The 72,089-nt window shown below is 38.6% G+C and overlaps 1 protein-coding gene across 2 annotated transcripts; it reads right to left on the reverse strand.

The window, feature by feature from the left end:
* Positions 1–16,958: 16,958 nt before the first annotated feature.
* Positions 16,959–42,890, reverse strand: TANK (TRAF family member associated NFKB activator). 2 transcript variants are annotated; one of them, XM_088519485.1, is made up of 9 exons: positions 42,812–42,890; positions 38,722–38,868; positions 35,381–35,489; positions 34,412–34,524; positions 27,540–27,719; positions 26,177–26,253; positions 23,835–23,953; positions 21,602–22,185; positions 16,959–17,242 (listed from the first exon to the last, which is right to left on the reverse strand). In XM_088519485.1, exons 2-9 carry the CDS (start codon positions 38,818–38,820, stop codon positions 17,078–17,080), a joined length of 1,446 nt encoding a protein of 481 aa, XP_088375611.1. In that variant the 5' UTR covers positions 38,821–38,868; positions 42,812–42,890; the 3' UTR covers positions 16,959–17,077. The 2 variants fall into 2 exon arrangements, with proteins under 2 accessions (XP_088375611.1, XP_088375612.1); XM_088519486.1 differs by lacking the exon at positions 42,812–42,890 and adding an exon at positions 42,271–42,288.
* Between the last annotated feature and the right edge of the window lie 29,199 nt (positions 42,891–72,089).

Raw genomic sequence — 72,089 nt, forward strand, 5'->3', positions numbered from 1 at the left:
AAGATGAGTCTCAGTAAAATTCATCACTTGAAACAAAAAGGAACTGTAAGAGGAAAAAAAGCAAACACATTAGTGAGATATTTTTAATAAAATTGCGGAATTTAGTACAGTGTGGAATGCTTAGTGAACTAAAACTGTGGCAAATAATGCATTTCACACTCGTCAAAACAAATGCATGATAAACTTTTATTCTAGCAAGCTATTTTCTGCTGTTTTTTTAAATTTAGATTTCCTTTCTTTTCCATTCTGTTAGACATGCCCCATTTTAGAGGTAATTTCACATTTTATTCACCAAGATTCACTACTTGTTTCTATGGACCTTTCAGCTCTTTCCGATCTCGCTATTCATGTTCAAGGAACCCATCAGGCAGCAGGAAAGTTCTCACCGTTGAAGTATTTTCCTAGCCCTAAGATCAGTGTAGCAGGGCAGAGCCACCGAGAGCCCTGCAGCAGCCCGCGGTGCCACGCGTTGTGAGAGAGGCCGTAAGAGGGGGTATGAGGTGCACGTTCTCACCTGCTCGGTGCTTCCCCCAGGCCTAAACAGAAAAATATCATGTGAATGAACATGACACTCAACAAGAAAAATAGAACAGCTGTAGTAGCAGTTATAGTAATATAGCCATTAATATTATAAAACTATAGGCCTTTTTTTTTTTTTGTAGTATAAACTATGTCTTTACTAAAGAGCAGAACAAAATAAAACTGAGATGATTGTATTTCTGAATGTCACAACTGAGTGGACTGGCAAGGATCAGTCGCTCTTCAGCACCAGTTAGAAATGCACCGGTGTCCAGTATAGAAAAAAAACATTGTTCAAAAGAGGAAAATTCCTAACAACAGTACACAAAGGAATTTTGGTATGAATAGGAACCATGCAGCCAAATCACCCTTATGCACACTTTTACCTCTGCCAAACACACTGCTGTAACAATTTATTTTTGTATATTAATAAACATAATTTGCACGATGCCTTTACCTTTTAAAAACTTAGTGAACTATCTTTTTCTTATTTCCATGTATACATTGCGTAAGGTTGCAAGCTATGTGAAAAAAGAGTGTTTTGAAATTTAAATTCCTTTTCTTTCCCATTCTGTTAATCAACAACATGTGCCTCATTAGCAGTGATTTCAGCACCTATATATTCGTCTAGGCACAAGACCCTATGGAGCATTAATTTCATAATAACTTAAATGCAACATATCTTTCAAAGGACATATTCTTTTAAAGGGATTTTCCTGACATTTCAGAAGTAATGTGATATATATTTGCATACAGTAAACAGCAGAACACCTGTAAAAATGCGTTTTACTACATTTACAATTAAATGCTATTAAAATATTATTTTCAAAGGCCAGGTTAAATCTTACATAAGTAAAACTCAGTTCAGTGTCCAATATAGTCAACAAGTAGACTCACATATGGTGTCAAGTGAAAATATATTAGATGAAGGAAGTTATTATTACTATTCCTGTAATTGATTTGTTTGTTTTTTCTTGGGGGAGAAGTCTAGCATGACTTGCCTTATGCTTGTTTTGAGGAAGTTCCTGCAGAATTAGATCTTATTTACAGTAAATCTAAGGCTGTGGTTCCACTGAAGCTGAAGCCAATCTAAATGTTGATTGGTATAAACCCTACTTTTGGCCATATGTTACCACTGCTTTCCCTTGAGCTCTCTTTGCCATGTTCTTCTCAAGCATTTCTATTGGCACCTTCATTTATCTGGCTTTAAACTGAATCTCTTGTAACCCATTGGCCTGCTATTGACCCAGAAAATTATATTTTATGAGGCTTGTTTTCTGTCTCTTTGGCTTGCCTATGCCAGGGAGGCACACAATTAGATTTGGAAAAAAAAAAAAAAGGCAGGACCATTTCTTTTGATAGTAGCTTATTTTTATACCAGCCTAGTTGTATTGTAAGGCTGCACCCTGAATAGTTTTTGCCATGAAACAGCTCACCTTGGTGGGGGGGGGGAAGGTGTCATCCAAACACTACGGCTGATGCAAAGGAGTAGGCAGAAACATTTGGCAGGAGGCAGCATGGCACAGTAGCAGCTCTGATGTAGAACAGTTTAAAGTGACATGGATCGCAAGCTGTAGCTATCAAAACTGGGTAGCTGGATACTTGTGAATTATGAGGATATGTTAGCTTTTAATTTAAAATAATGAAATATTTATGTTTAAGTATCAATACTGCAGTAACAGATTAAATGGCTGCTTCCCGTGTTGTTTTAGGACAGTACTCTGTAACAGTTACAATAGTCTTGTGACATTATCAGTTATTCCATTTTGTACAATAATTAGTGTATAATTACTGTCTTATTAATCAAACGACTCTATTACTGTGTTAATATCTTTGTATTATTATATATTTTGTAATTATTTTAGAGTGGGACCTTGAATCTCATTTATTTCACATCCATGAGAGTTCTATTTGTTACAGCAGGATTAGACGTACTCTCAAATTCCTTCAAATTCACAAGTGACACCATCTTACTGCAAAGCTGATCGCTCGGCTACGTATAATAGCAGTAGACTTTGTAGATTTTCAATATTTAGAACTGTCTGCCATCAAGCCTTACTGCTCTTGTAAGAATGTCCTATTACTGCATTAATTGTTCCAAGATTTCCAGTAGCACATAGAGCCTGTTTAAAATAAAATGGCTAGAGCTGTATTTCATAAGTGCTTAGAAAAAGAACCTCAATATCTTAAATTATGTCATATTAGATGTGCAGTGATGCTTCATCTTAATTATCCTAAGGCATTATATCCAAATAGTATGAACTGACGTTAATATCCGTAAGAAGACAGATTTAGAATCTCATTGCTAAAACTGGTCAAATAATTCATGATGAATTATTCACCTTGTTTTTTCATGAACTCTTGGTGAACAGATTGTGATTTTCTCAGAATAATTAATTATTCAAAGTTATTCACCAAAAAAACTTAATAATTCTTGGGCTCAGCTTCTTGATGAGCAGTATATTGTGAATATTTGGCCCCAGTATTACAGATCATACAAAAATGTACTGTTTTTTCCTATTGTGACCTTTCCTGGTAAGTTTAGTTCTCTCGGAGATTATATAAGATTTTTTTTTTCTCATATCATCTAGGAAACTCTTCCTTTAAACCTAACAAAGGCACATAGTATTTTTTTTTAAATAATATGATATTATCTCTGCCTTTCAGTTACTAAATATTTTATGTTGTATTATACTTTTCCTTACTTTTCTATTTTTTATTCTTTGAGGGATGATGCATTGCCAATGACATATAGATTGTTTTTATATATTGAATTATGCAGTTTTTGTTAAAATAAATGCTGAAAATGTTTTGTGCATGTGAATAGTATTTCAAGATCCTTACTTCAAATGACATGAATTCATATCTATCTATCTATCTATATTATTTAATTTGTATAATATTCAGAATAAGATTTTTTTACTGCAGTAGTTTCCGTAAACACCATGCTTTCTCCAGCTGTCAAGTATGGAAGCTGTGATCTCTTCACTTTCTGCAACAATCTCACCAGGGGAGAAGCTACAGTTGCTGGAATAGCTGTAGATTAGCCTGGCTTATTGTGGCTTTGAAAACATTATATGCAGAAGCTGGTTCAGCCCCGGATTGTGCTCCTTGCCTATATAGCTCCTTGTTTCTTTCCCCAGAAAAATCCAGTCTGGACGTTGCTTCCTTTCCCTGAGGAGCAACACTCTTTTCCAAGAAGGCAATACTCTAGAGAAACTTCTTGTAGCTCTTCTTTTCCAGAGGTATGCATTATTGTTGTTGTTGTTGTTTATCATAAGCAATTTGGTCTACAATATTAAAAGCATGTCCTTCCGACACAACCGTATGGATCCACCCTTTAGTATTGGAATGCTCCGTACCATCAAAATGCTTAAATACTGTAAGGAAAATAAAAGAAAGAAAATAAAGCCTTTTGATTTTATTCTCATCATCAATAATAATAATAAAAAAAATCTGCTTAGGTAGCTTGGTGGCTCTGTGATCTTTCTGTCATCATCATATTTAGCTGCCTTCTTCCTTTTCTTTCAAGACAAAGCTTGTCTTTGGTGACAACTTAGGAGAACATACTTGTTAAAAGTACCTGTATTTATCTTCTGTCCCAACATGTAAGTGGAAAAGTTGAGGAATTTCTTTCTAGAATGTCCAAAATAATGTCCTGGTTGGGGGATAAAGTTCTGAGTTTTGATTTGGCATTTTTATCTGTTGTGCCAAAACCGCGTCGAAAAAAGTCCTCTAATGAAAAATTAAAATACTTGGAGTGTAAAGTTAATAACAAATAGTTCATTGGAGAATAAAACTGATTAAGAAATCTTAAAATCTCATAGTGCTTTACATCACTCCCTCTCTCCTTTATTTGTTCCCTCTCCCATGGCCTCAGAATCTTTGCATGTGTATCTCTTAAAATCTCCAGAGCATCTTCTGTTCCTTTAGTGGGCCTTCCCCAGAATATTGCTGGCTTCCCCCATAGCCTGTAGTTTGGGGGGTTATCCTGCCCTAGGGTCCAGGAAAACATGTGTTAGTTTTGTGTGGGTTTTGTTTTGTTTTGTGGTGTTCTTTTTTCATCACCAAATAGGGCAAATAATGGTTGAAATCTCTGTACCTTTTCCTTAGTGCTTATTCTTATATCTATCAGTTTCCACAAAACCTGTAGGATCTTAATATCATGGCAGTCTTTATTCCACAGTCACATTTGGCTAAAATTTGCTAACAGATCTAAAAATAATTAGGAGTCAGGCCATAAACTGAAACCCTTTTCTCCTTGTTCTCTTTGGGAACCACACTTATATACATATATATATATATACATATATATATTCCTAAATCGGGTGTAGAAACTTATGCTTGACAAGCACATGACATGGCAAGTGCAAAAATATTTAGTGTTTGCACAGTTGTATGTAAACCTGTGTCTGATGCAAAGGTTCCTAGATAACTATCACTTAAAATCATACCCAAACCTGAGAGAAACTTGTTCTCAAGCTCGAGGTTTTTTAGAACTCTGCAAGTAGTGAGTGCAGTTATAGACCACCATATGTTTTGCAATTCATAGTGGTAATTAAAGATAGAGGCCCAAACCCTGTTCTCCTTATTCATTAAAACAGTCTTAGTATTTTTTTTTTCTGAAATTTCGGGATACCCTTAACTTACATGTTCAATTGTGGCATATCATTTTTGAAATTATAAAAGCAATATTATTTAAGACTGCTCTTTCAACTTCGCTGATTAAAGAGGTCCGGGCATTACAACAGAAGAAGCTAAGTGCAAATGCAAAATATATTATTATTTATAATATATACACACATATTCATTGACTTGATGGCCAATCTCTGTCCAGATTAAGAAGTTGAAAAGCAAACTCTTTAATTGGAAAAATGATCAGATGCTGTGATGATTTTATTGTGAAATTGATGTGGATAAAAGCAGAAAACTTTAAAACACCCCTTGTACGACTGTGTTTTGTGGCTTTATGAGTCTCTAGATTAAAATACAAGGGTAGCTCAGCAAAGGTATTGAGAAGGGATCACATGCTTGAGGAAAGCACATTCCAAGAAGACAAGAACAGATGTAAATGTTGTTTTTGAATACTTTACAAATAGCTTTTCCTTTGTGTACCTGGTCAAAATAATACTTTAAGTCAAGATAATCTTCCTTTTCTTTTTCTTTTTGCACTCTACTCTACCCCCCTTTTTTTAAAAAAAAAAATCTCCCTTTAGGACCCCAGCATTTCCAGAAGAATCTTTCCTCCCAAAGACTTGACTTCCCTATGGTCTGTAAAAATAGAGGATATATATTGCACTTCCAGGTGAAAATCGGAATGAATGGAGTGGTGCATATCCCAGCTTCCAAACTGCGTGTGATATTGGTAACAGGGTAGCGAATATTTGTATTGTAAATCTAAATACATTTTCTTTGTTTGACTATATCACAGGGTGCTATTTAAGGAGCTGCCGCTGGACTTGGATAGGGAACTATTTCTCGCATAGAGGCGGGGGGCAGTGGGATGTGGGGCTGTTTCGTGCCTGGGGTGGGTAGTTCAACACAAAAGCGCTGGCTGGGGTCGCAGCAGATGCGGTGCCGAGCGGCGGGGCTGCCTCCTCCGCGCTCCTCCGCGCCGCTCCGCGCTCCTTCGCGGGTCCCTTTGGCCGCGGAGGCACCGCGCTCCCGAGCAGCCTCTGTAACCGCAGGGCGCTTCGCGTTGCTTCAGCTCTGTGTTTCAGCTAAAAACACAATTACCGAATAACCCGGGAAATGCTTTTCGGGGGGAGCAAGGCGCAGGGGGAAAAGGAGACAGGGGAGGAAGTGTCGGCCTCTCCGCGCAGCTCCGCGCACCGGCGCCCGGGAGCCGCGCACTGGCCGGGAAGGGCCTCTCTGTCTCGCGTTTCCCTGGCGGTGACAAGCACCCTGAGATCCTTAAACTACTGGGGATTCGCAGATCATGGGAAACATTAGCAAACCACCCCGTGCCCATCCTGGAAGAGACAGACCCCGGGGAAAGCGCTGCCCACGGGCTGCTGTGGAGCGCAGTAGCCCTTGCAGAGCCTGCCCGGCCCCAGCCTGCGAGGACAAGAAAAGGATCATGCGAGGATCCTTTGAAAGGAAATATTCCGTCTAAAGCAAGCAACTGCATTAATTGGGAGCCTTGTATTCATACACGCTGGGCTAAATAAAGCAAGCTGGTTCGCTGCGGCAGGCTGGGGGAAAATTATAAAACTAATCCTTGCAATTATTTTGTCGTTGATTGGTACAGAACAAATGCACAGGACCGAGCACGGAGCATTTTTCAATGGGCAGGATAAGCAGCCAAAAACAAACAAACAATAGCAGCAACAAAACTCAAGGAAATAAATCGAGGGAAAAAAAAAAAAAAAGGCAGCTCGAATGGCCGCGATTCTCTGCGCTTGAGAGCCGAAGCTACAAGATATCCTTTTTTATCACATAGTTAACTTTCATGATGTAGACAAACTCGGCAGGACAACACAGGTTTGATCTTTGTGTGAAGGAGGAAAGTAATAGGGTGAAAGTCTCTTCAGAGGGTAATTATTCTCTGGCCGTTCGGGCAGGAAGTTCCCTGTCACTGTTAAGGTTAATACTAAGGTAGCTCCGCTATACTTTCCCATATTAAAAAAAAAAAATCTCCCCAGAATGTTATACTATTAATTGCCAATTTGCATATGTGTGCAGCTGCTGTTTTGGCTCTGATCTTCCATCCGATAAGCTTGCTGGAGGTATCACAGAGCACTTGGCAGCTTTCCTATTTGAAAAGAAAGCCTTCCTAACTACAGAACAGCTGATAGTCTATCAGTGATAGACCCTGATGGCGTGAATTACAATTACACTACTTTTCACACTAAATCTGGGTGATAGCTACTTGGAAAGAAGTTTCATCATTTTTTACCACAAACTGGAAAAAGAATTACATGGTCATGCTGTGCTTTTAAAGGCAGTTTGGTTCACTTTTGTCTATTTAACACCTAATTCCGAGGAGTCCATAGGCATCTGGAGATCTGAACGTCGCGTAATGAATTCACTGTTTAGATGGGAGATTTTTTAAATCTACTTCAAATTACATTTATTAACAAGGCGAGCAGGAAGTGTTAGAGTTGTTAGACGCTTCATTTATTAAATAATTTGTGGGTATTTTCAGTTGTCATATCCAGAGTCATGGGGGTTTACTTATTTTTTAATTAGCAATTCCAAAACAATGCTGCTGCAATTTAACAATTCATCACGTAATCTGAGGCTGTTCACTTCAGCCACTAATGCTAGATAATTCAGATTGTTGTTTTGATCTGTTTATAACTCATTTTATTGTGATAAGGGAACTGCTGCCTTGAAATTAAGAGGCACGATTTTCCGTGGAACTTGTTGCGACCTGAGAACTGTCTGTCTTGTCTTTGTCTACCTACTTATTGAGATTAAACCAGGTATAGTGAAAGAATAGTTAAAAAAAAAAAAAAGTATTTGTTCTCTCACTTCATGATTGGTCCCTGTTTTCCCTCAGTGTGTTCCAGTGCACGAATGTGGAGAAGGAGATGGGGGAAACGCAAGCGTTAAAGGAAATTTAATTGTACGACTAAGTCACCCACATTGCTGCCGAGGCCACGACGTCTAAACTTTTTCTTTTATATGCCAGCAAGCTAATGTAACGAGGTGCTGCCCTGATGGCTAAATGTGGCTGTTTAAATATATTATAAAGGCATGATGGAAAGCCTGACTCCTGACGTAGCGAACCTCTCAGAAAATAGACTTTGTTTTCCTTTTTTAGTTGCTTGCTTTATTAGATTTCTCACTCTCGCAGATTATCCAAAAACTACCCATTGATTGATCGCCCGTAGAGCTGCATTTGGTGTAAAGAAAAAACTTCACAGCTTTATTGGCTCCCAGGAGACAAAACAAACATAACAAGATATTCGTATTAATACAAACAATGCAACAAATGAGAAAATCATCACATTTAAATAAGACGGTGAAGCCAGTCCAGTGTGCATCCCAGCCGCTGCTATAGCAGACATGGCAGCTCTGCTAATCACCAGCTCTCAGGCACGAGTCCCCACGGGAGCCGCGTTATTGCTCACAGCGTCTCCTCGCCGCGAACGCTCCTCACCTAAGGCAATGAGGAAACGCCGCCGAATCAAACTTTAAGGTAGTCAGCCACCCCGGCTTTCTCACCCACTCTAATGCAGCTCAGCGACTATAAATATGAACATATGAACGTTGAGGTTAGTCTTTTTTTTTTTTTTTCTCCAAACTCTCTTGAATGGCAAAGGCTTGGACCTGGGTGCTGTTTTTTTTTTTTTTTTTTTTTTTTTTTTTTTTTTTTTTTTAGGTACGAATAATCGTAACACGGCACTTATTTGGTGAAGATAAAGGAGTAGGATTCCAACTTTCCGCCATTTCTTCTTTTCCGCTGAAGGCAAATAAGAGAGGAACATATCTCTTCGTGATATTAGTAGCAGTGTCTAAGTCACAGGTTTTAATTTTAAAGAAATAAACCTCGTTTTCCAACACAACCAAACACGCACCACTAACTTCTGATTTAAAGCGAAGCTAATGACTTCTTAGCTTCGTCTGGGGAAATTCTTACTTGATTTTATACTTAGAAGAAAACGTCAGAAGAGAGAGGGAACCGTTTTCAAGGACAACGAGCCAGTAAGTCAACCCTCTGCGTTATATCAGCAAGCTCTTTATCAAAACATATGACCAGTCTCATATAGTACTACTTTCTTCAGCGGCATTTTCTTATAATAGCCTTTTCTTCACTCTATAATGGAAAAGCCAGTTAGGCCCAGCGGGAAATACGGACCTTCTGAAATGCTATGGGAGTTTTATCAACTTCGTGGTCCTGTTACCCTCACTCAAAGAGCCGGGTAACTGCTCTTCTGCCATTCTAGTAATCACTTTTTGATAGACTGGCTAAAATCAAAGAGAAGCTGGATTTGTTGGCCATATGATTCCCTTGAAGCCCATAAAAGGTTTGACAGTTGTGAGAATCACATCATGTTCCAGGTCCTGCATCCATTTTCTGCCGTATGGTCGGGTCGAAAAAAAAAAAAAAAAAAAGGAAGGGACGGTCTTTATTTCTGTGTTTGTGGCGTGTTTGGGCCGAGTGGGTTCCTCTAGGAATTCCTGGGATGCTATTCGAAATAGAAACAGTGAGGCTAATTTACAAACGCCCACTGCACTTACGCCTGTATCTTGTGAGCGGGACCTCGTGACTGCAGCGACTACATCTGTCCCGGTGCTCTCCCCACCTGCTGTGGGTCCCCGCGACACCCTGGCCCGACTGGGCTGCACTCTGGGTGCACCAGGAACACGGCGTCAGCTCCCGTGGGCAACTGTCCCTTAGGTGCCCTCTTCTGTGCACAGGTCAGCAAGAATTCAGTAAGGGAGCAACGTCTTCAAATAAAAATTATGTTTTTAAAAGCGTGTCAAGGCAACACAACTTCAAAAGAATTTGTCAGCTATACTGCATTTGTCCTCTTAGAAGAGACGCTCAGAGATTACTACATGCATGTCATCAAGCAGTTTCAACTGCAATCATGACCCATAATGTCAAGTTACCATTCCACAAAATGATTTTTAAATGACGATCCTGAAAACCTTGCTAAGCTGTAGGAAGCTATTCCATGACTAACTGGTATAATATTTCATAATACTTTTCAGCTATATATTCTCCTCAGCTAAATGTTGCCCGAAATATATGTGTATATATAGAGACACATAAAAAGTAAAAACCTTCAGGAAACAAAATGCAAGGAGTATTATGCTGAGCGAGATTTCAGAAATAATACATGAGAATGAAAGGAAGTTTTATTGGAAGAAGAAAACCTGCTGTTCCTATTCCCCGGGCAAAGGGATGGCTAGACCTGGCAGGCTGATACTGGAAGAGTTTTAACATTCTTTGCATACTTAAGGGCACTATACTCCCTGAATAAGAAAATCAGATGAATCCATTTTAATTAGGGCTATTCCTGTTGTTACCGCCTTGTATCACTTGAGACAACTGGGAGTCTATAGGTAACAAGCTTATTTGATCTGTATCACTGCAGTTAAATGGACACATGGATGAGAACTCTATTAAAAAATCAGTGTATGAGATTTTGGCTGCTGAATCTCTGTGGGCTTTCGCATCTCACATGGCATGGAGCCCGAGGTTTCTCTCCAGTGCTCCTATTGAGCTTGGACGTGGCTTTTTTACGCCCCCACCCTTATGTCCAGAGTTATGTACATGTTTCCACATATCAAAATTGCAGTCTACACTGCTCGGATTGACAACAGCACCAGAGCCTCTCCAGACGTATCCATCACCAGGTCTACGTGCGCTTAAATGTCTCGCTGTAGGCAGCGCGTCCCATTGATCTGGTTCTGCACTGGGAGGTAACTTGCCTAAGTCTGGAGCGATATTTTTTCTCCTGCTCACTCCACATTCGGTGCCTGCTCCACAACTACTGCAGTTCCTTTAGCCCAACAAAAATCTCCAGCGCTCTGCTGTGGATAAAGGCCAGGTGGCCTTTCACTTGGTTGTCACCTCTGGAAAAAGTGCTAATGGACATTTGTGGGTAGGATTGCCGCCCAACCGGCGGCTTGGTTTCTGCGGTGCAGGCGCGGACTTGTCGCACGGGGCTCCCTTCGCACCCGTGGGCCCCGTGGCTCGCGTGGAGCTGGCCCTGCAGGGAGCTCTTGGCTCTTCAGGGCACCTGTTGTACGCGGATGCTCTGGCAGCCTCGCGGTCTGCGCTCTGTTTCATTCCGTTACCCCGCGGACGCGAGTCACTCCTGCACAGGAGCCGTGTGCTGGCGAGGAGGGCACTTAATCGATACAAAAATAAATAGAACATTATTTGTCACTCCTTTGCTGACGGTCAATTATGAGGAAGGTGCTTCCCATGGCAGTGTCAGGAGGGCTAGCAAGGCAGCTGTACCTCTGCCTCGCTTCATCCATCATTACCTAGCAAACGAGCCGACCAGCTTGTGGGCAGGTACAGAAGCCCTGGCAGGCAAGTAAGAAAAGAGATTATTTGTGCATATCTTCAGTGAATCTCCTGGGAATTCAGCGGTGTTCTTGATCTCAAATGCTTGTAATTAAGAGGATGGCATCTTTAGGCTGGAGAATTCCGGATAAAATCATTTTCACAGCACCTAGAGGGCTTGATGTCGCGCTTGATGACAGATGGAGAACCTTTATGAAGGCTCCGTAACCTATTGCCCTGAGAGACTATACTTTTTGGCACTGCAGGATTGGTAGGATATAGATGTTTCTACTCTGGTGGTAGTGTGGCGATTTTTTGAAACAATGAGTCATTGATTAAAGTATTTTAATGAACTATGCAAACAGCGAAAACCTGACAAAGCTTGTGTCACTGCTGAGAGCGAAAACATAACTATTAGCCACAGAGTGTTTTGCTTACGGAGACTTTTACATTGCACAGAACTAAGATGCGGGAAAAGACCAGCAGATAGCATTTCGCGTCTCATCTTTTCAGATCATGACCTCAGGAATGCCATGCCACTTCCCTTCCTTCGCTCCTTCTCTTGAGTTAAAGGTCTTGAAGAAGCTCTTTTTATTTTTTTTCTTCTCTTTCCCCTCTCCCCCTTTTTTACAGATAGAAAGAAAGAGAGAAAGAAAAAACAAGACTCATTCACATTCCGAATCTGCTTTCTGTCTCACACGTATTGCATTTCACAAAACAGATAGAAACAATAGAGCTTATTAAGAAAAACTTGTTTGAATGGCAAATTAAGCATAATGAAAATACACACGTTTTTACAAGTAGTTATTTTTTTCACCAATTGAATATTTTTAACCTTTTTGAGAGTATATACTTGTCTCTGCAAAATGTTTTTCTTTTAGCTCATTTTCACCATATCACCCTGCTATATATAGCTATTTAAAATTGCTAATTCGGTCAGCTCAGAAACCTTAATAAATCTTAGCACCTTGAGTCTTTATTCTCTAGCCAAACATTAGCCAAGAGGGGGGCCCTGCCTCAACAATTATGAGTAAAATCGGGTTGGTTTCCAGGCAAGAGAGGCTGGTGTTCAGACCACTCCACGCTATGCCTCCTTAGGCAGGAGAAACTTGACTATGAAAATCAAGAAAATATCTCAGCCTTCTCCCTCAGTGCCAATACACGTCTTTCCTTGGCGGCATAGATAATCGTAGTAGATTAATAATTTCTCAACAATTGGGAAAATTACGCGAAATGAATAAATAGCTTTCCCCCCCCCCACCCACCCAGAAAAGAAACAGTCAACTTCATCATTGTGTAGACAATTTTAGCAAAAGCTTTGTAGGTAATAGCAAAAAAAGTGCAAGATTTCATCTCCATTCCCCATATCGCTACATTAGGAAGCACAAACACACACACGCGTGCAAAAGCTTAGAAAAGGGCACAGAGGCTATCTTATTTCTTCCTGTATATTGTATATCCATTAAATCAGTATTTTCTGTTCACTCTAACTTGTGTATCCAGTATTACAATGTCTCTTAAACGTGAAGTAACACGATGTTGAGCAGTAAGGTGGACGGGATTTTTCTACTTCCTAGGTATTATAGCGATCTGGGAATTTATTTTTACAGCCTGAGATGTCAGTATGCCACAGAAGCACGAAAATCTCACCATCTGTATGCTCACGGACAATCTCATCAAGTACACTCCACGACAGACTTAGAATAACAAAATGTAGACGCTATTACTACCCTCCACCCATACACGCACCCCGGAGATCTATTTTAAATAGCGCCCAGGCTGAGCTGTGCTGCTAGCTCGGGCCTAGGGAGGGTTGAGCCCGCTCTTTGTTCGCTTGCCCCGCGGTTCTGCCGCAAAGCAGGTTCACGCTATTCGAGGTGGCACTTGTTAAATCCGACGGGAGGTCGCGCCCAGGCGCGGGTCAGCGCGTGGTGCTGCTGCCGAGCCCGGGGCGGGCTCGGGCTTTCCCTGACTCGGGCAGGGCCTTGTGGACGCGCGTTCCCAGCCAGGGCCGGGGAGCTGGAGCAGGCATCGCGCGGCCTCGATGCGCTGCTATTCCCTTCACACGAGACACGCAGACTGCGGGAATCTGCAGTAACGCCGTTTGGAGCGTCCAGCTACCCGGGCCCTTCCGGGGCCGCGCATCAAGGCGGCCGCGTCGCTTCCCGCGGGGGCGCAGCGACCCCCCCTCTCCCTGGTGCCCCGGGCGCCCTTCCCGGGGCACCCTCTGAGCCCTCCCGGCTGGGGGCCCCTCGCTGGGCGCGGGCCGGGAGGCGGCGGTGACGGTGCCGCCCGTGGGGCTCGCCCGAGGCCTGTGGAGTGCGGGGATCCCCGGGCAAGCGGCGGCTCCGCGCGCCCCGCTGCTCTCCGTGAGTCAGCGGGGGTCCCCGGGGCCGAGCCCGCCTCGCCGGGGCCCGCCTGGCGCCCCTGTGGCCGTGCGGGCCGGAGAGGAGGGCCCGCGGCAGGCAGGGGGAGGCAGGAAGGAGGCCGGGCTGATTAGCATGCAGCAGCGCTCGCGAGCCCGGCTCCATTGTTTTAACACCTCCCCTCTCCTCCGCGCCAATCTGTCACCGTTCAGCAGGCGAACGCTGCTGCCTCGAATGCTGCTCTTCTCAAATGAGACGGATAATTAGCTGCCCCGCACGAATGGCGCACTCTTCTCACCCCTGATTGCTATCACCTTCTTGCTCCTGGCAGTTTTGACACCTCGTAATCAGCCTGCTGCTTTTTCTCTTTTCTTTCCCTATTTCTGATTTTTTCCTCCCCCTTCCTTCATTTTTTTTTAATGTAATCCCAGTTGCCATTTAGATTGAGACTCCCCTGTTGAGTTAACCTTGTATGATTGCGGGGGAAAGGGGAATGTACGGGAGTGAGGAAAGAAATCGCCTCCTCTGAGTCTCATCTGCCGAGTGAACCATGGGCGGGGGTAGGAGCATCTCTGCCTGATCCCAGAGCGCTTTTGTTCGTGAGGAGGAACAGCCTCTCCGAGTGTCCTCCGAATCAACCTGCCCTCGGATGGGCGTCGGGAGCGGAGGCTCCTGCACTCTTTAGACTGCGCTTCCACTGCGTTTTCTTTCTAGTTACATCCGGCGCTATGGGGAGGGGATTAAGAAACTTAGCTCACATGGCCGGAAAGATCTGTCTTCCTCCTGGGTAGCCGTGGAGGGAAGGTAACTTTCGCTGAGCCTCTTAGAGGAAATTGGCCGTGTTTCCTGGCAGTCAGAAGGGAGCTCTCATTGGGTGCGGGAATAAACGAGGTGGTAGAGGGATCTTCTCCTGTTTGCAGGAAAATAAGAGATCTCAATTAATGCTCTGGCGATTTCTGAGAGATGCTAAAAAAAAAAAAAAAGACTCGTGGAATCTGTCATAGGAGCGTTTCCCTCTCCTCTAACGAGCTCTGACAGTCTAATTACGAGAGGTACGAGCAGCTGTCGAGGTAGCCGGAGAGCCCGAGGAGCTGCACGTGCTGCAGCGGCCGGGCCCTGCGCCGGGGCTGCCCGGGCAGCCCGGGGTCACCCCCCGAGGACGGACCGCGAGAGCGAGGGACGCCGTGGGGACCCTCGGCTGGACCCCGCTGCTCCTTCTTTCCTCTCCAGCTCCGCTTCCTCCCTCCGGATTATGATTTTTTTTTCCTTTAATGAAATTCCACTTCCCATTTGGACTCAGCTTCCTCCGCTGAGCTGAGCTCGCGCGGAAGGGGGAGAGGAGGGAAGAAGGCTGAGCCTCCTCTGGTGAGTGTAATAAAGCAGATGTCCCTGCTGGCAGCAGCAGCCTCCTCCAGGAAAGCTGTATGAGAGCGGGGCCCACTCAGGGACCGCACTCACCTCCCACGTCAGCTGCTCACAACTGCTGAGCACGAGATCTTTATTTTTATTTTCCCTGCCCCAGCTCCGGGCTGACCGGAAGCCGTCCCGAGCGCCCTCGGGCAGGGAGATCGTTCAACACACGGAGTTAAAGCGCTTCCTAAACCGCGCCCGGGGCGCTGCGGCTCTCGGCAGGGCGCGGAGCCCCCTCGGGCTGGCGCGGGACGAGAGGACACTATTTTTCCTACGGTGATTTGCTGTTTGTTCGGCTCTTGATATAGTGACCTGGGATTGTAGAACCGGGAAAACCAGCCGCTTTAGCGCGGGGCTGGCGGACACGTGCGAATCCACTCTCTACCCCCATCCCTGCACCCGGAGCCTCCCCCAGGAACCAGGCGCTCCTGGGGCCGCGGGTTATCCCGGCAGGGCCTGGAGCTCTCCAACCCCCAAACTTTCCGCAGGTTACGCAGCAGGCGGGCGCTGCGCGCCGCTGTTCAGAGCAGCGCGCTCTGCTCACTGCCAGCCACCAAAGCCAGAGGTTTAAAACACAGCGAGTAACTGCAGGACAAGGAAAAAATCTAAAAAATCTGCAGGTGTGAACTGCTCCGGAAACAGGCCACCTGCAAATAAATCTTTAAAGTGTTGTGCTTTATTACAATAAAAACATGAATACTACCTGACAAAGGTTTTTCAAAAAAGTGCAAGTCACCCTTTATCATTAATTTAAATTGCTTAGTAAAAAAGCCCCGCTTCTTCAATTTCGACCCAATAAAGCCATAATATGTGCAATTTTCTTAGGCTGCATGTTTCAACTAAACATGATTTTAAATGGCATTGAGAAAGCTACTAGGCACAGTTGCAAATTAAAAATGATGTCATCTAGATTTGGGTAAAGAGGTTTTTCCTCCTTCCCCTCTAGGCCATAAGGGATTTGAAGATACTCCATGGCAGACAAACCAAAGGTTTCATATACTATTTTTCATCACCTTTGATACTCTTGGTTTAAGGAAACATTTAGCCTTTTCTCACTTCAACCTTGATACCAGTATCTCTTTTTTTTTTTCTTTCCATGAAAATATACGCTGGAGCTTCAAAAGCACACTAACAGTGTTATCTTTTACCAATATTTATCAGATGTATATAAAATTGCTACCATTACATTTTAGCAAAAGGATCATTTATATGCTGTAAAACCAGAAAGCAATGTGTTGGGAATTGATAAAAATGACAAGGGAAAGTCATTTTTATTACCCGTGAACAAGCCTATCCTAATTTTGGCATATCTGGCATTCAGGTACTTCACTGACTTTCTGAGAATCTGACTTAAGTGGTTCACTGTTGTAAATTAAATTACTAAATTTGGTAAATTTATAACAGAAATTTAAAACAAGACCCTACCTCTCCTCCCAGTTTACTTCAGAACAGAATGTCAGTAGCTAATAAGAAAAAATCCTTGATCCTGTAAATCTGTATGCACGTGGTCATGACTTTGGGGTTATTGAGGCAATCATTAATTGAAAAAAAAATCCCCAAACTAAAACCAGCTTTTAACATCAATCTCAAAGGTAATATTGAAGCAAAACAAGTAATAATGTGAATTACAGTGTTGAGTGTCTTATGGTTTAATTTTACCTTATCAGATGACAATTAAAAATGTGCTCATATGACAATTTCAGCCATGAGTTCTTGTTATAAAAAGTCTTAAATCTAAAATTCTTAGCATATCTATTGAATACAAAAATCAAACGTATGCAAAACCAGTAATCCATTCAGTTCTCATACATTAAGACTGTACTTTAAAGTGGGAATTCAGATGACGAAAATATTCTTCCTTAGATGTTATAGATGTTATAACTTCTCGGCAGAATGCACATATTCCACACTGATTTGGTTCAGAGTCTGCATAGGCTTGTGCCAGCAAAACACTGTCTTGAGGCTGCCAAACAAGCTAAAAGAAACAGAAAATGATTACTGTGTGGTTTACAATAAATACAGTTCTATATATAAAAAAAAACCCTACCTATTTCAACTAGGTGTGCTTTACACCTCCTGACAAGAAACATAACTAGAAAGCTCTCACAACAGCAAGATAGGACTTCTTATTAAGTTCCACAAATATACAGTCATTGCAAAGACAGAAAATACCTATCGTTGATAAATACTCCTGTGAACAACATTTAATGTCAGTATGATAAATATTATTAAGGCTTTTCACTAATATTTTATTTCAATGTTTTACTGTAGAAACCACAGTGCATTTAGCCATTTAACAGAATTAAGTATGTACATTTTTGCTTCGGAATAAAATATACACTTAGTGTAAAAAATCAATATGAAACTGACTTTATTTCTATTTCTTACTGGTACATACCTAGTTTTCTGTTTACTGAGAAAATAAGTAGAGCAATGTAATATGGCTTAAGTTACTTGTCTAATCTGGCCGCCTTCTAGTGTATATGTATACTAAGTGACCTCAGTTTCGTGATTCACTCTGCAATGACAGTACCAGTTTAATAGAGCCATCTGAATATTTGCCATTCAGGCAATTCTGTAAATGATGCTAAATTTGGTTTCTGCAGCTCTACTGTTCTGGGTCCCTGAACTAGTCAGTTTAAAGCCAGCAAGTCTGTTTACCTGATCATGCAGTTAAGATGCACTTAAGTGAGATGCACTTTAAGTCAGAGACATAATATAGCTTGATACCAACTAGGAATCAAAACGTCTTCTGTCAGTTTGCCAAGTAAAGTGAATTAAGTTTCATTAATATTAGCAACGCAGGGTAAAACACATCATTATGTATTAGAAAGAGGAGGTTCTGGGAAAGCTGAAAACTAAATGCACGCTGCTGTGACTGCAGAGCAGGCGGAACGGCAGCAAGCTGCTACCAGCTCTGTGTGGGGATGCAGCCTCCAAGGAGAGAGCCCCACAGCTTTTTTGGCTCCACTTCCTTTTCTACTGCCTCAATCACACATGGAAAGGCAAGAAAGAATATTTTAGAAAGTAGTTTCTTTTGAAGTTTTAAATTTCTTGCTATCTATACTTACCCAAGAGTCTTAGTTCTCAGCTCCCATTCAAATTTCATCAGCACAAATGGTTGGAATCTTTTGTTCCTTCTCCCACGGAAACTCCCTGTGCCACTAACCTGGCTCCCACCGTGGTTAATCCTTACTTTTTAAACCAGCTACCATTTCTTGGAGTCAATTTCCTGCCCATTCCATGTTTAAACAGTGTTTAGCTTATCAAATAGCAGCATCAGATTTACTGTCTTTCATTATGGTCAGCAATCCATATAATTAAATCGACTAATTAGTAATTAAGTGCAATCACACCACTTTTTTTTTCAGCTCAGAGAGTCTCCTTATTGTATGTTGTTGGTGTAAATTGCATATTCAATCTATCCAGACACTGACATGCTTAAATATTCCTGCAGAATGTTTAGAACTACTGCTTTTTAATATCACGTCAGGTAAGGAAAAGCTATTTTAAAAAAGCTGAAGTATTCCTGTAAAAACTCTACTGAGGACATAATAAGATTTCTGTTCTTAGAAACCCAACATGGCTCAGTCAGCAACACACTGAAACTGGCACTTAACTTCCATTTCTTCTTTTGAGTATTAAGCATGTGCTTAAAATACTTTTCTCAATAGGAATGTATTTAAGTATATGCTTCTTTACGAGGAAGTTAATAGATTAAGATCCTTGGATGAGTGACTTGCTTTTAAAATCTTCTATGAAATATTTGGTGGAAATAACCCCCTCAAATTGTGATCATCCAGTAAACAAATGCATAAACGTGCAAGTCTCAGTTAATGGTAGTCTGTAAAAACGCACGTCCACTAATATCCATGTTTATTTTCAACTGCTGCTCTTTTCAGTCACACGTTTTTGAAAAAAGTTACTACATCCTAAGGAAACAGTACTGAGTTTTCACATTTAGTATCCACAAAGAAGGAAAGAGCTAAATTTATTACAGCAACTGAGAGCAGTTCCAAGAACTTGCTGTTGCCAAATCTATTGCATTTATGGGGTTTTCCATTTTATAAGTTAACATATGTAGTAAATACTTGAAAGTTTTATCTACACTAGAAGAAATCAGGTATCTCACTCCTCCTTATTGGAGCTTCACTAATGGTAGTGGAAACCATAGCTGTGTAACTACCCTGTAAAAAGCTGACAAAAATACTAAAAACAAGTATTACACACACATTTGACTAAGGTCAGTTTGACCAAGGTCCAATGCAGTCAAAAGGGCATGTGTGCAAGGAACTTTTTAAAAACCTAATTTAGTCTACATATATATTACCTTTGAATCCCACCCTGAACACAGTAGTGAGCAAAAATTCCAAAGCTGAATCCTATTCATTAGCAAAAATATGTACCATAACCTTCTGAAGGCAGTTAAAGAAAGGTGAAGTATGTTTAAATATAGGCAGATGTATATGGTTTCTACAGTAAAACTGTTCAGTCCAAACATTCTGGATAAGATACAACATTTTAATCAATATTCTTTATGTTCTACAGTGCTATATAGATACAACTTATAAATATGGAAAGTTTCCCATTGCTTTTTTTTCCCCCTTCCCATATTAGCATTATTATATTTTCTCTACAAAATGTTTAAATTTCCATTCTAAATGATGGACCCAAATTAATTTCTTATTTTGCAGAAATATTAATGAGCAAACCTAAAGGCTTACTGCTATTAATCAACAGTTAATCTCTACTTTTTAAGCAGCATACTCCCCTATCAATTTATAATCACATACCAGCTGTTTCACTTGCTGTAATACACAATGCAGGGTGCCATCTATTGAAAAATGAATACACAGACTAACTAGTAAAAGAACAAGCTGGAGAGAGAACAGAGAAAAAGAGAAGAGTATCAAGCAATAGAGTGAATGCTTCACAGCTCCACAGGAATTCTGCCAGTAATAAAATAAATGGTTTAATTTAACTCAGTCACAACTATAACTGAGGATCCAACGAAAAAAAAAAAAAAGCATGAAGGAAATGCAGATACGAGGCTAGTATCAAATTGAGATCTCCTACATTACAAATAGGTATTTAAAATATTTGAAAAATCATTTGAAAAACCAGCCTTACAGTTTAAACTAAGCAGATGAAGGACAGCAAAGTTTCCACATGGTCAACTTTCCATCCAAAAGTGGTTTACAATAGAAAATTAAGCTAGACTACATAGGTTTTAGCAGAGAAAATCATCAAATGTAACATGTCCTAAAAATGCTTTCCAAATGCTAGTTTTGCTTGTCAAGCAGTGACAAAGTTGAGAAATAAAGCTCTTTTGCTGCAGGTCCCCTCTTACTGGCAAAGAACACAAAATTACATCAACGCATATAGTAAAAATCCTCTAAATCCAGATTTCCTAAATATCAAAATTTTGTTTTTGATATTTAGGATATTTCCTAAATATCTAGTTTGCTTTACTCTTGAATAAGCTCTCTCTCACAAGGAGAAAAAGCCACAAAATCATTAAAAAAATTCGAGTCTATATAAGTCCACAATAATTTTGCCAGTAATTTCATTTGAGACAGAACGTGGGGCAAAATTAGCAAAATATTCAGAGATGTGACTGAGAGCTGCCTTATGAGCCAGCAACCAGACCTCACTTTTAGAAGCTCCCATGGACTTAAATAGATATGACTGAAATTCACACCCAAAGTATCTACGAGAACGTAAACTCAGTATTTTAGTGTATTCCTGTTTACTTGCAAAAGAAAAAAAAAAAAAGCTTTCTTACTTGATCGTTTAATATGAATAACATATTTAAATTTTTTCTAAAGGAAAAGAGTGAGGTGCTGCTTATAAACCTCAGATCTTGACGAAGAACATATCATTTTTTTTTCCCAGTGAATTATTTCTCTGTTTTTTTTTATTATTTTTTATTATTAGGTCTGTTTGTCGTATCCTGTGCTGGACATAAAAGCAATTAAAAAATATATGCCCTATTAATATGAGCTCAAGAGTAGAAAGAAAGCAATCTAGGGGGCAATTTAGGGTATTAATGACACCTTTGAAATAAATACAGGATTAATATCTACTATCTACACGGCCTGAAATTTGTGCAAGCACATACAATGCTTAATTCCGCTTAAATCCTGCCCTATTTCACTGGAAAAGTCCTTGCACACATACATCCCTATTAGGGACAACTGCTGCAACATACGCTCTTGAAAAATGGGCAAGGGAGATACCTCGCAGAAAATATTAATCCTCTATGAAAGACTTCGCAAAGCAGTTGCCTGAATCGTTACCTTTTCTGAAATGTACAGTATAAACAGAAAGGTACCTGATGAGGACCTCTGATGGTTGTCCCGGCAGCTTCTAAGGAAGGAAAAATTACTTCAGGTACCGCCGCGTTTGTGTGCTTAGGCACAAATGTGAGACCAGTGTCTGTTGTTTTTAAACATGTTTTGTCACAGGTATTTTCTATGGGCAAGTTGGCATGATTTGGAGGGGCTGTTTTGTCAACAGCAGTTAAGTTTTGTAAAGCTGAGGTTATGAGATCAACTCCACGTGCTTCGAATGAGTTAGATTCCAATTTACTGAGGTTAACAGCATGGTCTCTGTGCTCCAGGTTAAAATGATGATCTTGAAGCATGTTTTCAGCTATAGCAGTGCAAGGAACTGTTGGTTTATCCTGAGTGCTCTGCAAGAAAGCAGAGTCATTGTCTGTAGGTGGAAACTTGACATTAAATTTAGAAAGTGATTCTACAGAGTTGTTGTCCTCATCCTGGCCCACTCCTCTTGGTGTGATAGATGTGATGCATGATGCACCTCTATTTATATCCTTTATAACCCGAGGTTTAAAAAGCTCTTCTGCTTGTTCATCAGTTTTATCAGTACACTGTATAGGCATGGAAAACTGTATTTCTGCAAAGAAAGAAGAAAACATTAAACTATCCATCTGAAAATAATTATTAAAGGTGCATAGGGTGTGATGGAGTAATTTTCCTGAGAAGCTTTTTATCTTCCCTCTTGGCTTTTTAACTTTATTTTTTCCTCTTTGAAGTCTGAGGCACATTTCTCTTTCACAGACATTCTCTCCAACACAAAAATGGTCAGAAGTAAATCATTCCATTCTAATAATTTTGTTTCTCTTTGACTTATGGCTATAAACATTTCCATTTTATTGAAACTTACGTTGCCCCATACTCTTAACACATCTTTGCATGTATTTACTGAAGTGTTCTGGCAGAAATAGGAGCTGGAACCAAAACTATTTCATATAGTGCCAACAACATGCTAGGCACCATAAGCAAGATTTTAGAAGGTATTCAGGTGCTGAAGTCCCATCTATTTCTGAATAATACGAACATTTCAACTGTATAACTATTCAGAAGAGGGACCATATTTTCCCTGTGTTTTGAGAATTCCCCATAAACTTAGGGCACTTCAGTAACAAAAATAACACATGATTACTCCTAATCAGGTGAGGGAATAACTTCAGGGCACATTTATTGTACAATGGCCTCCTGACATCACTCAGATATTGTAATAAAGTGGGCCATATAAGTAGCAGAAAGCAAACAGATTTATATCACACGTAGCTTTTCACATAGCTGAGTTAGGCACAGATTTAATGAAAACAAGTCCACTCTGGGATAAGTTTCCAAGCTCCTGCCAGTTTCCCTACCTCCCCTCCATCTCCATTCACCAAGTTTGGCAGCATTCAGTCGCAATACAGCAATATAGCTCAACTGCAGCCGTTTGAAGCCACAGGTTACACATTCTCAGGTCATTTATATATCAAACCAAAATTAAGTGAACAAACAACTCTTAACTAATGGCATAACTTAAATTAGAGGCAAGTGCTGAAATCAGTGCCTTTTGCTTCAAGCATGTTAAGTTTGGCAGAGTTTTCCTGAAATCTCTTAGAGCCTGATCCTACTGTCAAGAAAAACAGGCAGGAATGGCCGTAGTAGCCATTATACATTACTGAATATCATATTCAATAAAAGCATTAGCTGAAATGGACCTTCAAGACCTCTTCTAGTTGCCACGAAGATCAAGTCTTTTCTGTCTTTTCAGAAGTCCTGGATTAGGCTCTTGTCTCATGTAACAAAACCGTATTTACAAATCTGCACAACAAACTCTAGAAAATAAGTTCTCTGACTCTCCCCAGTTCAATACTTTTCTCTTAACAAATATGAGGGTAGAGACATTCATAACACATTTTTTTGAACTGGTAGTTAAATCAAAAGTAAGTAGTGCTGTCACTCACGCAACATGATGAGATATTACTTGTAGTAAGTGTCTGCCTCTCATTGCAAGGGACAAAAGAATTACAAGAGCCACTGGTGTGATGACTGTATTTGCAGCAGTGATTTGGAGCATTCGTCACAAAACACCAAACCTGGTGGTGCCTTTTCTTGGTAAAATACCACGTACCATTTGAACAGACTTGAAAAAGGCAGATGGTAAACAGAGAAGTACTTCTATGTATGTGTAATCTACAGTATTTTCAAATACAAAGCAAAGCTTTCAAACAGTTGAATCACAATAAGAGCTTAAGATATTACCAGTTTCAGGTTCTCGCTTTATCTTAAATTTACTCAGTCGGTCTGTTTGTTCTCCGGCTAGTATACATATTCGATGACATTCTTCTTTCATCTCCTGGAAAATAGTCTCCAGATTCTCCCTGGAAGATCAAAATTGTGAATTAAAATTGTAAATTAAAGCATGAACCAGTTCAGCTCTTCATGGCCTTCAATTCTATAGTCACACCCACAAACCAGAGAAAAACAATAGCGTAAGCTACATTTCTTGGATACGTCTTTCCTCAACATATGCATATACATTTTTGTTCTCCTTAGTAAAAGCAAGGAGAAAAGAGAAAAAACATAGTGAAAGAGTGGCTTAGTCATAGACACAAACATGTAAGCTTGGGTTCTGACTGTAAGAACATCCAGCCTTTACATTTCTCTCAGTTCCCTCCAGTACTAGTGGAACGGCTTATCTTGCACGACGTACTGCTTCCATCTCATTCTACGTAGAACATTAACTATTTTTCCTGTTTTTCTTTTTTTTTTTTCTTGCGGACTTCAGACTTTGTAGGAGAAGGAACACTGTAGGCATCTGCTACTCTTCCTTCCATCTTTCGTCTACCTGACATTTGGGAGAGAGGTTGGAGAATTCTTTGCTTCTCTGCTTTTTGCAGAATCATGTGCCTTTTCACTCTAGGGGAGATCTTTATTATAATCTGCTACAGAATATCATGTCTCCATGAAATACTTTGTAACATGCATTAAATATACACTAAGAATGTAGCCATTCATGCAAGTGTGAGTTTCGCATGCCTGAAGGCAACCAGATTACATTATTCCATTTATTGATTCAACTATAAAATTTTATTGTGCAATTTTGATAAACTTACTGAGTAAGCTATATTTCTAAGCACTTTTTTTTGGGTATGTTATAAATTACTTAAGGACGAAAAACTTGAGGACAAACCGTTTTTATGTTCTCTCTGTATCAAAGAAGCCCAAAAGAGATTTGTCGTTAGTCAAATTAATCATTTTCCGTTTTACTGCTTCTTCATATAGTAATCAGGAGCATCATGAGCTATGTTCCTACTTCTGCTGAGAAACTCAATCGATTTTTTTTAAAGAAACAAATCTATCTGCGGACCTCATTCCAAAAGAGAAACATCTACCCAAAGGATTAACACTTCTGCCTCTGTTAACACTTGTGTTCTGATCATTTTTCAGGCATTTCAATGAACGAGAAATTAAGAAAAAAACCCATACTACAAATTCCTAATCATAGCTTTAATATATACACACAATTAGGTCAATTACCCTTTATTTAGCTAGACATTTGTGAGGGCATCATCTTACTAGTTTTCCCGGTCACATACCTCCTTCCAAGAAAAGAGGAAAGTAAGGGAGTTATTTGAGAGTAGGGAGACAGAAGATAGGTAAAGGATTTTCATTCTTCTTTAGATATAAATCCACAAAGACAAAACAGTCTTTATCACAGTCTTATTTCCACTCCTTTTTGTCATCATATAGTCTTAGTGAGTCACACTAAAGACTAATCTAGTTCATTTATCCCATGTCTGAGAGCGGCCAAAAGCAGATGTCTAGGTAAGAGTATAAAAACAGCAAGAATATATAACACTTTTTTCCCAATCTCTCCCACCTTTGAGAAGTTTCTACTTTACCTAAGCAAAGGTTGTTAAAAGTGGATTTACTATCTAGGTTATTAAAGTGGTATTACTGTATTTCCCATGAAAAATGCTAACTGCAGACTTTGGCTGATACTTCTCCCAAAACACAGGCAGAAGCAGGGATAGCTGCTTAAGAAATGCTTTTGGTCCCTTGATGACCAAAAGGGATGAAAAACTTCATCTTACAGAAAAAAAAGCTGGATGTAAACTTTCCTACTCGGGATGGATCAGGCCAAGAACTGTTTCTTCATGCTGACCACCACAGCATCCCTGGCAGCACAACAGGCGCCTCTGCTGTGCTGCCATCAGTTCAGTCATTTTGGTTGCAAGTGTCTCTTCTGAAGCAACTTAATGCAAGCGAGTTAATGCTCACCCCAAAATCAGCTTAAAGTCTACTGATTCCTGTACAATTTAAACTGCTGCTGAACCAAGCAGCTATTTTTCTCTCTCCCTTCTTATCCCTACATACTTGTAAAGTCCCTATCACGGTTTCACATGCTCACTGGCTTTATTTCCTCCCCGACATTACCTCTTCGACAGCTCCCCCCACCTTTTTCTTTCTTTCCTCAAGATACTATGTAGAAAGGGGGGGAAAAAGCTATTTAGTAGTAATAAATAAATAAACAAACAAATAATTACAAGCAAATGAGCAAAAAAAAAAGGGGGGGGCAAAAATGCTGCAAAAATATTTACCTTTCAGAAACAGATGAAATATCAGAGATCCCTAGAGATAACTCATGCTTATCTGGAACAACTTTCTTACTTTTCACCTTGAAGTAAAACATGAAAAGTATGGATCACATGTTAGCATAATCATTTGCTCTTCACTCTGATATGAATCACAAGTGTCACAGCATCCTTCAGCTAATCCTTCTCTCAAAACATTCACAAAATGACAAAAGCTCTTTTATGCTGTTTGACTGAAACACCTTTAGTTCAAGTTAATTTAGCACAATTCAGTGTAGCATTCCCTGCTCTTACTTCTTTGTGAGAAAGGGAAGTATGTCCTAAGAGTATTTTCTGTTTTAATTGTGTGCAATTCAGATTACATGCAATTGTGTTTAAACTTGTTACAGAGCTATTTTAGCTCTTAAAAAAATCAACTTATTCACTAATATTTTCAACAAACATATTAAAAGCTAACGTGCCAGAAGTTTTATTATGTTTTTAAAGAGTTATTAACTTTGACTACCACCTTGTGGTTTACATTTGTATTACATAGGTTTAAGGCAATGCTAGGTATTAAAAATACAAATTTTTTACTATAAGCATTAACTTGCAACTCATTAGATTTACACTAGCAGATAACTTGGTAGATCACACATATTCCAAACCAGATGCAGAAGCTGACCATATTTCTGTCAAAATAGCTGATTTCAATGAAACAGTGTTTGTAGTCACAGTCCTATAGCCTACAGTTTGCCTGCCTTGCAGTGAAGTGGGATTGCAGCTCTTGCAGGCAAACATTTGAGCACCTTTACAATTTCTACTGCTGCTGCTGCTGCTGAAAGTAAACCACCAATATGGGTTTTAAATGCCTGCTACAAGAAGGTAAAGAAAATGCTTGAGAAGTCTGATAACTACAAGTTAGGTGTTGCTAGGCTCATACTCTTAGTTAAGTTCAAGTTAGGCAACTGGAGTTTATTTACATGATCACATTTGACATATGAGGCTATAGCTACCCCACAAGTACGGCTCACTTTGGACGCTCTTCCATGACAAAAGGAGTATGTGATACAAGGGAAAAGGAAGAAATCAACTTAATGTTAGTGAAAACTCCAGATTGAAAATTACAAAACTGAAGTGCTGATCTGAAGTTTTCGCAAATATTGTTTAACTTTCTAATGGCATAACATAAAAATAATTAACACACAAACCAACCAATATGTATTTAATAGTTCAGAGATCCCTATATACTTCATACAGTTAAACAATTTCCTGGTAACTTCATAGTGCTAATTTTTAAAATGTACTTATCAGATTAATTAGTATAAACATATTGGAAAGAAAAATTACATTTTTTTCCATATTACCTTCATTTTTTTTCATATCTTACCTCCGTTTTATATATTGGCATCTGTATACGCTTCTGTGCTTCATTTAACTCTTTCAATTTGATTTTCAGGGTTCTTATTTTATCTTCTTGGTTGGAAATAATTGACATAAGCTTCCTTTCCTTTTGATTGTTCTTTTCCTCAATTTGCTTCATCCTAATGCTCTCATTTTCTAACTGTTCCTAAAAGATAATTTTAGAAATACCGATATAATTAATATAATTGACGCTGGGGAACATCACTGTTCAATAGCCTGGAATATGCTAAATTAAGCCTTTGCAAACATAAGTAAAGGCCAGTCTTATTTACTACATTATTAATTTTGTATTGGTAGTAAAGACCTGTAAAGAACTGGCAGTAAAGATATTTACGTATCCCATCAACGATGATTAGTTAGAATAACTATATGTTCTAGACTTTAGGAAAGTCATGTTAGTGTTTATAAAAAATAGAGCATCTTGATTTATTTAGCATTGCAAATACATTAACATATCCAATGTATCAAAAATGTATTATATATGATAATATTTCATTAATTTCAATGAATCTAAAACAATTTTAAAGAAAGTGATACTCTGCAGCTACCTTAATTTTGGAGTAGACACAGGAATATTTGCAAAGCTATAAAGGTTTATGAAATAAAAAGCAGTACCTGCCCCACTTTAACTATCCATCTGGTAATCTGTGGAATTTTTATATATGTGAGCTTTTTGGTAGAATGAAGAAGCATATAGAAAACTTTTTTTTTTTCTTACTATGCACACAGATAGTCTGGATAATTTTGAAAAAACAATCTATGGTACAAAAATGAGGCTATAAAACCTGAAAGTTACCACTGCTTTTTCTTCAATTTGAAATTATTATTTTTTTCTTCAATTTCAATTATTACTTCAAATAGTCAAGGTGGGAGCTACAAGGCATCCCTGGACTTGGGTGGAATCTCAAGAATCCAGAATAAACCTCCTTTAAGAGACTCCTCAAAACTTCTTCTGAAAACGGGATGTTTCTATCTCAGCAAACTCATATCACCATGGCTACAGATCCTATTTATCCCATTCTTTCAACCAGCTTTGACCTGGCAATGCATCTAAAGCTGTTCTTTTCTGCTTTAGGCATTGATAACTTCTTAATTCATTTACTAATTAGGCTGGGGGACCTTTCTTCCATGCTTTGAACTGCTGGCAGGTGTTGTGGGGAATATATGTGTATTCCTAGGACAGACCTTGGAACACTTCCTATCATCTTCCTGCGCAGAATCTCTATACTCTTTATAATAGATAAGAGTCCAGGGAAGTGGATGATGAAAATAATACAGCAAAGACTAAAAAAAAAAAAAAAAAACCCATTTTTGGATACAGTTGTTTTGAAAAAAAACAAAACATCTGCAGTTTTTAGGCTAAAAAAGACATTCATTAAGTTCTGTAACTGATTCTACATCAGCTAAGCTTGATTTTCTTAAAGGAGAGTGCACAAAAGAATTACTGAACTTGGAATTACATAAAGTTCAAATTGAGTCAAAGAAATATTTGATGATGAAAAGAGAATGCGAAAAACATCTAATGATGTGGGGAAGAAAATAACAATTTAGGTTAGGAGGAGATAGAGACATGGATAAAAGTATTTTCAAAACATCTGAAAATACTTTGAAGAAAGTTACAGCTTGGGCAGAGACTAAAAATAATTTTATAATTATTTACCTTTTCCATGATCTTTAATGACTACAAAGAAGGCCTGAAAAGCATCACGTAGCATGAGAACAACAATAAAATTACAGCAGCTACACAGAAGGCTTCATAAAACAGACATGAAAACTTACAGCAACCATTAAGCTCATAACAGCCTCATTTTATGCACTGAGCTGTAGTTGAATATGAACAGGACTGCGCTCCTATTCCTTCATCCAGGTCATGCAGAGTGAAACAGAAACGGTTATCAGGGAGTGCTGATATTGCTATGGCAAACTCCTCTTTGCCATTCCAAGAATAGGAAGGCAGTAATATTTTAAGGCAGGAGTTCACAGGCCTCAAGACAGCACAAAGCCATCAACCAGTCACAAGGTTCCCTAATGTACCATGGTCAAATTCCAACTCTTAAAAAAAACCTTTTTCTATATTTTCTTTGGATAACAGCATGCTTGGCTATCCCAGCACTCAGGATTTTCACACAGAATGCTTCTGCTTCAAGAACAATTCTCTCTTAAGGACAGTGAATTATCTCTTTCAGTGAGGCTGTGAAACAGCAACGATCCGAGTTGTCCATCTGGAACTATCATAACTCCACAGTTCCATGCAGGCTTTCAAAATCTTCCAGGCAACTGGGTGCACTATAATAACCTCCAGTAGTTCTCTTCCATTTCTCCTACCTTCTCCTGCAGCAAGCGGGGACAAGATTTAAGAAAACAATGAGGAAAGCCATTTTGGAGCCAACTGCGAGAAGAGCCATGAAGTACCAGCATGGCAATCACTGATACACAACATGTTGCAAAGATAAATTAGCACATACGGATGCAAGTCTTCCTTCTTGCATACTGTCAGGACCTCATAGCAGGAATAACACTGGAGAAACTGTTAAACCTTTTGAGATCTAGCAATGATACAGCCCTTCATAGTTTGATTACATTATAGTTCTAAAGCTGATTGAATTCGGGTGGTTCCCACAATGTGGTCTAATTTTTAAACTGTCTGAAGTTTGTAAAACTAATGCCGTGACAACCATGTCATGCAGGTGATGTCTACTCAGTTAAAGTCCTTGGCCACATGTGTGCTGATACTAGCAGAAAAGTTGTATCTGTATTCTGAACAAATCAATGACTTTTCTTGTCTTGTGCCACAAGATGCCTTGTAGGATAACAGGATAACTCAGGTCAGAGGATCCCAGAAGGTATCTAGCCCAATCTCCTGCTCAAAGCAGTCAGCTATGAAGTCAGACCACATTACTCAGTTTGGCTCTAGGTGACCCTGTGTGGGCAAGGGGGTTGGACTAGATGACCTCTAGACGTCCCTTCCAACCTTAAGTATTCTATGATTCTATGATCTTGAAAACCTCCAAGGATGGAGACTCTACCACTCTCCTAGCAACCTTTTCTAGTGCCTGGATGTCCGTCCTCTGGACTGGTGAGAAGTTTTTTCTTGAACCTCTCTTGTTTCAACTTATAGGAAGAGCCTGACTGTTCTCCTAATAGCTTCCTTGGAGGTATTGCTAAGTGCCTTGGAGCTCCTCCCAAAGCCTTCACTTCTGGAGGCTAAGGAGGGCAGGTCCCTCGGTCTCTGCTCACAGGACAGGTACTCTAGCTCCCAGCTATGTTGGTGGGCTTTCTGCTGTACTCACACAAGTTTCTTAATGACTTTCCTGCATCTGAGGGTCCCAAACTAGTCTAATGAGTGCTAAATAGAGGGAGAAAATGACTCTCCTTGCTCTGCTCTGTATATAATACCCTGGATGCTGTTGCCCTTTCCTTCCTGTCAGGGCACCCTGCTGGATTACACTCGGCTTGCTGTGCACCACAGCCCCAGCTCTTTTTCCACAGGGCTTCCAAGGATTTTTTTTTTTTAAGCATGCTTTAAAGGCCTATTTTAGGGATTTCCTGAGATAACCAAACTTTTAGATGGTTTCAAGGAAAACACTATTTGACTAACAAGCTACTAGAAATATAAACTGTAATGTCTTTTAAAAGTTTAACCACACATTCTTTGTTATTTTTAGGTAGACACAGCCTAAAAGATGAAACAATCAAAAAAAAAAATCAACACCAGAATTGCTTGGATCAGGTAGTAGGGCCTAATTAATGGTACTGTATACATAATGTCAGTGGTACAAAATAGCTAAATGCGCAGAAGTATTAACTAAAATCATAAAGTATGGCTTTCTTTGCAGGGACAACAGGAACAAGAAAGACTAGAGATGTAGATATTGACTGGAGCACTCAGCTCTCCATTAGACTGCTGCAGTAGCTGTTCCTAACTACTTAAGTCATTTTAGCAGCACAGTTCTGAGCACAGAGACTTTTATGCATCTGCAATTCCTCTGCTATATTCTACTCAGGGAAAGACCTAAACATTTATTGCATGTTGAACAATTTTATATACCACATACATCATTCATTCTTGACACAGCTTCTTTCCCTTTGTCACAGCAAAATAAAGTCTGACCAATAAACATGAAAATGCAGGTACCTAGAAAGAGTTATGCGGGAATCAGTTTGTGTTTAAAATCAATGCAGGAAAACAAAGGAAACACTTCAGGCAACAAAACACTGGCAACAAAATTGCCAACAGCAGTTAAGATACATAAGTTTGGCCAAGTTTTTGAGGCGAGAAAACCTATCATCCCTCTGTCCTCCATTTCAAACCTCTGAAAATTAAGGTTTGGTCGCATACACCTGGCATTTCCATCAGCTCTACTGGAATGCAGATTATAGTCCACTGAGAAATCCTACTGGAAATAGTGTTTTGTTAAATCCGGTAGGTATGGGTAAATCCAGAGACCTTCAGTCATGAAAGAGATTCTAGGTTTCAAGAAAGGACAGCCAGAAATATGATATTTTAACTTAAAATAAAGAACAGGAACCATGATTCTTTTTTTTACCTGGAATTACACATTTTGAAAACCTGAAAAAAAATATTGGAAAAATACAATAAAGCAGTTAATGAAATGGAAGACAATAGTTTTAGATACTCTTTTAGAAATTAACATGGATAGGATAATACAGAAAAATACAGTTTTTCTAGTAGAATATTAAAAGACTTTCCAATTTCAAATGGTTAAAAAAGCCAGTAATTGATTGAACTGAGCCCTACACTAAGTAACTTAGACGATAAAAGGGAAATGGGCATAATATCTCAAAAAATGTTTTTATGTAAGAACTACTACAGTGGGCCAGTGACAGAATGATAGATTTTTAGTCTAACAGAGGCAAAAGATGATGTTTAGGGAAGATTACAAGAATGCAAGCATGATACATCCTCTAATAAATTCCCAGGCTTCCTTAACACTTAGTTTCTATGCATTTAGAAAGAGAGAGATTTCTCTTCCATGAAGCTGTCCGGTTTTCCATTGAAGAGAAACTCTTATCATCTACAGTAATCTTCTGCAGGAAGTACCACTTTTTTTTTTTTTTTAATCTGTCCCCACTTGACTCCTTGTTCATGTGTTCAGAACTACAAGACATTTGGGAACTCTTAGATGAGCTATACCTGGTCCTGTTTTGTCTATTTGCCCAGTTTGTTCCACACATTCATTTCATCCAGTACATCCGACTTTGCATTGAGCTAGCAGTGGTTTAGGTCTCAGCTGAATCCTTCTGATAAGGCCTTATTTGCATAGCACTGTGCTTGGGCTTAAGTTCAGACAGACTCTTGCTCCACAAGCAAGCTAATTGTTGACTCTGCATGGAGTTATATCAAAACCTTTCTGTCCCTGACACAGATGAAACAAAATCCAGCTCAACCGCTTATTATTGAGAAGGAACCATCATAACTGACTAAACCAACCTGCAGGTAAGGACAAACCACTTATAACCCATCACATAAAAGCCATTGGGACCTGAACTAATGATTTCTACCTGTTATTCACTGCCTGTAAAGATCTTTATAGATCACATCAGTTCCCAGTGTTTCCCCCCATGACAAGAGTGCTTAACATGCCTTCCTTTCTTATACCCATTTCATGATTAGGTTACTTAAACTGTTGTCCTTGAGCAAGCATTCAGAAACAAGAGCATGGACTACTAAGCTTGGACAAGTCTCCATGTACAATTCTTAGAAAAAAGTATTGTCCAATTCAAGGCAGAGAAAATATTCCATCCAAGAATTAACCCTTCAACCATCTTGTACTCGAAATATAACAAAGAATAGGAAAGAATTTATATAATGGGATTAGAATCTATAATCAGAAATGTTAACTGGAAAATAATTTTATTGATTTACAGATGTCTATTAACTATCCTGAAGATATCTTAACCAAGATTAAAACCTTACAAAAACATCTTAAATCTCTTGTTACTCTCCATTTTTTTTTTATTTAAAAAAATATATACTTCTTTGAAGACTGCATTTCTGTGAATTGAGCATGATTCATTTGTTCCTAGTTCACACTCAGGAAACAAACCCTGAAAAGAACTATTTTTAATTTTGTGGCTAATTTTACATAGGTCTTTTGAGATGATTTTACAGGTTACTGCCATGAATATTAGTACTCTGAACCCAAAAATACAGCAGCTTGACATGAGATAAGAACAACACAAATCTGTGCACCTTTTTTAATGCCTTCCAAAAATACACAAAACTTTTCAAGGTATTTGAAAAGTACTTGCTCTCACTCTATTATTCCCGCTTCTCTCAGCAGGCAGTAGTGAAAGTGTCAGTGCTATTCAGCTAATAGGTGAAGAGTAGAAGGAAAGACACAGTGTTAGAACTGGCTTGTTTAAAAAGCAAACATATCATTCATGCTTGCAGAGCAGCAGATAGACACGCGTTGACTTTCCACCCCATTACTTTGTGAGAACAGATTATTCATTTCTCTGAAAATGAATAGCTCTCACTAGCTGCAGTATGAGAAGCTCTTCTGAGAGAAAGAGGAAATCTCTTTTGACTGTTATTTACAGCAGGTTACGAAATAAACAAGCAACAAGTTCCTCAAAATTATCCTGGGGAGCTGGATGGCCAATGAACTATTGCATAGGGAAGCATCAAAGATGCTCATTAGTTCAACTTGGCAAATCACATGGGCACAGTCCCCATGCACTTCAGGTGGGAATCTTGCAAGGGAAAAAGGGCAATTCAAAGGTACAGGGAAAATTCTCTTTTCTTTTTAAATCCTCACAGTATAATCACAGCACAAATGTGATCTTACATTAAACATCTGCAGGCGACCATACCTTTAGGAGCTTTTCTCTTTGCTTTGCTATGTTCAGTTTTTCAGAGAGCTGGCTGAAAGTTAAGTTGGAGGTTTGGATTTCTTCAGGCATCAGAACGTAAGAATGCATGTTACCTTGAAATAAAAAGCAGCTGATTGTCACTATTTTCCCTAGCCAGATTCTAAACCCTCCCTCCCCCCCAAAAAAAGAAAGATGGACTTATATTAACTTCTTCAGTTTCTTTTAGTTAGTTTTTGTACTAAAACAGCAAGAGAAGTTCAATTCTCTGTCTAGAGAAAAAGCAAGACTAACTCAGCAGTAAGGAAAGTACATGTACTCTTAAAAATACGTCAGCCACTTTGCTAGTATTTATCAAAACTAGGAGTATTAGAGTAGTGTGAGTAAATATTGAACAAGTATGCCAGATTAACACATGGTTACTTTGACTCTCTGTTTTCTGTTATTTGTGAAATACAAATAGTCCAACAGTAGAAAAATATCCATCAATGACTGTTTGATTTGAAGAAATGTTACCTGCTTATAAAGCTTTAGTTATCCAGTAAGAATAGCATCCCAACAGCACATTAGCTCCTATCAGAATAGACATGTATCTATAGCAATCACATCTAAAACAACCTAGCAGCTAAACCTATTTACAGACAACTGTAAAATGATATAAAACAATTTTGTTTTAATTCCAGTGAATTATTTTTATCTGTGTTCATGTAACTTTTGACCTTAGTGTGAGCAGGTTCTTCATCTGAAGAAAATCTTTCTGTTTCTTGAGGAGGATGCAGAAAGACCTTGAAAATGATGCATTTTATAAATACAGTTTGAAACTGCACAATTGTATTAACTCTCACTTTCACAGAAAAGTATGGCATAGCTTTGAGGGATATTTAATGTAAAAGTGGAAGCAACAATCCCAGATCTATTTCTCAGTGCAACACAGCATAGAAAGAAATATCATGTGCAAACTTGGGTACGTACCTCTATTAGCATTCAGAGCACCTAACTGTGATTTCAGTTTCGCAATAATACTGTTTTGAAGCTCTATCTGTTCCTGCTGTTCACCTATTTGCTGCATGTAGTTTTCTGTCTGCAAATATAATTTAAGTAGCATTAATCTTATCTTGCTTTAACACAGGCCTCAAATTTAATATATACAGATCATCAGCTTTGAGTTTAAACACAGTTGTAGTTGTGGAGCTCTCCATGTAAACCCAGCTATCATTACCTCTAGCAAGGCTGCACTGCTGAGACTGCATTGATTAGGAAAGCATTACAGCAAATAAATCCTGATTTTCAGTAACTGTGTTTTAACCATGACAGCTGTAAGGTGTAGGGTAAGTTTAGTGTAGTTCATAGCCATAGAACACAGCAGGTCTAAAATCAGAATTCTAGTATTTACTTTTTCAAGTGCTGCTTAGTTTACATATAGAAAAATGCAAATTTCTTCCTCCACTCTTTCTAACAAATAAAGTATATTAAAATAGATAAAAAAAAGATTTATTTTAAAACCAGAAAATATTTTTGGAGGATATAAAGCAAAATTACTGTTTTCAATAGCTTTACCTACATACAGAGTTTTGCCTGTTCCTTTGAATCTAGTGCAGCTGATTTTTCAAACTCACCAACTCATCTTGTGCTATAATCTGGCCATACAAAGCCTAATAAGGCTGCTCACATATCACTGAAGTGTGTAATTATTATTAGACAGCCAGTTAATTGAACAAATGGTCAGGTGACAGGAAGATGCTAATATTCAAAAACTACTATTTCATTAGCACATCTTTAATGTTGCAGTTAGGGCAGTGCTAAACACAAGCAAGAAAACTTGTGAAATTTCATCAAGGAAACACACGAGAATGCACTAAATTTTTCTGAAAATAGGATAGATCTATTCCTGAGTAGATCAAAATTTGGGACAAGCCCAAGCATTACTCTTCTACTTCAGGTTTATTTGTACCGTTGTTTAATTCCAAATCTCAATTACATTTCAATTCTCTCCCCACAGGATGTGCTTGTCTGAAGAGTATGCAGAATACATCTAAAACCAAAGTTTATTTTAAAAGGCCAGGTATTAGATACACTGTGTTTAAATAGTTCTTTAAAAAAAAAAAAAAAAAAAAAGTGATCAAAGAGCAGTACACTCCAGCAGCAATAAGAGACCTCATGAAGCAGAAAAATCACTGAGAACCAAATTGAAAATGTACAACAGCAATGTCTTGTCAACACTTCTGTACAGAGCACAGACATGACAGCTAAAACAGACAGAAGAGAAGATGCTTTTGACAGCCAGTGTGCACAAATTATTCCTTGAGTCAGATGGCAGCAACAAGTTACCAACTAGAAGATCTGCATGACAACCAACCATCCATCTGTATCAAACACCATCTGGCCGAGATGACTCTGGCTTCTGTGTGCTTGACATGGCTCCCAGCTCTAGAGACTGGCAAAACAAGTGGCCTATCGGTAACTTAAGTAGTAAACTGTTAACAACAGCATGGTGGACAATCCAGCAAAGTGCGAAGGCCACGTAACGTACAGAGGAAGCTGCTAGAGCCAAGCATTGTACAAAGGTCATTTCAAAACCGTGACTTTGGTTATGAAGGGAAAAAAGAAAAAAAAAAGCAAACAAACAAAAACTCCACAAACAAATTTTTAAATGATCAGCTCTTTCTGAGAAAATCCTTCTGTTTTCTTCTGAAATCACAGAATCCAACTGCTGAAAGTTTGACTAGGACACAGATTTGAACTGGTAGTAATCCTTTATGAAAGGTATGACTTTTTTTTTTTTTTAAAAAGAATTTCTCAATTAGGGGAAGTGCAATGAGAAATATTGCAAACAGTTCTTTTAAACAAAATATTCATATCTCATCTACTTTTCTGGTTTTCTTCTGTGGACTTCAGATATGATATCTCTTGGCCTTGTATTTGATGTCTTATTTTGAGGGCAGGAATTTCTTTCATGTATTGCTAGATGCCCCTGAAATATTAGCTTGACTGGTTTCCTTTCAGTAACTAACTGCTCATCATAAGAGACAGCATTTAATAGATTCTTAGACATTCTCCTGTAAGTTGCCCTTTGTTAAGTTAGTTCCAATTTCAGCACAAAATGTTTCTGACCTGCTACTTGCACTTGTCAAGTATGGAAAACTCCACAGAAACAGATTTGGATCAGCACCGCCTGACTAGGAACGTACATAAGACTGTGGAGTGGGTGGCTGAGCCCATACCTGTTGCACAGAGCTTGAGCTCATTTGTTTCACAACAGGAGGATGGGAAAATTGTATCCAGATGGGAGAGTATCTTCTCGCAGGCCTTTCCCTATTCCCAGTTATACCAGTGCTTTTATAATTCCACACAAAGTATGGTTCATCTGCCTTTGAATAAAGTCCCAGCCTATAAGCTCTACCAAAGCATACAAAAATGCTGTAGCATAAAGAATGTACAAACATTCCTGTAAAATAGCAAAAGTTCCACTGTTGGGCAGAATATGCACAATAAAATTAGTATTGCAAAGCCCCACACTGGTAGCTTTTGCAAGATGCCGGTCTCTGTGTATGACAGAAGGCTCTAGAAATATCTGTGGCTGAAGTAATGGCTAAATACATACATATATATATATATATATATATATATATATTAAGGAAATATTCAAAGTGCACCTCAGTGTTCACAGTGCCTCCCAGAATGTGCTTCTGTTAGTTCATTATTAAAGAGAAATTCTATATACGATTTTATAAATCATTTTAAGATAAGTTTGTTGTTCAAGACACAAACTCTCTTGTCCTAATAGCTTGCAAGGTGCTTAACAAGCACCAATAGCTTGCAAGGTGTCTTCAGTCCTTACACCAAATAACTTAATAGTTTATGTGATACATCCTCCTGTTAACACAAAAATGATTTAAGATATTTAAGATATTAAATTGTTAATGTAGATAGCTGAATTAAAAAAATCACTATTGAATAAAGTGATTTAAATTTCAAAATATGCTTCACTAAAGCTGGAGGACTTGTGAATTGATCTTTGCTATTTACATTAAAAGATTTCACTAACCTTCCACAACAGGCAACACCTTTCTCACATTTAAAGTTACACACACACACACACACACACACAAAAGGTCAAAAACCTGAAACCCACCTACCTCTTTGCACCATAATGAGTCACTCTGCAGCGTACTGGCCGCTTTCATAACTGCGATTTCCAACTTTAACAGATGTACTAAAGCGTGCATAGCTAAAGTGAAACTGAAATCTACATTTACCACAACTCTCCACAGAAAGGACAGCTTTGAGAAAACAATTCAGAACCCAACACATACTTTTAGCTGTAGTTCTTTCACAGCATGGTCCCTATCCATGCATGCCTGTCGATAGGCTTCATAAGCTTTGTTAAGCTGCTCTCCAATGTTCTTATCCATAATTCCCAATGTTGTTTCAGCACTGAAAAGATGATCGAGTTAATAGACCTGAAAAGTAATCAGGAAAGAGAAAGCTAAGAAAAAGAAGCAGGTAACTAAAAACATGTATAAAATTATGACTTGCATTAATATCAAACTCAGTTAATAAGTCCAATGTGTTTGAGCACAAATAATTGAAATAAAACTCTGCTCACATAAACATTTGATGCATGTGCTGACATAGGTCTAAGTAAAAACTAGATAAAAGTAGCTTAAATGTGAATCACAGTCTGGGCATACAAGCATAATCCAACTTAACTGTATTGTAATTACAGTGTTTGAGGACTAACACCTATAAGTGGCGTATGTCGCTATATAGCACCAGTTAGCCACATGTTATATTTAAAAATAGCAATACCAGAAACACTGCAAGGTAAGTTAAGGCATCTACAATTCAGTAATACTAACTAGAAGAACTATTGAGACTTTTTTTTCCCTCCCCTCTCACAGACCACTCTCAACTTTTTACACTTTCGAAACAATTTCAGTATCAACTCCATAAACTACAGCTTATCATAGAATCATAGAATCATAGAATGCTTAGGGTTGGAAGGGACCTCTAGAGATCATCTAGTCCAACCCCCCTGCATACGCAGGGACACCTAAAGCACGTGGCACAGGACTGCGTCCAAACGGGTTTTGAAGATCAACACTGATCAACACTGATGCATCAGTTTAGGCCAATATTAACTGGTCACAAATTTGAAATTTCAAAGCAGAATGAACTTTGTAACCATTGTTTCTTTGCTTCTATACAAAGACGACATGTATTTTAAGATTAAAGTTCACCATAATGTAATAAAACAATTACCTCTTAGCTTGAACACGGCTGCATTTCTCAGTGGCAAAGCAAATTCTGCAACACTTGGATTTTGGACACTTGGATTTCAGTAATACTTGTTACGAAAAGGCTTCCTAAGTGCATATATTTTGTCTTAAAGCCCACCATCATTTCATATGAAAGTTTTTTGTTTTTTGACCACCAACTGGTCGGTTGTTCATAACCTTGGGTCCATGTTTATTGTCTGAAAGAATTGTTACTAATGCAAACTACCTCTCCCCTTTAAAAAGTTTCTCCTGGAATATTCACTTTAATGTCTAGGGCACATCTTTAAATAAATGCGTAGGTTTCCTTTCAATTTCAAGTGAAGGACTGTTCAAGGAATAAGGAAAGATACTATATTTGACTGCCTGGGGACTACTAAACTGAGGAAGGCTGAAAATGACTTGCAGGCATGCTCTCATGTTCCTTGAAAGCTTCAGGGTACCAAAGCTGATTCTGTACTTACCAAAAATTTCCAGAAGACACTTAACTTGTAACAGTTTACATAATAAACTGTAACATCCTGTACATGCAGAACTTGATTTCAAAGATTGCGTGCGATGGGATTTAAAAGACAATGTCCAGCTTCTAGAAGAGGCAATGGAGTTCACCTCCAAATGAGCTCCATCGAAAATGGAAACTTAATTAGAAATTTAATTAGGAAATTTAATTTATATATGGAAAAATTCTAAATTAAAATCTCCATTTGAAAAAAAGTACTTGAAATTTATCCCTAGCTTCCAGCCTTTTCCTTACTGATTGAGACTGGGAGTATCGGCAAAGCCCTGGACTGCAGGTGGGATGAATTATTTTTGGGATACCACAAAGAACTGTAACCCTACGCCTGCTTTTCTACTTGGTACATAAGAATAAAGAGAATCGTTGATCATAGTCCATATTTAAGGACACCCCACTCAACAATTTACTGGCAGTTTCCTAAAACCCAAGTTTCATGTAGTAAAAAACAGGCAATGAAACTCCAAAGTAGTGCAGCTCGACACTTTTAGATGGAACTGTTACTAGAAGAACTAGTCCTGCACTCACCTATACTCCTAGATGCTCATTTCTGCTTCCATCTCCCCTGAGCACAACCATGTCCATGAACTGATCCAGCTCAAGTAAAGACCATAAGTATTTTTGCTACGACAGTTATAACGTAGTTATATATGCATATATATATATATATATATATATATGTAGTTCAATGGACTACTTCACACCTCATGATCACACTTTGGCATTACAAGGGAGCAAGCCTGAGAGCAGAAAACATGAGCAGAAGGGAGGCAGAACTCCTCTTGCACTGCCAGCCTTAGCTTCAGAATTATATCATGAAGTCATGGGGTTATGTAACATGAATTAGGTCTGCACTGCAACAGATATGGATGCTTCCTGCCTTCCTTCATCTCTGGCTGCATATTTTTCCCATCTACTTGTACCAGCACTAATATTTTCATGCTACATTGTGAGTTGTGCCAGAGAAACAACTCGCAGCCCTCTCCAGAAGGGTTAAGCTGGGGCTCGCTCACTGCAAGGCTGCTGGAGGGCGGCTGCCAACCCGAGCAGGCAGCGGGAAGGTGCGACTGGCTGTGGGCAGGTCTGCAGCAGCCTACATTTAGGCTGGATACTCACACCCCGACTTGCCTGCTGCTGGGATAAATAGGTAACGTAAGAAGCAGTAATCCCATGTCCAGAACACCTTGCAATCATTAAAAAAAAAAAAAAAAAAAAAAAAGGATGGTTCCTTTTCCTGTTTCTTCTCTACAGCATCAACTTTTTTTTTTTTTTTTTCTCCTCTTCTTTCCCCGTCAGGAAAGTTGCCAACTCTTCCTTGCCCTTAACTCTGCTCTGTACACCCAGCCAGGACTCCCATACCCCCCCAAAACCAAATATCCACACTAATCTAACCACCCTGGGTTACACCGTATCAGTTCAACACCTGGAATATCTTCAAGCCCAAAGTTCACAATCTTGAATGAACTTGGCATTTTGGGTGTTCAGGAGATCCCCAAAGCTTTTTCGCTAATTACTAGCAGCAATAGATTGTAGAGTTGGTACCAATTCAGCATTACCAAACAGTGTATTCCTTCTAATAAGGGCAGAATTACAGAGATATTAGCTCCCCAGCTTGAGAAAGTCCTGTGAATGCAAAAAGCTGTAAGAGTTGCCAGAACTATGTCAATGAGAACTATGATTTCATGTTGGAATAAAGATATACTGGGAATACTGGAAAACAACTGCATTAAGCTGCACATGCGTTACGGTAAAGTTCTCAGTAAACAAACAGAGTCAAACCCGCAGAAGCTGTTTAAAAGTGTTTCAAGTGAAAAACATTATATTGACATAGGAGGGGTGAAGTACAGGAGCAACAATAGAAATTTCCTGGGAAGTTTTTCAAACACTGTAAAGACACAGTATGAAGATGAACAGCATTCTGCTGGGTATTTCCTGGCATCTCAGCACTACGGGTCACCAGAACAACACGTGGCAACTTCTCACGGTGCCTCAGGGAGCACCCCGAAGCCTGAGCAGAAGCAGGCCAGCTAATCATGTGCATATACATATTAATTCCCAACAGATGTGCCTACCTCTCGCAGGTTCACATGAGACTACAGCTGCTGTCCAGAGCAAGCAGCTCTCTATGCACTGCTGCGTTCAGAGCAGTCTCTTCAGGGGAAATACTTTGCAAGTTACACTGCCAGCGTCTTGGGCACGGGAAACCTGTTGAAGCAGAGAAACCGAGCGTGCACTGTGCATTGTAGGGGCTTTTTAAAAGCATTTTTTTTCCTCCCTACTGGGCAAAGTAACTCCTGCTTTGCGCTAGAGAAGTGGGAAACCCCCGCGAGCGTCACTCAGAGCCTGTTGACTCAGGGAAAGGGGCGCCGGTTACCGCTCGGCACCCACCCCGGGCGGGCGCTGCGGGCACAGCGAGGCCACCAGCAGCGAGGCGGCTTCCCGTCCCTCTCCCTGCCCCTGCCCCTGTCCCTATCCCCGTCCCGGCCCGCTAGCCGCAGGGGCAGCCGCGCTCCGCGGAGCCGGCGGCGGCAGCGCCATAGCCCGGGCCGCCCTCCCGCCCGCGCTGCTGCCCGCGGGAGCAGCGGGGCGCGTCCCCCGGCGCCTGGGACTTACGAGCGCCTCGCGGAGCCGCCGCCGCCCGGCGCGGAGCAGCCGCTCCGGCCCCAGCGCCTTAACCCAGGAACCAGAACCGACTTCCTGTGCGGCCTCTCCCCGCCCGCCGGGTGACGGGGCGCGCTGCCGCCCGCAGCGCCCTCCGCCCGGGGCGCTGCCCGCCGGGCTGCGGCGGCCCGCGCGGGGCCGGGTGAGAAGAGGCCCTGGGGGTGCCCGAGGGGCCTCCCATCCAAGTCCTGATTCCACCCATGAGCCTCTCAAATAAAAGTTCACAGCCCGGCCTGGTGCCTGCTCTGCTCCAGCTGGTGTCACGAGGAGGTGTGGGGCACAGAGGAGCACTATGATCAGAGCCGGGCTGTGCTCACTGTGCCTTCCTGAAAGCTATTTGCACTATGATGTACCTTTCCGGATAAGTTTTTAACAACCCTTTTGGATTGTCCTGGTCTTATTTAAGGCTAAAGAGGCTTGTAGGTAGATACTTTAATGAGCAAGTGTATTTCCTGGTTAGCTGCTGTTATAGCCTTTGGGTGACCTTCTGGTGAACCTAGTAAGGTTCAGAGAAGGCTTTCTCCCTTAGCATGCTCCCAAGAAAGAAGAATTCAAATTCCTCCTTCCAAGACCTTTATCTTAAAAGGCTTTTTGAGGCACCTGGGGTTTCATTTAACTACATCTTTGTTTTCCAAAGAAACCCCCAAACACCTATCATTGCCTTTTTAGTTTCCATGTTTTTTGTTTCTATCCACTCCTGCCAAGCAGCTGAAGTAGAAAAAGCTCTGTGATATTTGATTTTGAACAATGTGTGTAAATATAGTTGAACTGAAGCTATATTTAAAAATTGTTAATGTGTAGGGGAAGTACAAGTGTTGCAGCAAACAAATGGAAACGATCGTGAACCAACTAAGATTATGGACACCTGGGAATAGAGTCCATATACTGTCGGTAAAGTGGTGTAGTTACACAGTAGTGCTTCTATAGGGAACAAAAGTTTATTAAATTCTAGCACTGTACTTAATGTGAATCTGCTGTAAAGGTCTTAGGTCCATCAGAGCAAAGCTGACAGCTGTCAAGGAACATTACTTTGATTTTCAAATTGCATTATTCTGCTTGTGTTTTGCAAGGAATATTGTTTCATAATGTAGCACAAGAGAAGCTGGTGTCTTTTCTATCTTCATTATTCATTTTGTTTCTTTTCTGCATTTCTTCCCCAAGAATGATAAAATGTATGTTACCAGATTGACAGTGGCATATCTGAACATGCACAGACATTTCCAATGCTTTGAATAAATTATTGTTAAATAGAAGAAGGGAAAAATACCTGTGAAAATCAGAATCTAAAAATCTATATTCTGTAGATGGCTTGCTCTCTAATCTTTTAAAGGAAGAGTGGGTTTTGCCCCATTGGCTAGTTATTTTTGTCCCTTTCTTCCTCATCTTGCTTTCTTTTTCTCTTTTTTTTTTTTTTTTTCTGCTTCCCCCTCCTTACTCTCTGTATCTCCTTGCCTACAACTATCCAATAAACAATTTTTGCGTTTCAGCCCCGTGTCAATATTTTACATTTTTATGTCCATGTTAGGGCAGAATTGCATCCCTACCTGCAGCCTTCACAAGATAACTGGAGAGAACAAGCCCATTTCAGTGCAGTTAAATCTGATCTGAGGTTTTAGGCATCTACTACATCTTACTGGTTTTAAAATATGGTTTCAGCACAGCAATTACAGAAAATTGTATTTCAGTAAAGGTTTAAATCAGTTCATTTATTCAGTTTAAGTTTATAAATATTGGTTAGCTTCTACTGACTGCCGGATTAAAGTGTTTCTTGAAACTTCCTAATGTAGCCGTATTTTCAGGCACTAGGTGGCTCACGTCAGATGTTTAAATCTTTTCTAGAACTATTCAGCGTTTCCAAAGGAATGTGTGGCACAAGATTGAGTGCTGACAATGTCGGTACTACTGCCTGTCTTTACAAGATTTTTCCAAGAGTTCCCCTCCCCCCCCCTCCAAATGCTTTGAAATGCCTTTCTGGGTCATAAAAGGAGAATTACGGATTAATTTACAATGAATGTTACAATGAATGAAACCATGGTGAGAAGAAAGAAGAGACCGATTTTATTTTTTTTTCACCCATCAGAAAGAGTAGTTAGCTAATGAGCCGGTGGAAACTTAAGTATATGCAATGCAAATAAAGTTTGTCTTTTGCCTACAAATTGTAATACATAAATCCCGAATTTGAGAAACTAGCTAAACAATACTTAATCGAAATGCAGACTTTGGAACATGGTGCAGTCTAAGCAACATAAAAGCAGTATTAACACAATTATAATGTTTCTAACTCATTTTATACTTTTCCTATATATCAGCATACTGCAGTTGATGCATATGATTTACTCATTGCCTTTCTACACTATGGAAACCAAAGGTTTTGATTACCTTCTTTAAGAGGATTTTTCTTCTGTCAGCTCCTCAGTGACAGTACGAGCTTTTTTTTTTTTTGTTATCTGAGAGCAGTGTCAACAAGATTATGAAACGCAGTGCTCCGCTTCAGCACGGGTTATGACTAATAGTAGCTGGGAACTTCCACTGCAAAATACCCAACTGCAGAACTTCCTTATATGTGACAGCCACCCGCCCTCACTGTCAGTAACAGAGGGTAGCAGAAACGGCCTGCAAACGTGCTCTGGGCCCAGGGCAGCAGTCTTTAGTTTCACGAGTAATTGTGGTGATTTTTGGTGGCTCACTGTCCTGAACAAATGCTACCACGGAAAGGGAGCTGTAGATGGACAGACATGCTTGAGAAAGCGAGCACACATGGTATGTACCCAAGTAGTATGGCCTGTGTATAGCTACAGAGTATAGCCATAGGGAGTGAAACAAGATGGAGATTGAGATACTTCTCTGTAGGTCAAAATAGCACAAATCCAAACCCACTGGTTCTGTGGTCAAGGGGAGACTGGACAGGAGCTTGGAGGGAAGATTCACTGAGCGAAACGAAAGACACAGGCAGCATCAATCTCAGGAAATTCCCTGACCTGAAAATAATTGGCAGCTGGGAGGAAGCTCTGAGGAAGGATCATATAGGCTTGTCCAGTTCTTATTCTTTGCTAGACATTGATTTCTAATTGCTGTTGAAGAGTAGATGGATCTGAACCACTGTGGCACATGTTCTGATGTTCATGACTACATGCTAATACAAATAGGTAGGATTTTGTCTACATTAAGCAATCTTTGAAGAGAAGATCACCTTTTTACTTGAAAAGGTAGGGAATGTTACTGGTGCAGAAGCTTCAAACATTCATTTATAATTATTTTCTATTATTTTAGAATACTCATTTAGAAGGTAAAATCTTTTGGCAGGTTTATAAAAGAAGTGCACTGGATTTTAACTGTTTTTGTAAAGATGTGGTGAGTAGTTTGTATTTGGCTATGTTTGCCCTTGACCTTTGATGACCAACAGAGAAGCTGCATAATTTCATGACTTTCATTGCCACTACCTGTTTTAACCCATAGTACACACAAAGCTTAAAAGAGTTTATGTCTGTATGTAAATACATGGCATGAGAGCAATCCTATTTGGTGGTAGCATGTTTTGAGGAAAAAGGCCTCAGAAAGACTGGTGGTTGCAGATTTTTTCCATTCCTTAGCTGAGTACAATATATAATAGTTTCATTGCAGTTAATAGTGTGGGAGTTTTGAACTGAGTTTCCAAATTCACTTGTTAATGGCTGAATCCTATGGGATTTTGGTGGTTGGGAGCTTGACTAATTAGATTAGGTAAAGATAAGGTAAGATGCTAAGATGAGCATTTCTGTAGAATTTACCAGGTATCTTTCTGTAAATCTTTTCACTTTACCTTTGCATTTCAGTTCTATGACCAAGTAAAACAAAGTTCATTTGTTTTCAAGGAAAAAAAAAACATATTTTTGCTAACACTACAGTTTGTTGATATGTACATTCTCCTAAAATAAATCCACAGCTTTGCCTGCTGAATCTTGTAGTAAATATTTTTCAACTTTAGGCAAGGAAAGCCTGACGCTATGTGCGGGTAGTGGCTTACAATGTGTTGACACTGTGTTTGTTTGAGTACAGCCTCATTGTCTGTGAGGCTGTGTCTGTGAGGGCTAAATGACAGATAGAAACGCAGAGCAAACGGTATTGGTTCTTACCTAGGAATTTTTTGGAAAAAGAAAAAAAAAAAGACAAATCATGTAACTGTGTTTTCAATTTTAATACAGAAATTAAATCCCTGGTTATAACTTTGATTTTCTGAAAGAGTTTTAACACACTAAGATTTATTCCTGATGAAGAAGGGAAAGAGCAACATGATCAATGAATTCAATGAATTCGGGTCTTTCTGCATAATTAGTGGGAAAACACACACACAGAAACACACACACACTCACTCACTTTGTCTGGCACAACTTCAGTCTTCTTATTCACCAGCTGCTAAGTCATTTTCATATCCCTAGCTGCTTCCTCAGAGTGAAAACACACCTGCTCTTCTAGCATTGTATCCATTTATTGTTGGCTTTGTGAAAGAAAAAGATGTAAGAGAATTTTGGCTTGCATTAGAAATCCACATAATCATGGGCACTCAAAACTGCCTCACTCTTCTAAAATTATTATATGTTAATTTGACTATTAATTACCAATTCCCTTCATCAGATACAGACTGAGGACCTAGAATTACATGTTCTAAATAATATATTTTTTTCTCACATTATTTCCTGTCTTTACCATTTGCAAATGAAGTTATTCAACTAGATTTTGGCCATTTCTGCCATGTTGTTACATAACTGCTAGCATTCTGAAGTTGCATTGCAATCAGCTTGTCATAAATTAAATGGGAGAATTCTAGGCAGGACTGAAAAATCATTCCTAGCAACAGTAGGTAACAATTGGATTTCATATTGCAAAAGGGAGAGCAGGCAAAGAAAAAAAAAATAGAGACAGCTGTTACTATGCGGAATAAAACTAGGAAAGGGTAAATGATAGATGCCAGAATAGTAAAGAATGAGAAAATGAAGTAGCTGAGACTCTCCTTCCCTTGCAAAAAGAACAACAAAAAAAGAGTGGGGGGAGATGGAAGCTCGATAGTGTGGACTAACTTACTGTTTACTGACAGAAACCCCCAAAACTGACTGAAGAAGAAACTGCCAGATGAACTTTCTCAGCTTCTTTCATTAGAGATGTCAAGAACTGTCTCTTGGCACCAAGCAGTCCTTGTTTGCATATTAGAAAATGTCTTGAGATCTACCTGAGGCTGTCCATTTGGATATTTGGGATGTCTGATGCTTCTACCTTTCTACCCTTATGGTGAAATGCAGCCAAATTGATGGCTATCTCTTAAGCCGTCTTTGGGAAGACTATGGCCTGGAAGCTCTAGATATGATCTGATATTCCTTCTGTTACTGTTTAAGATGTGCTATTGTTCTGTTCCATGTGACCCCTCATATACGTACATCTTCCAGGCCATCTACAGCATCTCATAAATCTTAATGCATCAGTTAATACTCAAGGATTCCCTTTCCTTGTGGAGACTGGGAGAGACTCCATCACTGTGAGGTGCCAGCTAGAGGTTAAGGGCAAGCAATGACTGGAAAACCTATTACAAAGGAACTCTGTCACTGTAACCAATATAGTAGCCAACAGGTTACTGTGCCAGTCCAAATTGCTAGTTATTTTCTCAAATATTTATAGTCTTCTACAGACAGTAATTCATCCTACAAGATTCTAGAAACCTAATAGGTACTTTTCCTTGGCCGATAGTGGAACAGCTAAAGAGCAGACCCATGAAAGGCATTTTGGTCAATGGCAACACCAGCTGCCTCATGGAACATGCAGCCACCGGCCTGTAACCTTCATCCCTCCTGTGTATGGAGCCAGCTGGGAAGGAATGCTTTATCTAGAGCAAAGTCTCTGTGAAGTTCAGAATACTCTCTAGCCATCACTCTCAAAGATGCAGATACCACTTTACGTGAAATAATCAAGAGCTGATAATTCTCCACTCTCCTGGCTACAGTGGTGACTGGCTTCCAGCTTCCACCCTAAAGTTTGCAAGTTTTATGGCACAGGCAAGAGAGGAAATAGGGCTCTCCTGCCTAGATGCTTTTGATAATCAACTTTTCTGAGTGATTTTCTGTTTTACTGGTGCACAGAACCAGCCCTCTGAAGATATCTCTGCCAAAGGCAGCATCAGCTTTACCTAAACCATTTCTAACATATGTTTGCCTGTTTTGAAGAGCTATATTGGTGATAAAGATTTCACAGCCTCCCAAGGGACCTTCTGTTCTTCCTTACAGATTGTTTTCTAAACCTCTAATTATTCTTCAGTTGAACCACACTTTCCGCAGGTACAAGGAACAAACTGGACAACATGCTTCAGCTGAGACTTTGCAGCATTTGTCACCAACAAATGCATGCTGCCTATGTCCTAAAGCAGGATGAAAGCTCAAGGTTTTATACAGAACTTGTTCAATTATTTGCCCCAGTATTTTTTCTCAGAATGGAAGTAGATTGGTCTGTCCCTTTTCGTTCTTTTGTGAGCTCATCTGTGCTCCAGAAGTTCTCATGGAGAACTGCTAGTGACTCTGAAATAGCCTCATACAGTCCTCTAAGAGGAATTTCATCAAGCCTAGCTGGTTTAAAAATATTTATCGAAGTCTGAATTCTCTCTCCTTTGGCACTGTCGCTGATATTTTATGTACCCAATTGAGGTTGACCTGCCTCATGAAGAAAGAAGGAAAAAAAGTGCCAGCCTTTTCAATGTCATCTTTAAGAGTGTTTCCCCACCAGGTAGATTTCTCTTTCCATCTTCTTTGTCTTGCTACAGAGGTATTTGCAGAATAAACCCCCCCCTTTGCTGCCTTGCTACTTATTCTGTTTTATACATTGTTTTTTCTGATTTTGGCGTCTTTTTTTTAAATCCTTGCATTATTATTTTATAATACTCAATAATTTGACTAAGAGTATAGAAAGCAGAAACTTCAGCTGGTTAAAAATAAAAACACCCCAAAAAACCCCTCTTGCTGTTATTTAGAATGCTGAGATTTTGTTACCACATTTCTTATTTTGTCCCTTGTACTGGGATGGTTTATGCTCATGTCTTTTTCTAACGGAGCTGGAAAATCTCTTAAACACTGTGGTGGCTTTTTTTTTTTTTTTTTCTTTCTTCTCTTTTCCCAATGATCATAACGATGCCTGCATATATCAACAGTTATATATCTGTGTAGATCTGTTCCTGAGTGATTTGCCGAAAATCATACTGTACATTTGTGTTAGAGCTGGGTCTAAAGCAAGGAAAAATCCTTCTCAAATTAGTGGCTTTGGATCCCTCTCTAATTTATGATCTGATTAAAGCAGGATTATTTGCTTCCTCTCTGATTTGTGTATGTTTATTTTATGCTATCAAATTGCCTTACCATTCTTTTGTCGGGTGGTTATATGCTCTTCATTGTCCTTTTTCTTTCCACATTGTTTTTTTTTTTTTTTTTTTTAAAAAAAAAGAGTTTCAGTATGTATTTTTCCCATCTGGTTAGTCCAGCACTCTTCTTAATTAGTAAAATGCCATCCTGTCAGATTCTCTCCTGCCAGGAAGTCATTCAGCTACTAAATCACTTCTTCACCTCCATCATATATTTTAACATTTGAAAACAGCAAAACTGTAACAAATCACATTCTTCCATAACAGGAAAAAAAAAAAAACACTACAGTAATGCTAATTAAAGTGTAGTTGAGCATTAGTTTGAATTTAAACCAGGCCTCCTGAGACTTCAGTTGTGTACTCAGAGTGTCATAAAATATGTAGCAACACTTCTTCTCAATTAACATTCATTTATTTGGGAACAATAAAAAGCAGCAACAAATAGATGCAACCTGTTCTTTAGTGTTTCCCTACTATTTTATGCTCTGCCCACCCTGCTTTCCCTGCTTGTTATTCTAAAGGCCAGTTCCTTCTTATGTCTGGGTAATACTGAACTAGACAATGTATCACTGTATTCGCCTTCTTGGGGGGGTGTTTCTTAAACCCCTTTTTCCATTAGAAAGCCACTTAAAGACAATGTATTGTCTGTTAAATCATAAACCCTATGTCTGAAATGATCAATTGTGTTACAAAAACAAAATTAGCATGTGCCTATTCCATTGTATCAAATGACATTTCAGCCATTTAAGGTTACTGGACAACCTAATTAATTTTATAAAAATCCTTATCATATCAATAGAAATATTCAAATCAGTCACATACCATAAAACTGATTATAAACAGCAAGATTAATAAATATTGAAAGTAGGTGTTCTTTCAAAAAAAGGACAGGCTCAAGCAAAAGCCTCAACTATATATTCTGTAGTTAGAATATAAAATATATTTTAATAACTTGTAAGCAGAGGAGAAAAATGACAAGCCACAAGCCTTCATTTTTTGTAGTATTTGCTAAAGATGAAATCAATAGGAGATTATTCTGCATATTCAGGTAATTTAACAGCAATTGTATTTTTCTACCTTTTTTTTTAACTGCTGCAGAATTTATAACAGATACCTGTTTCTGTTACGTTCTGTGCGACTTTTTGTTTTTACATGGAAGTAACTTGAACAGAAATACTATCTAGAATACAAATAGGACGTTTCTTTAAAAAATATGATTTCTGCTGCCTTCTCACTCTGTGGGGTGTGCTCTCCTGTTTTCTAGCCATCTGGCAAGTGTGTTTAGATGAGGTTTAAAAAAATGGAGCACAGGTAGGAAGGGTGAAGGAAGCTATACTTTCGCGCCTAGAACGCTCTTCTTTCATCACCACTTGTAGTTCCAACTGGAGATCAAATCTGTGACTCAGTAAGGTCAGGTGGAAGTCAGCAATGCGAGGCATGTGGAAGTGAGCAAGGAGCAAGAGCAGGTGACTGTGCCTTAGCACTGTGCCCCGCCGATCTTGTCACGTGCAGGATGTGCAGTGTAATGCAAATGTAATGACAACTCACTATAATTCTTACCTACGCTTCAGCCCTTACTAAAGAAACTAAAGATGCTGAGGCATCACTTTGGGACCTGGGCTAAAACTTGCTTCTTGCTTCCAATAATGTAATGACATAAAGTGTTGGCATTTGAGGCAGCAGTGATAGCTGGGGGATTTTTCCAAAACTCTCCCTAGCTTGCTTAGGTTGTTCTCTCAGACTGAAGCAACTGCAAGAAATGAATATATCAAAGCCAGTATTTTAGAATATGGGAATCGCCCCTTGCCTTTCTTTCCTCATCCGCCTGCCATAGCTCTCTGTTAATCACTGTTTCTTTGGAAAGCATTTTGCCTCTGTAAGTGTTTGTCAGATTTGTGCCCCAGGCATGCCTGCTTGACAAATGCAGTTTTATTTGGGTATTGAATAACATAATACATCTCATTAGTAAGACAGAACATAAGACTTATTAAAAATGGCTGTTGGTCCGTTCAATGTCTGAACAGGACTTTACTACAAATCCAAATCTACTTTAACAGACATACAGCAAAATGCCGTGGGCAATACCTCAGAATATCATTAGGAATAGTGATAATAACCAGCAATAATGAATCTCTTGGCCTCTTTTATATTAAAAGAAATGAGAGCATAATGTCTCACATTGCAGAAAAAAAACACTAGTTGACAAGAGATTAAGACTCATACACAGTATAATGAAAAAAGTTAATTATGGAGAGAAATCAGTCAGTTATTTCATCTAATAGCAATGTTATGTTAAATTATAAATTCAGCTTTCGTGCCTATTCTTGTCTTCAGCAGCCAATATTGATATGCAAAATGCCTTAGAAATGGTCCTGCATACTGGGAGTTGTTCTGCCAACAAGGCTGGGGAATGCTAGGTAAAACTTCCTTCTCTCAGCCAGACACTTCTGACTTTGTCTTTCATTGTGATCTTTCTGTTTGCTTTCTCCTCAGGAATCCTTCGGTTCTGTATAAATCCTCATGTCTTCATCCTCTGCTGTTCCTACTAGGGCTTTCTCAGTTTTCACTCTCTCTTTTCCCAGACTCCAGTTCTCTTTAACTCACCTGCTCCTTCCTCTTCTGCTTCTCCTACACCAGAAACTTCCCAGTTTCTACTGCCAGATTCTTCTGCCACCACCTCTTTCCCCAGTTAGCCAGCCCTTCATGCTGGCTTGCATATGTTTCTGTACTCCAGCATGGTAAACACCAGCCCCAGAGGCTGGCAGCGTAAAGGACCTTCTCCTGTGCTTGACATAAGGAGGCAAGATTTGTCTTCTTTTGCTGCCTTCTTTTGCTGTCGGGAGAGAAATACAGGAAATAGAAACTGGAAAAGTAGTAGTATGGAAAGAGTAGTATGGAAAAGCATGAATTTACCTGTCTTTAAAGAGATGCCCACAGAAGAAGGCCAAAGAGGTGGGATAATGGGGGTTACATAACGTTGGCTACCCCTCTGGCTGTCCATCCTTTTTCTTGCCAGACAAATTTCCAACTGTCGCATCTCACTCCCCTCTATAACTTTTTTTTTTTTTTCTTTTTCATACCTAACCTTAAATTAAGTTCACTCATCATTCACAGCACATTAAATAGGGCTTTTAACTAAATTGTTCTTATGGTTAAATCAGTAAATTTTCAAAACTAGTTGAATAGAAAGCAAACATCTTCTATCTTTGGATATTCTTTGGGTATCCAAATACCTTACAAATGCCAGGCTAGCGGTAGAGTTTATGAATTTAAAGGTATACAAGGTTTATATTACCAGATCTATTCTTTTAATTAGAGTTGTTTTGCTTCCCTATCTCCACCCCTATGCCATTATTCCAGTTATTCCCTTTTGACCTCTGAATGTGATTGACATTCAGCTAATGCAAAAAAAAACAAAAAAAATCAAAACCTTAAACCTTGAATAAGATCTGTTGAACAACTGAGAAAACAAGAATTGACTTGAACTCCTTTGATTTAAAACTATGGCATTTACCTGAATCTTATACATCTCTTTTGGGTCTGTTCCCATCTGTGCTTCAGGTACCATTTCCCTACTATTTTCTTCCTTTTCTCTTGTTAACACTTGAAGATGAGCATGCATATATTGCTAGTAAGCATATCACAGCTAGCAGTTACAGAGGAAGAATAGGTTACTGGAGAAAATAAAAGCACTGAAAAGATTTGAAATGCTGTCAAGTATAAAAAGTGTTTTCTGACATTTGTTAAAAATGTTGTCATCTTTTGACCCTCTGTTTCATATTCTTTTTTATATGTATGTATAATAACACAATTCATTAAACACATAGTTTAGCATCTGGGTTTACTGTATGATTTTGACAGTTGAAGCTATAGAGTTTCCACCCTTCTTATCATGTATTTTCAATAGAACATTGCAGATGGTGCTCTTTGATTGCTCACAGAATTTGGGGTGTGTACTGTCATTCCCTAGGAATTCTTTTAATTAATCTAATAGATTTCAAGAATGTTTGTCAGGGCATTAAGGCCAAGGTGAATTTACAGAGGGAACGTAAGGTTTTTTGAGGATAATTAATAATATGATTAAGTCTTGCAAGTTTTGTGTGCGGGGAAGGTAATCTCACATTAATCAGATTTTAATTTGATATAGGCTTGTGACCTGGATTCTCTCTCCTCCATACATTATTACACAGAGCAATCCTTTTCCACTCATAATCCATAACTTCCACTTGGCAATTTAAGTGTAAAAGTGTAGAGTTGCTGAAAGCAGGTGTGGGCTTTCAAGGAGGAATGTAGGTTCATTGCCTGGGCATGCAGTGATGGAATTAGGAAGAACAAAGCTTAATGTTAATGGAAACTGGGAAGCAAAGAGCACAAGGAAAGGCTTCTGCAGGTGCGTTGGCAGCAAAGGGAAAGGCCTATGAAAATGTTGCCCACTGATGAAGGGCTAGCAATCTAGTGATGAATGACATGGAAAGGGCTGAGGTACTCAGTATCTTCTTTTCCTTTTGTCTTTATTGGCAAGGTCTTCTCTCAGGTATCCCAGGGCTCTGTTCAGTTTTGGTGAGAGAGTTACCATCCATAGTAGAGGACTGAATTAGGATCAGCTTGAGTAAACTGGACATGTGTAAGCTGGGATTCATCTGATGGTGCTGAAGGAACTGTTTGTTGTCAGTATGACACCTCTAACTCCTTTCAAAGTTGTGCTGATCAGAGAGGAGCCCGGTTGACTAGGGAAAAGGCAAATATACCCATCTTCAAAAAGGTCAAGAAGCAGGGCATGGTGAACTACAGGCTTATATTCCTATCTAAAGTATAGGAATAAGGCATTTATAAACCCTTTTTTTTTTAATAAAGAGAGCAAATTATTATAAACCATAGATTTTCATAAAAATATTAATACCACCTTTGAATAAATAGGTTTGAGATCTTGTTTTTCATTCTATCATGCTCCTTCCTGAAGAAGTTCCTTTGAAACTATTGTCACAACAGCTGATTCCTTACAGAATCTTCTCCACAGAATACTGATGGCCAGTGGCTACGAATTAAGGACTACTAAGAAAGCTTCAGGTTTGATATAACTTGCCCTTTGAACAATGGAATCGCCTCCTGGCGTTGTTCAGTAAGTCATTTATCTGGGCTAGAAGAAAGTCACAAAATTTAACTTTGGAATTTGACTAAATATTTACAGAGTGGAGCTAGCAAAGAGAGGGAGTAGATGTTATTTCAGTTTAACAGTGATAGTTCTTACTTCTTTTAAAGGTGGTAAAACCTGTCTTGTTTTCTCCATTCCTCTTTCCTCTACATCAACCACTCAGTGGTAAAGCAGCATCTGCAACCTCAGTCTAGTTCCTTTTCACAATAGTCTGTGTTTTTTCTTCAGAGCTAAAACAACCTGGGTCTTGTTAAGGTGCATGGTGAGCTTCATATTAAAGTGTCATCAAGTTCAAAATAGTATCCTTTAATCTCATTAAACTGTTATCCTGGTCCATTCAAAACTATATATTTTTTAAGAAAAACCTTCATTATTGCTCTCCAGCCCAAGCAGTGAACCAGTGCTTGAGATCTTGCATTTGGTATATGAGTTGTTAAACAAACAATGCTATGTGTTGTTATATGAATAAGTTAATGATTTAAAGATATTTTTAGTTTATGAGCAACAAAAGATAAAAAGTCTTTTTTTTCCCTCAGAGAATAGTGTAGAAACAAACAACAACAGTTATTTTCTAAGTTTCTGTGCCTGACTTCCCAAGGGAGCTGCCTTGACTCCCTTCTAAGGTCTAGCATGTGGCTGTCCAGTTCCTTGATAGCTCTCTTGCTCTTTTTAAAATTTTCAGCTCTTTCAAAGAGGAACCTTCACTTATGCCATCACTGTTCATCAGATCTGTGTTCAGTCTAATGTCATTTGTTTCTATTACAGTTTTCAATCATCTCATTAAAATACTTCTTTCAGTTAGGATAACCAAGAATTACCTCCTCTAATGAGGTTTCCTATTCCTTGCAGATCAAACATGTGCTTGATGGCTTTATAGTTTCAGATATAAAAAACATCCTAAACTTTTCTAGTACACAGAAGAATGTACGGGCTCCCCTTCCCACACAATAAGCACATAAGTTCTTTGTTCCTTTTTGCTTTTTCTGTTTCTTCCTACTCCTGTAATCTGAGATGCAGCCCTAGGCCGGCATAGTCCCTGCTTTGTGCTGCGTTCGCTCCTAACTCCTACTGCATTCACTGCTTTCGTTGCCTATGCCCAGTGGTCCAATACTGATGGTATCTTCTGGTGACTTGTGTTTTAATCACATGGAAATCAAAATATCCTGCTTCTGTTCCCTATTTGCTATTAACCTTTTAGCCTTTTCAAAAATTTTGAGTTTTTTTTTTTTTTTTTTTTAAACCAAGATCCCTCACTGTCACTATTATCCAACCTGCATCTTCTTTCGTACCAGGGAAACCTTTGTGCAAAATGCTTTCTTTTTCAGATATTTTTCGCTATACTAGTGAAGGATGCTCAGAGGACACCTGAGCAAAGCAGTGCTGTAAATAACTGTCCAAGTTAAAATAACTGACTTCAGAAGGCAGCTGATAAAGGTGTTATAAATTCATAGTCTGACAAGTTTCCCTGCTATGCTCAAGCTCTTCCTAAGCATAATTGTTAAGGTCATTTTGAAAACATTTCCTTTACCTCCATTAAGCCCCATATTCATCTCTTAAATATGGATAGTACTGTAGAGAGAATTCAGTATTTCATATTATAATTTATTCTCAATACATTAATTCATTCTATCATTTTTTACTTGACAATCAGAGAACTTTTCTTTTTTGCTATTTGCAAATACTTTTCTGTTCAAATTATAATAAAAGCTCTTGCTGATTATTCGTCCCCTTGGATACTGGTGTTATTTCAGCTACCTACCCTTGAAGCCAAATTAGTTATTTAGAAGATGGGGACTGGGACAGTAATTAAAATATTAAACACTCTAGTTCTATCCAAGTGCTTGATCCTGTGATCGTTTACAAGTCAGACATTTAATTTTTATGGCTAAACTAAATGTAAAGAAAGGATACTACATTTATGAAACTGTGAGCAATAGACACGTGTACATATTTAGAAGAGAAAAACACATGGATCATAAAACATATGTTTTTTTCTTTCACTTTGTCATTCACTAGATTCTGCTTGTAATGTTTAAATTTTATGTACCAATTTTTCTTCAGCTTCAATGAAATAGAGGTTTTTAGGTTTCTGTGTTAGGAAAAGACTATTTTATAAAAATGTTTGTGTATTCTAACTCAGATGACTCTGCTCTGTATCAGTATTTCAGAGAGACACCATAATCTCCTTTCCTAGTCAAAATTATTCTGCACATATGAATCTTATTCAGCTTCTCTGAAATTTCTATGCAGCTGAAGCAGTATTCTTTTTTTTTTTTTCAGGTGAAAAGTAATACTAGAAAAGTATTGTAAAGATTTGAGTGCTCTTTTAAGCTGATTCCTACATCTGGAAATAGAAAGAAGAATTCACCGTACACTCTATTTATGGTAAATGAAATGATTAATGGGTGGGTGATTTATTTGATTCATTCTGAAAGTGCAAGTTTGTTGGGAAGGATAAGGAGAGTTTTCAGATCAGAATTTAGTAAAAATGGCCAATAGACTTTAGCTGTCAAAAATTCTGACTCTTTCCATATAGAAATATCAAAGCTGTCTTTTAGCAGCCAGGCAGCTGTTTTTTGTTTCACTTCATTTTTTTTTTTCTCAGACTAACACTGTGGTTTAGGGGCAGTGAGTATTTGAAAGAATGTTACCAGCATCCCAAAAGGACATTTTTCAGCATAAATCATCCTGAGTGTGGATAAATACAGTGGGAAGTCAGGTGTTGTGTGGCTATGTATTGAAAAGAATTTCCGCAAGAAAATGTGTCAAAGAAAGAAAACCTGTAACACACATCTGTTAAGCTAAAGGCAAGAAGTAATAGAGAAAGCCTCTGTAGAGATTTTACACCATAAGAAACTGTCTTTTTCCTGCATGTCTGCAAGTACCTTCCCTACTATACTTCACATGGGAAAACAAGTGAACGTCTAGAATTCCACAAATAAATTAAAAAAAAAAAAAACTGAGGAGGAAAAAAAAAAGAAAAAAGAAAGGATTCCATTTATCTCTGAAAAAAGGAGAGAAGATGAGAGAAATGTTGTGTGATTTGGTCATGGTCAAGTGTACTATGGCCAGGGTCTTTTGTTTTCCCAGTGGGGTGTTAAGATCAGGCCAAAACAACCATCTTTCCTGGCATTTCACTTGAGGATAAACACTGCAGGATCTTTCCTCGTTTCTCCCACATCCCACATCCTACAGGCTAACCCAAACGTCCTGGGGCATAGCTGGTGTATGCGCTGCCTAGTTGTGTTCTAGAGTATGATACACAGGTTATCTTCACTTTATAGCAGGAAGAAAGCCTTTATAGCAAAGGGTTTTATATATGTTCTATCGGCATGCCTGTTTTTAATCTGAATTTCTCTCTTTTCTCTAAAAACAAATCTAGGTTTTAGATTGTGAGTATTGAATTGTTTAGAACTCAGCAGACAGAAGCATCTTTGCAACAGTAAGATGCAGCTTGGGATAATGTCATTTTCTAACCACCTGTGAGAAATAGAGGGGGAAATGGGGGTTGAACTAGATGATCTCTAGAGGTCCCATCCAAGCCCAACCATTCTGTGATTCTGTGAAATGTCATGCCTATCTCACAGAATTCACTTGAAGCAACTAAGGTCAATCCTCAGCTGAGAAGTGTGGTAACTGAGGCGTTTCTCTATTGCTACCGGAGGGCAGGGGAAATTCAGGGAAAGCTGTCTGACCTTGCAGCATTTGCAGCATCTGAGGAATGCTGGTTACTAATACTATTTGCCCAATGCTTAATAGGCAGTTAGTCATTCTAGAGTTAAAATTACAGCAGGATTTTTGCTAGCTCTTGTTAAGGTGGTTTCTCTGTGATTTTTACAGTGATGACTAGCCTGTTACTAATTTTAGAGTGTGTCTTACAGACCAAATAATATAAATTAATATATTTTGATTCTCCCAGGAATGCAGAAATCTGGGTACAACTTATTAGATATATAAAACGGTGAATGACTTCTTTTTCCCCTTACATTCAGCTGTAATAACTTGTATTTCCACTTGTGACCGTTGTCTCTTGTCCTTTCACCGCATACTTCTGAGGAGACTCTGAACCTATTTTCTCCATGATCTCCTTTTAAGTATTGTTTGTAAGACTGAGATTAGATCTCAGTCTAGAGGTTTTAGTCTTCTGTTCTCCAGGCTCAGCAAAACAAGCTGCTTCAGCTTTAACTTGAACGTCCTGTGCTCCAACTGTCCAGGCATCCTGGTGGTCCTTCTCTGGACTTGTTCCAGTTGGTTGGTATCTCTCATATGGGAGGAGTGCGTGTGGTGGTGGGATTTAAATGGAGAGTGTTTTCAAGATATAGTTTCAAGAGCGCAGAATAGAAGAGGAAAAATCCCTCCCTTTGGCCTGCTCGCTGGGCTCTTGCACGCACCACGTGTTAGCCTTCATCACGGCAGCCACACGCTGCTGACTCACGTCCCGCTTGCTCACAGGGACTGCAGGGCCCTTTCTGTGTAGATGCTATCCAGCCAGCTGGTCTCCTAGTCTTCCTCTCTCCTATCCCAAAAGCTCCCTCCTTTTCCGTCAGCTGGGTTGCTTTTGTTTTGGTCCTTTGAATGGTAACCGTATCCTGCATCTGCTCACTCTGCTGTAAAGCTTTCTGTTCAGTCAGAGGGGTTGTGAAAGGCACTTTGCTTTTCCCTGGGGAATCCTCCAAAAGCTGCTCATCTTAGGGAGTGCAAATCCCTCCCCATAGAAGCAAAGGGAGCCTCCAGGCTCTCACAAGAAGTATATCTAAGTTCTGCAGGTGTAAAATTTATTTTTAATGTACCTGCACATGAACAAGGAAATAATTTCAGAGATAACATTTATTTCATTAGTTTCCAAGAATAGCCTTTGGCTTTTCCTCTCACATTTCACCTTGTAGGTATTTCATTTATATAGGTCCTAAATTCCTAGTTTAGGAAATTTATCTAAAGAATTGTGTAGGAAATATAAACAGCACACCACTAAAACTTTCAAAATAATTTTAGCCATCAATAATAAAATGGGGACGGTGAAAACATTACAGGAGTAAGAGACTTCCATGCTGCAGTGGTAGAAAAGGAGCAGAAAGGCTATTGAACTGGTGGCATAATAAGTTATTAAAAGAACTGCCATGGTGACAGATGGAAATAAACACTGCTGCATGAATAATAATCATGCTTTTCCCTACCAAAAGATCAAATCTAGACATTCTGCCTGAATTAATTTTCCTTTAAATTAAGAGAAAGAAAAAAAAAAGAAAACAAAAGAACTCACAAAAGCCCTTCACATTTCCTCTGTAATATACTGTATTAACTTTCCCTCTAGAAAATGAAAGCTCTTTTTGTGTATAAAAGACTTAGAAATGTAAATGTATCCCACATAAAAGTAGAGAAATACGTTACCACAGTAAAATTTTAAAGAATGATTGCAGCAAAAAAAAGCAAAAAAGCAAAAAAGAACTATCCAAAAATGGATTCCTCACAAGAAATTAATTACAAGAAACAGAAGTACATTCCCCATGGAAATTAGGATCGTATGAAAATAGAAGCTGATACTGATAGGTTTATGCTATACTAGCACATACTAGCACTCCTCCTCTGTCTGTATAAATAAATGACCCTACTTTTCCTCTGCTCTTCCTCTCTTTGCAGTTTTTTTTCAAATCAAGTCAGGATTTTCAGGACAACCATGATAATTTTTCTGTGTATTTGTACTGTATTTAAGTTGTCAAACTGTCTGGGACCTCTAATGTGCTACCGCAACAGCAATAAGAGCAGAAGTAGTAATGACACTACCCAAGTAGGGGGTTGATTCTGGAAGGTTTCCGTAAGTGTAGTTCACATTGATTCCCAAATAAGTTATGCAAAGCGATGCCTGCAGGATTAGGGGATGGCACTCAGCGATCGCTCTGTCAGCGCCTGTTTTCCAGCTGCCAAGGGCTATGTGTTGCTTATCTTAGACTGTTAGGCTGTAAACTCTATGAGGCAAGAACTTTTTTTTTTATTTTGTGTTTTGTAAATCACTAAGAATATTCTGTGGCCTAAATGAATAATGAGTTTTAAAATAGAAATGTGCCACTCAGCCATTGGCTACCAGAAACACTCGCTGGTTTTGCTCCTATCATTCGGTGGTTCAGCTCAGAGTTGTTGTATTGCTATGTCTTTAAGCCTGTGAGGTTAAACACCTGAAACTATTTTAGTTTCTGAATCAAGCAAAGTTAGTCCTATTGCGAAAAGCAGGTATTTCGTGTACTCTGAGGTCTGAAACAATCCTGTGCCTTTAGTAAGTAATTAGCATGCTTTTACTTAAGTGGAGCATATGGCAGGCATACGTATAAACATACCCTAAGATTCCCTTTTTATTGCTGAGTTCTGAACTAAGCTATATTTTCATCTACATATATTATTTTTATATGATAGCCATTATAATCACATTGATATTTTAATATTACCTATGACAATGCAAATGATTTAATCTATCTGGAATATTTTGTCACGTGTCGAACAGAGTTTGTGTGCAGTGTTAGGAGGGTACTTGCACAGGTCCAAGTTGGGCAAAACACTTCTGCAAACACTGCCAGTGCAAAGGCAGCTCTGGCGGTGGGGTAAGGATTCAAATGGGCTTTGCTTGCAATTCAGGAAGCAAGCAAGGGGATTTGCATAAGGATGCCCAAACAACAGTCCTTAAAATCAAGGTGAGAACAGTTCTGGGGAACTACTAATTGAGAACTGAATCTTAGTGTTTGTAATTGACCCTCAGGGGACACTTAGCACCTCAAGGGAGGCAGTGAGGAGTGCTGACCTCTTTTCAGTGGTGGCCACCAACAGAACTAGAGGAAACGGACAGAAACTGAAGCATCAAAAGTTCCACAGGAACTTAAGGAAAAATTTCTTAACAGTGAGGGTGACAGAGCACTGGAACAGGCTGCCCACAGAGGTTGTGGAGCCTCCTTCTCTGGAGATCTTCAAAACCCACTTGGATGCAGTCCTGTGCCACGTGCTCTAGGTGACCCTGCGTGTGCAGGGGGATTGGACTAGATGATCTCTAGAGGTCCCTTCCAACCTTAAGCATTCTATTTTTCTATGATAATTCTTCTGCCCGTACTGCAATGTATTTGCACAGGTCTGGCACAATACAAATGATAAACAATAACATCATCTTTCAGTGAACACCAGACTTCTATTTTGTATGTATAGTGCAAATCAGCATTTATCCAGATTCTCAATGAGAAAAAAAATATTTTAAGTAGATCGAGAATAGAAGTAGCCACTTTGCAAAAAGGAGGCAGCTCGAGCACCAGCAGTAGCTCTAGAACATAAAATGTTTGGCCTTGGCTCCAAATTCTTTCAGGAAATCCTTGATCAGAGCAATGGAAGGAGGAGATCAGTTTGCTTCAGAACTGATTTACCCTTCCGCCCCATACTGGGAAAATCCAAAATTACAGCTTCCTTTCCAAATGTAATTTAAGACTTGTACTTCAGAGGTCATTCAGATGAGCCTCAGGCACATAACAACAGCAATGCATCCTTATTTATTTTTTATTTTTAGAAAATTTTCTGGGTCTATGAGGTCAGACTCTAGGGAAGAAAATTGCAGCAGATCAGATCAGCTTGGTGACCACCACACTCTGTTAAAAACTTGTAAGTCACCCCATTCTGATATGGACAGACTTGCCACTCACTAAGTTTGGAATAACTTCACTTGCCAGTTTCTGCCTTGCATTTAGACTGCCATGGTGTTTTCTCGCCAATAAAAAATTACAGGTCTCTAAAGGCAGCATGACTAGAATGACCCGTTTGTAATTTGAAGTATAACTATAATACATTTTTTTCTGCCTCCCACATACTCATTTTTACTACTTTGCTTGCTCTGACTCACCAAAGATATGAAGTGCTGAGGCCTTGTATCATGCATAGTGTCATCAGAAACCACAGCCATCCCACTCCATTTGCCTCTGTATAGGAAGTACTGTGCAAACAAGCAATTGCCTTTGCATACTGTTTGAAGAAGTGTGTCTTGACCAGGATCCATCTACTAGTAGTAATAATTCTCAGGATGCAATTTATCACTGCTAATTCTGGCGCTCAAGCTAATGTATCTATTAGCCAAAGGCTAGACAGTGCCTATACTTCTTTTACACGTGGATCTCATGGTGGCAGTCATGATAGCTGTCACACTGTACTCTTGGAAAGTGTCGTGGCTCCAGCCTCTGTGCTCAGACCTCATAACCACTCAGCAGAAATAAAGCTGATACCTGAGCAAATATTCCTGGAGAAGTAGACCCACTATCTTGCCTTCATTTCTGATTTCTCTTTAGTCCTGATCCTGGAATCACTGTTTGCCTGTTAGCTCTGATTCCAACTAGTGATCAAATGGCCTAGATCTGTTCCATGTCTGCCTGCTCCTCCCCATGGGCTCTTCTTGTTGACCTGCCTCATCTTTGCCTTTTGGCTTTTTCCTGATGAATCAATGCATGTGGACCCTCTAGTGCCCACACTGGCCTTTAGATTTGTCCTTGGCCTTCCTTTGCTTTTATCTGCTTCCCTGCTCTCCAGTTTTGGTTCACAGTTTTGGTCCAGACTTTGGTTCACTCTTGCTGTCGTACACGGTCTGTGATGCATAAGAAATCCAGTCCAGGAGTCCACAGGCCCATAACTGTGGTAGGCACGTTATATACTAAGTGCTGAAGTCGTTTTGTGCATCTCAGCTCTGGGATCTGGCATGTATGGTATTTATGTATTAAGACAACAAATCGATACATTCTGATGTATCTTTTTTTAATAAAATGCTTATTGAGCCTGACAAATGGATAAGATATTCTTATCAAGCCAAAATATAATTACAATATAACCATTCAAAGCACCTCAGAAAGCATATGACAAAATATTAGCCACTTCAAGCTAATAACACTTCTGAAGCCCAGCTTCATGCAATTGGAAAGAGCTATATTTTAAAAGTGATATAAATTGAAACATGAAGTAAAAATTGCCATTTCATTAATTTAATGCTTAATTAACTCATCTTGTCTCTAACTGTGATATACCTTTAGCTCCTAGAAAGGCTAATTTAGGAATTTCTTCTCATTAACTGATGTCCATATGTATCCTATGACTATTCGTAGGATTTTTGACAAGAGTATTTAACTGGTTTTCAGATATGGTGCAGGAGACCACAGTACATACGTTCTAAATGTGCAAAACACAAATAAAAATACAAAACAAATAACTAAGAATACCCTGTATTAGGGGATGCTTTACATTAGAAAATATATATTAAATTTATAATTATAATGTGCAAATTTTCTGTAAAAAAGTTGAAATGGAATTGCATTTTCCGGTATGCCGCATAAATACTGTACTTGAGTGGATTAGTTTTGGTTTTCTCAATTACACAAAGAAATTTCTGTAACAGGATGTCCAGCTGCTGGACTCACAGAGTGTGGAATGGTCATTTGCTTTAGAGTGTGGTCATTTATATGAATGCCAATCTTATCTTCCCTCAAGCACTCAAGCAATTGGAGAACTTGGGAATAACATTGGAAGGGATTTTTAGTTGCAGCACGACTTTTTGGTTAGAGAGAGGATGTTACTGAATAGTGTGACCGAGTAAGCAAATTTGATAAATTTTCTCTAGAAAAAATCAAAGGGCAGGATGAAGGAGCAAAAGGATATTTTTTCTCAGCTTCTTATGTCTTTGACCAAAAAAAAAACAACCAAAAAACCCAAATAACTAGTGTTTCAAAGCTATATAAAGCATGTAGCGGTAACGCTTCAGCAGTTTGAAGTCACTTTGGTGTGGTAGGTTCAAATCTATGACTTATGATAGACACAGCAACGGTCCCTTAATTCCTTTGTATTTTGGAGTCTATGTTGACTGGTTTATCAATGAGAAAGCCCAAAGGCAAAGAGACTTTACTGCATATACTGAAAAAATATACCAACACAAAGCTGATCTTTTCCTTTGCCAACAAATTGACCTGAATTTTGCAGAGCTTTCCTAGGTATCTCTGGAATTCAACAAAAATAACTGCAATTAATATTTTTTTCTGCCATATGTCATCTTACAGTAGAAGAATATTTTATTATTACCTTGTTTAAAATTAGTTTTTTAACTAATCTTTTAGATCTTTTAGAAAATAAAAACATTTTTCATGGCTGGCATGAAGTGTATAAACAAATATATGCGGACCAGTTGCATTCACTTCTAAGACTTGGTAACTCAGATAATTATGCAGAACTAATTAATTCAAAATCTGTTTATCAACAGTAGTCTGCAGCTCCAGCATTTCATCCCAGAGGCATTAACAAAGGCTTATCACCTGCTTTCTTGTTGCTTTCTATCTCAAAGTTGAATCAATAGGCAGAGCATAGAAAAAATGCCATTCCTACAACTAACACTTTCCAGAACTTGCAAGAACTTTTAATACCTTATACCAGTTAGTTTTTCTAGCTTAAGTTGAAATGATTTCTAAATGGAAATGAGCTCTCTTATAAACATTAGCATTTCCACTTGTATGACTATGTGAAAAGATCTGAGATACAAGGAGATATTTAAAGATTTAAAGTATTTTTTTTAAGATTGGGTTGTGATTTGCATCATTATACTCATTATGCAATATCTGTACAGCTTTGTGGATGGATTAAATCTACCTGTTGAAGAACTGTGCTGCTGCTATTATTTATAATAATATATTTAAAGTTTCATCTTTCCCGCTTCACATTCCACTCTTTTATCTTCTCATATTTGCTGCTTGAGACATAGGTTTTCATTGATTATTATTTTTACAGCAGTAGAAATGTTAGCTAAAAGCACAGAAGGTATACAAAGTTCTTGTCATGATTTTTTTTCCACATTTTCTACAAGGTTATAGTGTATTCTGACATGTGAGTAGCTCCTCTAACCTTTGGTGTCTGTTCGGATACTCACTGTGTGAAGTCGCAAGCATTTATGTAAGGTAATTTAGTTCTGCACCTGAGAGGTTTTTATTTCTGTTCATCAGTGTACCTAAAGCATTATCATATGAATAAGTATATATCTTTTTTTTTTATAGATCTGAGAGGCAGAATACCAGACTAAGCTAACTTCAGCACCTTCCCGTGAATCTCTTCACCTAAACCAATGGTGAGTTCCCAGTGTTTTTTAATATAGTAAATTCCAATACAAATGTTGATTGTGGTTACAAGTCTCTTTAAAAATGTGAGATGAAATCCTAGTGCAAATGAGATCAGTCATATACAGTGACTCCAGCATGAATCAAGGATTAACTACAACAGCGGACTGCCTTGGTCCTGCAGATGTTCCTTGAACATACTTATTTATGTACTTGTAAAAATCAGCCATGAATATAAATGTTTACAAGATTTAAGCCACTATCACTAAGTTATTTTTGTGCTAATGATTTTTTTTTAACCTTTCTCTTCTTTTCTCTCATTTACACCCATTGATAACTCCTTATTAATAACTCATTCTCTTTCTTGGTGTGTGTCTCTTCCAGAGATCAATGTTTATGTATGTTTATCAACAAAACTCTACACTGGGGTGCATTTTTATTAATGTTGCCTATTCATACTTAAAAAAAAGTTTTACAATAAAATGTAGTTGTTTCATCAGTGCATTTTAGCTGTTGATAGAGAAGCAGAGAAGAACCAGCTTAAGGATGTAGAAATACAGACTTGCTGGACTTCAGTGCAGATATAAAACTCATTCCCTCTTCCGGATGAACTATGTTTGTTTATGCACTAGACATACTTCTAAAATTTGTGGAAAAAGCAGAGGAAGAATTATGTACTGTGATCAGTGTTGTAAAACAATTAATTCAGCAACAAAGAAATAGTCCCCAAAGTACACATTGTGTTGCCTGCTTGTGAAAAGCTATAGGTAGGGCAAAGAGAAGTGATAGTGAAGGGTTAAATTATGAAATTTTGCAATTTATTTCTTATCATTTATGAGATTGTTAAATGTCAAAAAGTGGATTTTTTTTTTTACTATCTGTATAAAACTGAACATACTGTGAGACATAAGGTAGCAGGTGTCTTGGCTCTAAACTATCAAGTCTGTGGGCATTCTGTTATAACAGGTGCTCCAAAAATTTGAACAGATTTTAACAAGAGCTGTATGGGCTTTTTAATTAGCCTGGTTACTCAGCATGTGGAGAAAGCACTAGGTATGTGCTTAAAACATCATTGTATCTTGCAAACAAATGCTTCACATACCCATAGTCATTCTTTTTGGTTGTTATATTAAAATTCCTTTCTTTCTGATAGCTGGGTTTGATCCTTGCATTCATCCTGCTGTAATATATCCTGGCTGAGAAGAATCATCTTGCTAAAAAAAAATGTTGAATAATGCATATACATTACCTCTTCTTTGGAAGTAAGTATTTAGAAGCCTGGTAAACACCTGATATTTTGATGTAGTGCTACTTGACATTATAGAACTATAAGAGTGCACAAACTAAATAAATTCTTTTCTTTGAATCTGTCTTGGGTTTTGACTATGAAATGTTTTTTCTTCACTTCCATTTATGCTTTTTCTATTATCATTAAGTGAATTACAAGTATTTGTATAAAAGAGAAGATAATAAATGTAAGATGAAACCAATCAAACTAATTTAAAAATGTTTTATTTCTATAGGAGTTATCAAAATGTATAGCTATTGGATGTGAAAAAGAAATAATGCCATATAAATTAATCTGTATGTTATAATGTTGATTTAAAAAGAAAAATGCAAAGATTAAGTCATGCAACATGGGGGGCAAAAAAGGAACAAATCTATGGCATTTTGGGCTCTTTTGTGCAAACTGTCCTGTGGTGAAATTTGAGATTTTAATTTATTTTCAAATAAAAGATGATTATACTAGCTAATTGCTCTGTAATAGTGGCACAAGTATCTAGATGAATGCTGGCAGTATTCATCTAGAGAGCTTTGAATTTATCATGATTTCATTGCTATAAAATTTTATAATGCACGGCTTAAATTACAGAAATCGGTTCTTTTAACTCACTAGAGACAGTTATGTGGAGGGTTTCACACTTGAAATATTCCTGTCAAAATATCTTTAATCATTTGGTCCAAGATTAAAAATATCATGACACATTTTGATAGGTATAAAATGCATACTTTAAAAATGTTCTTAATTTTAAAAATGTTTGTATCTGTTTTTTTTTTTTTAAGGAACTTCTTTCTTACACTCTCAAATATTTCATGATTTAACCGTGAATTCCTTTTTCTGTCCTTGTATTATTACTGATTTTTTGCAAAACAAAATATGCCAATCTGTAAGAAACACAAGAAAGGATAGTCAATCATCATTTATTGCCTAAAGTAATAATTCTTAGCTCTCTTGCTATATCTTCTCAGTTCAGAAATCCCAAACACTTAATGGAAGACAGATGGTGGAACATAGTTACACAGCAAAATGATGGTAGCATTTGTGGAAAGGTAACAATGATGGTGAAAAGACATCCGAGCAAGTTATCTAGATAAATACATAGATACATACACACACACGTACATATGCACATCTATGTATGTATATATGTGTGTGTATGTATATGTTTGGTATCCAAAATCCCCATAGATTTTGTGACCAGCTTTCTGATGGATTATAGACCCATGGCATTGGGTGATAGGTAATATGGGTAGCAGATTTCAGGAGTACAAATTACCACTGGAGCTGAGACTGGGGCTTGGCCACAGGTTGCCTTGGGCACCAGTAGTAGCTCTATTTCTGACCCTGCTGTTTTCCATCATTTGCTGCTGCTTCTCCTCCTGCACTATATACTGTTCTCTGAGTTGTGCCAATGCATTTGGTTGTGTGTTATGCTACAAGCCAAATCTTCCTTTGTTTAGAAAGTGAATAGATTAAGCCAATATTACTGCTGCATATAATGTATTGTCATACCATTGTCTGCTTTTGTTGTGAAAACATAACCTAAAGGCAAATGAAGTCTGCTGGGTGTCAGTAGCAAAGCTGAAAACAATTATATGGATTCTGCAGTGACAGACTAAGGGAAGATGACTATGCCTGAGAGACTTGAAGTGGAAATAACTTCAAAAATGTAGTCTTCGTCTGTATTAACACATTTTTTCCCCCTCAACTAAAGCACCTTCATTCTGGTCTTTGAAGGGATGGAGAAGAGTGACCATAGTTTGCTAGATTCATAATCATGCTACATTGTCTGGATAATCATGAAGATTAGATAATTGACTGGATAACCATGAAATTAGAAGTATCTGTCCTTCTGGACATTACCAAACTGCTGTGCAGAAAAAAATCTGTAATGAGATTCAGGTACTAATGGATACAAGATACAGCAAATGAAACTGCAGGAGGTTGGCAGTCTAAAGTTAGAAATCATTGCAGTAATAACATAGTAAGTAGTGGGGATTAGGAGATGAAACCATATGGAGTTTAGCAACCTATTACGAAATTTAATAGGGCTAGTAAATTAATGAACAGAACTAGGACAAGCCATTCATTTTAGATCTGAAGTTATAAGCAAGAAGTCTATCTGTCCAAACAGAACCATACCTTAATGCAAGATTTTTTTTTCAAAAGTGAATAAATGGACAAAAGTAAGTAAATGTTTAGACGTTGCACTTCATATTAAGATAGATACTCAAAAGTAATAATGTTGTTGGAAATTGTGGAGTTTGCATTTATTTTGCCGTTTTATGTGAAGTTTGATTTTGTATAATACAGGTCTTTTTAGTAGACATAAATGCATGGGTTAGCATAAAGACAGGAAATCAGTCATCCAAAATGCTTTAAAGCCAGCACTAAGAATTTCATATGTAAGGCAAGGTTCAATCAAGGTTTCAGCTATTACAAGCTTGTCTATGGGATAGCCATGGCAAATACAATTCTGTGATACAAACATGAAGCTGTGTACACCAGCTATAAATATGACTATTTGTATGTGTATCTTATCTATATGGTAATTCCATTAATTCATAGGAAAATACTGCAACAGTAAAGTATGTTAAAAAAAAAAGGTCCCAGTCTTGAAAATAATTCAAATTCTTAGTGAGATAATTAGTTTTATTTTTTATTCAAGCACAGGAGAGTAATGTGTAACTAAAGGAAGGCATTTATGTAAATATTTGCAGGATTAGAGTCTTTGAAGCAGTTCATGAAAATCTGCCTAAGAATTAACTAGTCAGGTAAGGAGATACCATTTTAAAAAAAGAGTCAATTCTGCATCTCACCGGAAGACACATTAAATGATATGTTCACTACTCATCACTATCTATTCCCCACTGAATTTCTCCATCCCACTGACTGCTCATTTTCAGAAACACATATTATACAACCCAAGAAACTCATGAAAATGTGCCCAATTTCAGAAAATTTCAGCCTGAAAACAACTTTTAAGCAAAATGTTTGTAATTATGAAGAGTACAAAAAATTAAATGAAAAAAAAAGAGTCAAAGCACTAATTACAGTTTATTTTTTATCTTTTTAACATTTATTTTGGCAGTTCTGACTATCTTTTATTGTACAGTGTCTAAGGTCAATTAGATTCAGCTGATCTTCGAGTTGGTTGACAATGATGTTTATAATTAGATAGAGGAAAGGGAAAAAGGTTGATATTCTCTACCTCTTCCTCATTAGGGCTTGCTGGCTGAGCCAATTTTATTGCTAACTTAAAGGCAGTTAAAAAGGTCGTGTGACTGTTTCCTAAATGAATTGTTTTGCAAAATGCTGTTGTCTTTTTAAGGATACTCCATTAGGATGGATAAACAGGGCTTATTAAAATTTTGAAGAATGGAAGCCATCACTTTGGGAGACAAAAAGAGGCAGGAAAAGCATTTTATCTCTCACCTGCTAACTCTTGAACTTCCAGGATTCAGATTCTGAGTTTAGTTTTGCAGTAAACTCAACTACAGGACTCACAAAATCAACACCAAATTTAGCCTTGATTTTTTTTCTCTTTGTCAGCTACTAAGGAATAATTTCTACAGATTAACACAATTGGTATGAATTTTCCAATGTGACACTGAAACCTTTACCTGAAGCTGTTCAGCTTGATGTTTAATTAATAACCATGCATGATAGCACTGAGGTATTGAATTACTGTATATCACTGTAAGAAAAAGAACTTAGTACATAGAACTGAGGTATATTTTAACATTAAAAAATCATGTTGTCATTGGAAAAAATTGCTATGCAGCGATATGATAGAAATTTGTCATAACGCATGAAGACCTTTGATAACATAGACATTGTTCTTTTGTTAACATTGCAGTATTTGTTTCAGTGTAAGTGCTAATTAATAAGTTAATACTAAATTAGAGGTAAAAAGACTATTACTTTTTGGGGCGTCTAGGACTATTGTATAATCCATGATTTTATTTTGATAATTCTATTTGGACAACAAACAGGAGTTATACATGTAGTATTTTGTATAGTACGTAATAGTAATACTAATAGAAGAGAAATGAAAGCTACTTCCTGTAGTTATGTAATTTGAAATTAATATAAGCCAACATTTGAGAGATCATGAGAAAAAAAAAAAGGAGACAACAAAGAGAAAAGAAAGGAGAAGCTGTAAATGAAACACAAGAAGGGAAGTTCTAGTAGCTCTAGTTAAAGATGTTTCAGCGTTAGAACTACGTTCTAATGTTGCTGACTACTGCTAACTGCTAGCATCCACCCACAAGTCATTCTTGCATGACGTGTAACAGAAGATCACCACTTCTGTCTTCAGTGACATTTTC

The sequence above is a fragment of the Tinamus guttatus genome, unplaced genomic scaffold (genome assembly GCF_059628265.1).
Source record: "Tinamus guttatus ecotype Peru unplaced genomic scaffold, ASM5962826v1 Tinamus_guttatus_pri_ptg000060l, whole genome shotgun sequence".
NCBI classification, from domain to species: Eukaryota; Metazoa; Chordata; class Aves; order Tinamiformes; family Tinamidae; genus Tinamus; species Tinamus guttatus.

Excerpts from the sequence above, each read along its gene's own strand:
- TANK (XM_088519485.1), bottom strand. The coding sequence starts at position 38,820 with ATGGATAAGAACATTGGAGAGCAGCTTAACAAAGCTTATGAAGCCTAT. Across the intron at positions 35,490-38,721 it reads TGAAAGAACTACAGCTAAAA|ACAGAAAACTACATGCAGCA; the intron begins GTATGTGTTGGG and ends TTATATTTGCAG. Across the intron at positions 22,186-23,834 it reads AAAGCGAGAACCTGAAACTG|AAATACAGTTTTCCATGCCT; the intron begins GTAATATCTTAA and ends CTTTCTTTGCAG.